At 34.4% G+C, this 72,089-nt stretch overlaps 4 protein-coding genes and 5 non-coding genes across 10 annotated transcripts; 7 read left to right on the top strand and 2 right to left on the bottom strand.

Moving 5' to 3' along the window:
• The first annotated feature begins 31,827 nt into the window (after positions 1–31,827).
• LOC124889545 (haloacid dehalogenase-like hydrolase domain-containing protein At4g39970) lies at positions 31,828–35,947 on the top strand. Its single transcript, XM_047401480.1, has 7 exons — positions 31,828–31,923; positions 34,516–34,549; positions 35,165–35,225; positions 35,315–35,321; positions 35,600–35,668; positions 35,750–35,796; positions 35,899–35,947. The coding sequence occupies exons 1-7, from the start codon at positions 31,828–31,830 to the stop codon at positions 35,945–35,947; spliced, it is 363 nt and encodes a 120-aa protein (XP_047257436.1).
• A 1,106-nt stretch (positions 35,948–37,053) lies between these two features.
• Positions 37,054–37,137, top strand: TRNAY-GUA. The gene is given in 2 exon segments: positions 37,054–37,090; positions 37,102–37,137. It is a non-coding gene; the product is annotated as a tRNA-Tyr (tRNA).
• Positions 37,138–38,466: 1,329 nt separating this feature from the next.
• Positions 38,467–47,122, bottom strand: LOC107851134 (2-hydroxy-6-oxononadienedioate/2-hydroxy-6-oxononatrienedioate hydrolase). 2 transcript variants are annotated; one of them, XM_047400664.1, is made up of 6 exons: positions 46,526–47,122; positions 45,796–46,138; positions 39,586–39,678; positions 39,443–39,510; positions 39,152–39,355; positions 38,467–39,079 (listed from the first exon to the last, which is right to left on the bottom strand). In XM_047400664.1, exons 1-5 carry the CDS (start codon positions 46,804–46,806, stop codon positions 39,193–39,195), a joined length of 948 nt encoding a protein of 315 aa, XP_047256620.1. In that variant the 5' UTR covers positions 46,807–47,122; the 3' UTR covers positions 38,467–39,079; positions 39,152–39,192. The 2 variants fall into 2 exon arrangements, with proteins under 2 accessions (XP_047256620.1, XP_016551546.1); XM_016696060.2 differs by having other exon boundaries at positions 38,467–39,355.
• Positions 40,358–40,451, top strand: TRNAY-GUA. Its single transcript has 2 exons — positions 40,358–40,394; positions 40,416–40,451. It is a non-coding gene; the product is annotated as a tRNA-Tyr (tRNA).
• TRNAY-GUA lies at positions 41,356–41,449 on the top strand. Its single transcript has 2 exons — positions 41,356–41,392; positions 41,414–41,449. It is a non-coding gene; the product is annotated as a tRNA-Tyr (tRNA).
• On the top strand, positions 42,304–42,397 carry TRNAY-GUA. Its single transcript has 2 exons — positions 42,304–42,340; positions 42,362–42,397. It is a non-coding gene; the product is annotated as a tRNA-Tyr (tRNA).
• TRNAY-GUA lies at positions 43,514–43,607 on the top strand. Its single transcript has 2 exons — positions 43,514–43,550; positions 43,572–43,607. It is a non-coding gene; the product is annotated as a tRNA-Tyr (tRNA).
• A 12,838-nt stretch (positions 47,123–59,960) lies between the features above and the next one.
• Positions 59,961–60,740, bottom strand: LOC107849499. Its single transcript, XM_016694063.1, has 2 exons — positions 60,282–60,740; positions 59,961–60,221 (listed from the first exon to the last, which is right to left on the bottom strand). Exons 1-2 carry the CDS (start codon positions 60,738–60,740, stop codon positions 59,961–59,963), a joined length of 720 nt encoding a protein of 239 aa, XP_016549549.1.
• Positions 60,741–67,300: 6,560 nt separating this feature from the next.
• LOC124889544 lies at positions 67,301–68,700 on the top strand. The gene is made up of 5 exons (XM_047401479.1): positions 67,301–67,519; positions 67,658–67,714; positions 67,844–67,999; positions 68,090–68,143; positions 68,602–68,700. The coding sequence occupies exons 1-5, from the start codon at positions 67,301–67,303 to the stop codon at positions 68,698–68,700; spliced, it is 585 nt and encodes a 194-aa protein (XP_047257435.1).
• Positions 68,701–72,089: the final 3,389 nt, after the last annotated feature.

Genomic DNA, 72,089 nt, shown 5'->3' with positions numbered 1-72,089 from the left:
TGAAGGACTGTTGAATTCATCACCACCCCCACCTCGACGCCTAGCAGTTGACAACAATTTGAATGATTATGAGAATAATGACGATCATTTAATTAATATGGAAGATAATTCTGTGCATATGAAAGAGTTTTATCGGACTCGCAAGATGCGGAAGAAGACTGTGGAACAGTATCACAACTAGGACATTCCTTCGCTAATAGAACCAATTTCTATTGTGATCAAACATTCTCCAACAAGAAAGAGCTCAAAATTCTATCAGACAGAGCAACAGTGAGACAGTTTTTTGATTATTTTATGAAAAAGAGTTGCACCAAATTATTAAAGGTAAAATGTGTATCTCATGGTTGTGACTGGTTGTTATGGGAAAAAGTAAGAAACCTCGGATAGATTTTGCATATACAAATATATCGGGTTCCACACATGTGGTGTTGAACACGCCACGGGCAGGTATAAGAGAATCTCATCTGAATTGATTGCTTTACTATGCGTAAATCATTTTTGGGATGGTAATAGTCCAAGCATAAGATAAATTCAGAGAATTTTGTTTAAGGAGATGCATTGCAATGCAAGCTATTGAATATGTAGGAAAGGAAGTGTAATTGTGAAGAACATCATTCGCGGGACACCGGAGCACGAATATGCTTATTTGTCGGCTTTTTTCCACATGGTGAGGTTATTAAATCCTGGGTCTTCCTACTCTATCATGATAAATAGAATGGATGGATCATTCGTTTACTACTATTTAGCATTCGGAGCTTGCATAGAGGGATATGCCCACATGAGAAAAGTAATTATCATCGATGACACATTTGTATGGCTAGTATGGGGTGTGTTGCTGAGTATCGTTGCACAGGACACCGAGAATCATATTTTTTCAATTGTCTTTTGTGTTATGGATGAAGAGAACGATGCTTCTTTGATACGAGAAAAGATAAGGGAGGCACGAAATACACACCAAAATCAGTCTACAAGTTCAAAAACCCAAGGACCTTTTTGGTGACCAACTCTCGAATTCATAATAAGAACAAGAAAGAGATGATAAAAAAATGTTTAACACCTATTTTTCAACCAACCAAACTAGATTAACAACACATAAAATGAAGAACAAGAAGAACAACAACTTTAGCTGCAAGAACACCATAAGGCCGAGAGTAGGCAACAAGAACAACACAACAAGATTACAAGAAAGTAAAGGATAAATGGTGAGACCAAGATTATTACAAGATTAAGAACCAAGTGTATTTCAACACTAACCCCTAATAAATGTAATAATCAAAACCACACTCTTACGGTGACCGCCAAGGGAATCAACTCACCTTAAGATCCACTGTCTCCAAGCAAAGGTCAATATCAAATTTTCCAAGCCCTATCTAAGAACTATACTAAGGTGTTCTACTCTCAAGAGGAGGATTTTCAATGTTTCATACATTCATCATTCATCATTCATAAACTAATGAGAAAAAACCTAAAGAGACTATATATAGTATTTTACAAAAGAAAGAAAAAATGACTCCAATGCCCTTAATGAGGTGGGGCGGGCATGGAGTGTCATTTAGACAAGTCTAAATGACCAAAATTCCCTCAAGGATCAGTGAACAAAATGCCCTTAATAAAGGGAATCAAAATCATCAACCACCAAATGTGGCCCAAACCCGAGAGTCCTCAAGTCTTCAAGGCTTCAAGCAATCTTCCACACTCGGGTTTATTTAATGGCATGCTCAAGATGACCCCTCGAAGTATGATCCCGTGCCCTCCATGAGACCAAAGCTTGATTCTTCATGTAGTGACTTTGAATGATGTCATCGAAAGTTAAGGCGGCTATTTGACTTATATTATTCTTGAACCTTCTTCGTCAAGAAGTTAAAATCTATAGTAGAAGATGAACCAGATCTATGTGTCATCTCCGATAGGCACATTAGCATTGTCAATGCCTTTTCTCGTGTTTATAGTCATGCGCATCATGGACTTTGCATGAGGCACCTCGCTGAAAACTTTTGTGTAAATCAACACTATGGAAAATATCTTTATCTATTCTACGCTGCGGCAAAGGCTTATTCTCTTGATGATTTTAGCGATCATTTTGTGGAATTGAATAATAATTGCCCCGAGGTAACACATGTCCTTGAAAATGTGCTTGATTTTGAGAAATGAAGTAAAGCACACTTCCTGGACAATAGGTACAATGTGATGACCACAAACATCTCTGAGTCACTCAACTCGGTGTTGATGGATGAAAATAAGTACCTCATGTCGAACATATTCAGTTCAATTGCTAGAAAATTTGGTCAAAAGTTTAGGGAGTGGCATGCCTTTGTCGATGATACAAATAATATATTTATGCCTTGTGCAGAAAAGATCCTAAGGGATATTAAGAGTACGAGCGATTCCTTGTATGTGACTAATGCAAATAGGGTCTCGATCAATTCACGATGTTCGGCAACGGTGTTACTGCCAAGGTCAATCTCTTGGAGAGGGGTTGTTCTTGTCAGAAATTTAACTTGGTGAAAATATCGTGCGAACATGCGATGACCTCTTTGCAAGCAAAGTATGGTGATGGCAAAGGTTATGGTAACTCCATGTACGAGTACTTTTAGCTAATTTATAAAGTTAAAACTTACCTCCTCGCATACTCGAAAGCTATTAACGTTATCCCTCTAGAGGTCGAATGACTTGTGCCACAGGAATTGCAAGACACTAAGATTTATTCACTCTTCTACGATCCCAAACTCGAAAGAAAGAAATCCAAATGCGTTAAGGGTGTAGGTGAGACATTCAAGTCCAAAAGAAGGAACAAGTGTTCAATATGCAAGAAATTTGGGCACAAAAGAACCACATGTAACATGGCCAACAAATCTTAGATAGACTTTTTTCTTCAGTTGTAAAGCTACTGGGGGTAAATATGTATTTCTGTAGAATTTAACGTTCAGTTGTAATCGACTTAAAGCTTTGTCTATGGTAGACAGTGTAATTCTACGGTATACCTTCATACTGTCTGTAAAATATTATGTATTAGTTATATGATTAATCATCAAACAGGCTATGTGGGTCTTTTTACCGTCATATCTCCCCAATCAATGCATTGAATCATTGTTTTCTGTTCTCATTTAATTAAAAACTGCAAAAACGTCTGTTCTTAAGAAAAACCACTGGTATATACTGGGTAAGCCTTTTCTATTCCCACACGTATCAACTAACCTTTGGGTGGGAATATGAAAGGGCACTTTCTATAGGTCAATAAATACAGTGCTTATTTCTATGTAAGCCTTCAGTTGTCCCTAAATCTAAAACATCAGAAATCGTCATCTTCTTCCATAAAATTCAAATAATGCCTGATCGCTGAATTTTCCTACGCCCAATTAGACGAGTTCTCCCTTGTTACTATGATTTCCTGCTGTTATAGAATGATTTTGATTGGATTTTATAAGGCCTGGGAAAACACCGAGTGTACTTGGAGTGTGAGCTCCGACGTATTGCTTGTTTTCTTCGGGCAATTCTGGAGAGGCTTGGAATGAACGACAACGACATCAGTCCCCCCACCATGCCCCTTTTAGGTTTTTATTTTAGTTCAAGTTTTTAATTTTTTTGTATTGTTCATTGCTGAAGAAGCTTTCTTGGTAGGATTTTGTTAGAAGAAAACTTCTTCTTTTTTGTTGTTTCATAATGGAAAATGTATGTAATGCAATGAACAAGATGAATATAAGTATTTCAGTTTCTAAATTATGTTTTTCCTTTTTTTTGTGATTGTTTCTTTTTGTCTTGGTTATTCTTTTGTATAGATAATTTTTTAAATATTTCTTCCTTGTTCAATAAATACTACCATAGATTGACGATAAATTCAGGAAGAATAAAAAATGATATATAGCTATCATCGATCTTAGACTCTGTCAGTCCTCAATCAAACATATTAGTCAATCGTAGACCATTTGAACCAATGGTCCATCAGTAACTTGTAGTTTGAAAGAAAATAATTAAATTAAAAAAAAAATTAAACAGATAAATCACATGATTTGGGGCTGGTGAAAGAAAGTAATTAAATTAAAAAAGATTTAACAACATGTTTTGGAGTTGGTGAAAGAAAATAATTAAATTAAAAAATATTTAAATAGATAATCACATGTTTTGGGGCTGGTGAAAGAAAGTAATTAAATTAAAAAAGATTTTAGCAGATAATAACATGTTTGGGGCCTGGTGAAAGATTAATTAAATTTAAAAAGATTTAAATAAATAATCTTGAACAGTTGGTGACACTTAATAGACTATCATCGATGTTGATCCATGTCAAATTCATGTAAAAAATATACTTGTGCTTTGAGGGTCCATCGATTCATTTTGTCTACCATAAACTTACATCATTAGGAGCTCATTAATTGATCTCCTAGTTATTCATAGACCACGGAGATCTATGTACACTGCTATGGACCATCACTTGGATGTTGTTTAAAAATGAATAAATAAATTAAAAATAAATATAGTGTGGGTTTCTACACATATGAAGGAGTGTAAACAAGTCACATAATCATATTAAATCTTATACAAATTAGCGGTGGTGAATTAAGGAGTGTGTGGATGAGTAGTGGTTGAACAAACAATATCCTAAGAGTAATGTTTGTGAGAGCACAAATATGTTTTGAGGATGATGATTGTTCAACCACTATCCATTCCACATACTCTTTTGATTTGGGGATGGCGATTGAAGGAGTATGTGGAATGGGTAGTCATCAAATAGAATCAACATCCTCAAAACATACTTGTGCTTTGACAAACATTACTCTTATGTGTAGAAACCCACACTATATTTATTTTTAATTAATTTATTCATTTTTAAACAATATTCAAGTGATGGTCGATAGCAATGTACATAGATCTCTGTGGTCTACGAATAATCAGGAGATCAATCGATGAACTCCTAACGGTATAAGTCTACGGTAGACCAAACGAATCGATGGACCCTCAAAGCATAAGTATATTTTTTACTGTAGTATATTTTTTAAACATGTTATTGAGGGTCCATCGATTACGAGTGTCTACAGTAGACTTTAGTATCTCATTGATGACTGACATAGGTAATGATCTACGACAGTCTATTAAGTGTCACCAACAATTCAAAAAACACAATTACTGTTTCAATGGTAACAAACGGCTAATTTTGTACTCCTTCAGTGTTAGCACTTCTTTTTACTTCATATATAATGTCCTCCATCCCTCATTATTTTATTTCATTCACTTTGTTTTTAATTTAAAATTCTACAATGTCTCAAGCATCTCAAACATCCAATTCTAAAAAGACTTTAATTTGTCATTGTGGAAATGCAGTTTTTTTGAGGATGTCACGCACGAACACAAATTCAGGTCGCAAATTATATAACTGTACAATTGCAAAGGTGAGTCGTGTATGCCTTTTTTTTAAATTTAAGTAATTTGTTATATAATTATTATTTTTATTTCAAGGATAATGACGCATGCTCATTTTTTAAATAGTTTGATGAGCTATCACCTCCAGGCAGTCCATCAATATTGAGTCCGGGACCTGAGACATCAAATTTTCATGGCTTGAAAAAATTTAATCTACTACAAAGGCTCCAACAATGCGAAGAAAATAGAGATTTTCTCATGACTTTGTTCAAAGAAGCCGACGAGCATAGGGATCACTTTAAAAGTATTGCTACATGACACCCAATAGAAAGGGATCAACTAAAACATAAATTAGTTTTGGCCGAAGAAGGGGAGAATGACCCAGAAATGATGTTATGTGCTATAATGCTAGTATTCGTTTTTTGAAAAAGTGTAACATAGATGTAGTGATATTGAATAAATAAAAATACTTCTATTTTTCTATAATGTTAATATAGTTTTTCATAGAATCATAGTTGATCAAACAACACATCAGCTTAAAATCGAGTAGCATAGTAATGATAGACTATGCAAACAGTATACGAAAGATTAAATATGCATTTTATGATGTCAATCATACACTGTACCAATTATGACAACACAATGCATATTCACATTTCATGCAACAATGCAGTTTGATAAGAGCAGATTCAACGCAGAATCATAACAACTTTCATAAAACAAAAGAATGTTTGTCATATCCTACCAATAGATCATTCAACTCTTATATTTGTGAAATTAAAAGTAAAATTGTCATATCCTAACAACCGATCATTCAACACATTATCAATAGTAGCATTCAAATGTCATTTTTCCCATTTTCCTCTTCAACACAAATGTCATTGTTGATTTCACCAATGATATCTATGACCAGATCTTTTTTGTCCGCTTCTTCTTTTCTTCTTTCAGATCATCTTTTCTGACTACTCCTTCTTCATCGTCTGCTGCTTCTTCCCTTCCATATTCAGCTTCATCTTTTTTTTTTAGTATCTGTAGTTGCTGCTTCTTTCTCACCTTGTTCTGCTTCTTTTTCAACATCTAAAGTTGTTGCTGCTTCTTTCTCAGCTTCCTTTTTTTCCTCAACTTCTTCTTTTCTTCACCTACTGTTTCTTTCTCAGCTTTTTTTTATCAGCTTTTTCTCTTTCTTCATCAGCTACTGTTGTTTCTTGTTTAGCTTCTTCTTCGTCTTCATCTGCTGCTGCTTCTTTCTTAGCTTCTTCTTTTTCTTCTTCTGCAACTGCTTCTTTTTCAGCTTCTTCTTGGCTCTTATCTTCTTCCATTTCTTCCTCTTTTTCTTGTTCATCCTTATCTTCTTGTTCTTTTTCCTCTTCTGCCACAACAGTGGCCAACTCATCCATTTTTCTCCTTTTTTATCCTTTTTTATTCCTTTCCAATTTACGAAGGTCCACATACATTGTATCATCGTATTACAAAGAACTACTAATATTTAAAGATGAGAATATATTAACTACATCAATTATTAAATGAATCTACCTCGCTCATGTTGTCGCTCATCATTTTCCTTTTCCTTTAGTCTTTTTTCTTTGATATGTTGCATCGCAATATGTTTGTAACTTGTGATATTGGTAGTGTTAATCTCACTGATTAAAAGAAAAAAATGCTATCGAATGAAGGTTCTGAAGATCACGTCGAATTTGTATTTCCTGTGGACTGACTTTTTTGTTCTTTCCCTCTCTATCGTATTTCGTTGAGTATTTCACTTTTGGAATGTGGTTAAGTAATAGTTTGGATAAACAAATGTCAATTTTAAATAATGTAAATAAATAATTTTAATACTTTAAAAGTCAACCTTTTCGTAAAGTTAGCCACCCTTATTTTAGTTAGTCTAAAAGATGATCTTTTGGTGAACCGTTCTAAATGGATGCTCCTAAGTGCTTTAAAAGCCTTCTTAGGGCGTTAATTGAACCCTTACTCAGTTTTTCTTATTTCGAAGATTTGTTTCTGTTTTTGAGTCTTTGAAATATCGTTAAGTTTTCTTGATACTTTCTATAAAAATCAAGTGGCGACTCTGTAAATTCTCTAAAAATTATTTCGGAAGATTTTACTTGAATCTTTTGAAATAGTTTACAAGAGTCAAAACCATTTTTCTTTAAATGAAATTCAAAAAGGGATAAAATAAGGTGCTCGGAGAAGCATCATCACCAATGCGTACTCCAATGGGGTTACCACCCAAATCCCCGTCATCATTACTGTCCTTATTTGAAGTAAGGACAGTCACCCCTTGTAAATCTTTCTTCAAACCATCAAGGGAGTTGTTCTTCACCTCGTCCGTATATGGCTTAAACGTAACCATGTTATCCATCTTCGTCTCACGAACAGTAGGGATGATGTACGGGTGCACGTTCTGCAAAATATCAACTAACAATTACATAACATTCGATACAACAGTAGTATTATTGCATAATAAAAAATAAGTTCATACCTTGATAAATTTTCCTTTATACTTGAATGGGTCTCCTTCGATTATCTTGTCATTTTTTGTAGTGTGTCATCTGAGGATGCGGGGAATGAGAAAAGGCTCATTCATCGATTTTTTAGCAAATTTTTAAGATGAGAAAAGGCATCATAGATCCAAATCTGTAAGCAGTACACTAGTGAAAAAATCACTCAGCGTCTATGACAGAGTATAACTAAAACAAGAATTTATAATAATCTCACTAAAGGGTTGATGGTAGATACCATGAATGCCCAGAAAAATCCGAATAGAGCATAGGATGTCTTCTACTTCTCATTAAATACTTCCCTCTGCTTCTTCAGGTCACTTTTCTTCTTCAGATAGTCCATGATCGATCAGTTGAAATGTCTCTTTTCCCCACGGATAACTCTCGAAGAAACTCAAAGAATCGACCATTCAAACTAATTTTATGTCGACAGTCGTCATCGAATCCTTTGCAAGCGACATGGTTTGCAAGAACTACAGTAAACGACACTTAAAATTCTACTCTTCGTTCAGCTTATTCCATTTGATCAAGTGTAACAAGTTGGCCGCTGTAATGTTTTTGTTTTTCGTCATCTTAAAGCAAAAATGCTCCCCCTTGGCTAACTCCTTCATCATTTTTGATTCACTGGGGTATGATGAGCAGTTCAACCCCGTGATCAAACAAAACTTTTTCAAGAAAAAACAAGCAGGCTTGTTGTTCACACAGAACCACATCTCATGACGTATCTTATTGTTCTTGATGCGTCGCAACAGCAAATAATGGACCAACTGCTCATTGAATTTGAGATGTTTCGGCAAGTTTCTCAGGTGTCCAAAATAGGACCGCTTGAATCTTTTCTTCAAGTCCTGATTGACAAGAACTTTCTTTAATTCTCGATATGCAGCAATTCTTGATCTGACCGATATCTTTGTCGGGAAAGATCCAACCTCATCCATTTTCGTTCGAAGGTCATACCGCTCCACGAAAATGAACCTTGAACAAGATGGCACGGAAAAGGGATCATTATCCCTATCAGCATTGTTTTTTCCACTTCCCCCTCTCTCTTTACTGTCACTACTAGCACTACGCTCGACAATATCTTCACTAGAATCGACGTATCTGCTTATTTCCCTGAACTTCGAATCTAATTCGGACACTGCCTCTTTAATTTTCTTCCTTTTTGAGACATTTTCAACCGCCTCAGTTTTTCTTTTTCTACTGCTACCAGCAGAATCAAATGCGATACCAGCTTTATGTTTAACAATGGGTCTTTTTTTAGCCAATTTCAACAGAATGTACACCGTAATTTTCAGTTCATAGACCACAAATCTACTAACTGAAACAACTCAATGCATAAATGAAAAACCTAAAAAAAACTAAGAAATACCCCACCATTAAATAGTTCACTATACAAAAATACCATAACTGAACCAAAATCCAACATGCAATATCAAAAGTCAACTATTGCTAAAAATCAAACTATTGCAACAAATCAAACTAATTAGCCATTAATCATTCAATTTTCACTAGTTCAACAATCATATTTAAAAGAATTTCATACGTCTAAAAATTGATTTCAATCTAGGGCATTCTCATTTCATAGACCACAAGTCTACGGACAGAAACAAGCAACTGTTTGAATCAAATTGCCAAAATAACTCTTAAAATAATAATTATTCCACCATTCAACACTTCATTGCTAAAAAAATAAGAACTAAACCAAAACTCCTTAACAAGAATTTCAAAATTCAACACCGTAATCGACGAAAAAATCTGTCAAAGCTGCCGAATCAAACCTCAACCATTGCTTCGGAATCAAAGTAATTACCTATAAAATTCTCATATTTTAACTACTTAATCAACCAAATTCGAAAAAAAAATTCCTACATCACTACAAATTGATTAGCAGTGAATCCCATTTAAATGGATCTAAAAATAATCGAAACTTGATTTTAACTAACCTTACAAAGCAACAACGAGCCCTTAGCAGCTGGAGAAGAAGGAGAAACGAAAATGGCATTTTGGGAGGAGCTTGTTGGAAATAGTGGGAGTTGAGAGAATTGAAGATCGAGGGGAGAGAAAGGTTTTTCCTGATATTGGAAGAAGTGGAGTTTGTTAGGTGTATTATATTAAATTCTCAAAGTTGTAAAAATGATGAAATGATCCCTTGGCCCATGTGTGGGCCTTACTTTTACAAATTTTCCCCACTTTTTTTTTTAAAAATTTAACCCTAAAAATTAAATGAAAAAGAAAACAAGTGGGTATATGGCAAAATAGTTTTGCCAAATTTTTATCTTGCCAATTTTTCCCATGAAAGTAGGTCTCGGTAATATGTCCAAGTACTTGAACTTTATCAAAATTATGAGCATTTAGAAAGTTATAAACACGGGGAATAACCAAAGGCATTGATCGGCACCTAAACTTGTTGCCAAAATTCACTTACACACCTAAACTAAGGTCTTTTCCTATCAGGCCCCTAAACCCCCACATTTTGTTCCAATTGGGCCTTTTTTGCCCTATCAACAAAAAGCTTAAAGTGTGTGTTGCACACACGCGGATGACGTGGCAAAACGAGCTAATTGAAAGCTGACACGTGGCGTTGTGGGTCCAATAATTATTAAAAATTAATTATAATTTTTTTAAAAAAAGTATATATAAATGGAATTGAGGAAATTATTAAAAAATAATTCTAAAATCATTTTAAAAAAACCAATTATTTAAAAATAATTATAAAATTTATTTAAAAATGAAATAAATTATTAAAAAATTATTAATTATTAAGAAAAGTTATAAATTCTTTTAAAAAATGAAAATAAAAAATGGAGAGGATATAAATAATGAAAAAAGAAATATAAAATTATTTGAAAAATAAAAATAAAAAACTGATTATTTAAAAAGAATTATAATTTTTTTTAAAATGAAATAAATTATTAAAAAATTATTTAAAAAAATATTAATTACTAAGAAAAATTATAAATTTTTTAAAAAAATGAAAATAAAAAATGACGAGGATATAAATTATGAAAAAAGTAAATATAAAATTATTTGAAAAATAAAAATAAAAAACTAATTATTTAAAAATAATTATAATTTTTTTTAAAATGAAATAAATTATTAAAAAATTATTTAAAAAATATTAATTACTAAGAAAAATTATAAATTTTTTTAAAAAATGAAAATAAAAAATGAAGAGGATATAAATTATGAAAAAATAATTATAAAATTATTTGAAAAATAAAAATAAAAAACCGTTTATTTAAAAAAATTATAATTTTTTTTCGAAAATTAAAAAATTATTTAAAAAATATTAATTATTAAGAAAAATTATAATTTTATTAAAAAATAAAAATAAAAAATGGCGAGGATATAAATTATGAAAAAAAATAATTATAAAATTATTTGACAAATAAAAATAAAAAATTGATTATTTAAAAAAATATTTTTTACAAAAATGAAATAAATTATTAAAAAATTATTTCAAAAATAAAAAACTAATTATAAAATTATTCAACAAAATAAAAATAAAAGCCTAATTATAAAAAAGAAATTATAATATTATTTAAAAAATGAAAAGCTTATTATTAAAAATAAATTATAAATTTTTTTTAAAATAAAAATAAAACTGCCCCACCTACCAGCCCCCCAGCCCTCCAGCCCCCAACCCCCATCCCCAGCATATTATTTATTAAAAAAATAATAGGAACCACCTAATGCTTTTTAGCCTAATTATAAAAAAGAAATTATAAAATTATTTAAAAAATAAAAAACTAATTATTAAAAAGAACTTATAAATTTTTTAAAAAAATAAAAATAAAACTCCCCCACCTACCCCCAGCCTCCCATCCCCCTAGCTCCCAGCCCCCAGCGTATTGTTTTATTAAAAAAAAAGGGGACCCCCTAATGCTTTTTAGCCTAATTATAAAAAAGAAATTATAAAATTATTTAAAAAATAAAAAACTAATTATTAAAATAAAATTATAAAAAATTTTAAAAAATAAAAATAAAACTCCCCCACCTACCCCCAGCCCCCTAGCGTACTATTTTATTAAAAAAAAATTGGGACCTCCTAATGCTTTTTAGCCTAATTATAAAAAAAAATTATAAAATTATTTAAAAATCTTCAAATTACAGCAATCATTCATTCACTAGGGGGTGAAGGTGGGGTATGAATGCATGCATCAATATCAATGACCAAACGCACAAGTAAACAACAAAGAAAATTGTCTAATGGGTGAACTAGATCGAATAAATTCAATAATTTTTCTTCATGTTCTTCACGATCTGATAGAGCTTCAATTCTTTTTTCTAATTCTTCTAGGCTCATGTATATCGGATCAACAACGTCCATTTTTAAATTAGTAAGACAACAAATTTAACGATGAGTTATTGTGATAAGACAACAAAGATGGAGAAGATAGAATATATTAATGTCTGTACATACCTTAGGTAAAACTCCTTAAGAAGATAAAAAATGAACTGTTTTTTGAAATGAAAGCAATATAACCTTTAAATAGCGCAAGCAAATTAGATTTAAATTCAAATTTTGATGACCACTTCCCTCCATATTCTAAAGTTTAGCTTTCACACAAAAAGTTTTAAAATATCACCATTTTCCTCCATTGACTAAATAGAGTATTCCTCTCTTTGATATTGTTGGGGTTCCGTATAATATTGGTACAGAAAAATAGTCGCGTACACAAATCCTAAATTGTAGACTTGTCATTCATCCCAAAAAAATAAGTAAATACAACCTCATTTTGAATTTTTTTGGGCAACGAAATGAAAACTATTTTCTGTTCATTCTTTGATTTCGGTATTATGAATTTACTTAAACATTAACGTGCATATAATGAAAAAGTAAACTACAATCGTAAAATACTTGCCAATAAAAATGAAATTAAACAACCATAACATTTCAACTACAACACAATAATTTTATTAGTCATTAACTTGTCAAAGTTAACCCAACAAAAACAACTAACTATTCCATGACAGGTGTAGGGTGCTTAGAAACCCACTTTTTTGTTCACTAGGGGGATGGGGGATGATATTTTTGTCATCAGGGCTTGAAGCACGGGTTGTTGCCCTCGACAACAACTCGAAATTATCTATTTTTTGACAAAGTTCACCTTGCTGGGCCAGTATCACGTCTATCTTTGAGATAAGGTCGATGCATAAAAATATAGATCAACTAAACGGTCCTTTATCGGCTTCTCCATCAGTGCATTGTCATACTTCTCGCTGATTTTTCCTTCATTTTTGTACTGTCACGACCCGAATTGGGCCACTGGCCGTGACGAGTATTCTGAACCATGAAGGCTCGAAACACTCCTATCTATCTGGTAATCATGCACCACATTCATAAGACAAAAGATAATGTGGAATTTGAAATTTAATACGGAAACATGGTCAATCTGAAAGTGTATCTGACTAATAATGTCTGACATCAGTCTGCGAAATCTCTACTATGAACTAAACAAACTGTTTGAAAAACTGGGACAAGGCCCCCAGTAGACCAAAACATAACTATTGATAATTAGCTGAAAACAACAGGCCTTCTGGAATAAAGAAAGCTCACCACTGCGTAACCTGATCTGCAATCTTAATTATCTATCTCTTATCTGAACCCCTAGACTGAGCCTCAGAACCTGAGAAGTTGGAGGGGAAGGGGGTCAATACATATGTACTGGCACGCAAGTCAAATCCAAAATAATCATTTATATTCAACATATATGAGAGCGGTTTAAAATAGTTCACAAACAATCGTATAGTAGGAAATCTCATGGACATTTTAAAAGACTCTGTAAAAATCATCACAACTCTGAGAAATTTATGTTTCTTTTGCGCTAGGTGGTATACCCTACAACTCAAAAAAATTCCATGGGCTATATGAAAACTGTTGTTGACTCGGTAGCCAAGCCCCCAACCCAAGTGTGCCGCAAGGGTCAGAGTCTCTGAATTTATTACGCCACACGGCCGTTGCCAGCGTACAATAATAATCTATCCTTATCGGCTAATACGACTTTAGACTAAGATTTACTTGAACTCACACCATCTTCGGGTAACCACCTAACACCGTTTAAGCCCCTTTTAAAACGTATCGTCATACCATTGACTTGCAAGTCACATCTCTGAGCCATTATTAGCATACAAAAATCTCTATTTCAAGACATAAGTTTGGGACCACCATATCAATAAAACAATTCAAGAAAACTCATGCATACACATGCAATTAACTCTTTGTCAACAATTCAACAAAACAATGGTGGTCATGCCCAAAGTCTCTTTCTCATGTAATTCTTCTCTTTGACTCAAAACATAGTCATATCAAGACACCCTCTCAATAACTCTAAAACAATGTTTCAAATGCTATGACGTTTCAAATCACAAAAGCATGCATTTCAATCCTCTTTTCAATGAAGCCAAAATCTTAATTTATTACAAGAGAGGGATCCATAGTTCATGCTCTCAAACAAAGATCAACTCTTAGTTTCACACATAAACATATACATATAAATTAATTTAGGGGGAAAGTCCACAATAACAAAGCAATAATAGCATTTAAACCTTTGAAACACATAATCTATAATATAGTTTTCAAAGCCCCCATAAAATACATACATTACAACTTAAACCATGCTTTAACAAATTTCAAGCCCATGTAGTTTTTAGGATAAACCCCGCGTACCTCTATTTCCAAAGATAATAGGTGCTTCTTGAAGCTTGCGAATTGGGAATTCCGAATCTCTAATTATCCTCTAAAACTCATAGTGGAATCTTGAGTTATTGGGGATTCTATTTTGAAACCCTAGAGAATGTTCTTGAGAAAATTTGATGAATGTGACTCTATTTTGGTGTTTGAGGGATTAAATCCCTTGTTTAAGCTGATAGGGGAATGAACAATTACCAAAATAACCTTAATATTCCGAATGAGCTGAAAAAGTTTGGCTTGGGGTGATTAGCAGGCGCCGCCTGTCCTAACGCACCGCTATAAGCAGGCGTCGCCCGCTCTATCGCAGGCTCAATCCCAGGCGATCTGCCAGGCGACGCCTGCAGATCGTGGGACCTCACTGGAATGCAACCCCAAACTCGCCCTTATGCTCATCTAAAAATTTTGAAACTCTTCAAAGATGTACTACAACCTTGCCCAATCGCAATGCAACAAGAAAATCTAAAAATGGATGTCGTATAGGTTGAAAATAAAATCCTCGAAGATTACTAGTTAAAAAAAAGTTTAAGTCTTTCAACACTTTGAATATTTTCAAGCTTTCTCATCCCATGCCCATGCTAATAAGAGATGATGTATTGCACGAATTTTACGGGGCGTTACATTATCCCCCCTTGGGATCATTCGTCCCCGAATGATGATGCGGAAAAATAGACAAGCATGATTCCAAGCAAACAAGGCATAGAAAAGAAAAGGACAAGGACTGTACCTCCCATCACTTCGTTCATCGGATCAAAAAAATTTAGGTATCTATTTCTCATATCATCCTCGGATTCCCAAGTTGCTTCTTTAACTTTCTATTTTCTCCATAACACTTTAATCGAGACAATCTCTTTGCTTCTCAACTTTCTAACCTGGCGATCCAAAATCGCTACCAGCTCTTCTTCGTAGGACAATGAGTCTGTCACTTTGATTTTTTCAATGGGTACTACTAGCGAATGATCTCCAATGCACTTTTTCAGCATGGATATGTGAAATACCAGATGGACAGAACCCAAACTTGCAGGCAACTCTAATTCATACGCAACTTCACCTATTCTTCTCACAATCTGGTATGGCCCTATATAGCGAGGACTCAGCTTACCTTTCTTTCCGAATCACATAACTCCCTTAATGGGAGAAACCTTAAGAAAAAGCCAATCTCCAACCTCAAACTCTAACTCTCTCCTCCTTACATCGGCGTATGATTTCTGATGACTCTGAGCTGTTTTAAGTCATTCTCTAATAAGATTCACATCTTCCATAGCCTGGTGAACAAGATCAGGCCCCCAAATATCTGTATCTCACCTACTTCATACCACCCTATCGGAGACCTACATCTCCTACCATACAGCTCCTCAAATGGTACCATCTTAATACTGGAATGGAAACTATTATTATAAGCAAATTATCTACCCAACTCCCTTTAAAGTCAATTATGCAGGCCCTCAACATATCCTCAAAGGTCTGGATGGTACGTTCATCTTGCCCATCAGTTTGAGGGTGGAATGCTGTACTTAGGTTTACTTGGAAACCCAAACCTTTCTGAAAAGATCTCCAAAACTGGGAAGAAAACTGCGTACCTCTATTAGATATAATGGGCACAGGGGCTCCATGCAAACGAACTATTTCTGCGATGAACAACTTAGCATAGTCCTCTCCCGAATAGTTAGTCCTCACAGGCAAAAAATGAGCTGACTTGGTCAGCCTATCAACAATTACCCATATAGAATCATACTGGTTTTGGGACTTCGGAAGTCCTGTAATGAAGTCCATATTGATTATCTCCCACTTCCATAAAGACAATGCTATCTCTTGAGAAGTACCACCTGGCCTCAAGTGTTCCACCTTGGCTTGCTGACAATTCAAATACTTGGCAACATATTTAGCCACATCACGCTTCATATTATTCCACCAATAAATGGTTTTCAAATTATGATACATCTTTGTGGAGCCTGGGTGAACAACATACTTCGACGTATGAGCCTCACTAAGGATTTTTTCTCGCAACCCATCTACATCAGGCACACACAATCTACCCTGATATCTTAGAATACCATTCGCACCAATCTCAAACAACATTACCTTTTGTTGACCCACATCTTTCTTGATTTGCATTAAGATGGGATCTTCAACCTGCTTCTCTTTAACTTCAGCACAAAGGGATGACTTAGCTATCTCATGAACAATCACCCCTCCGTCTTCGGAATCTAAGAGTCGTACTCCTAGATTTACAAGGCGATAAATATCCTTCACCATCTCTTTCTTCCCCTCTTCTACATAAGAAAGGCTACCCATAGATAACCTACTGAGAGCGTTGGCTACAACATTAGCCTTACCCAGATGGTAATGTAGGATCATATCATAGTCTTTCAAAATTTCCATACAACGCCTCTGCCTGAGGTTTAATTCTTTCTGCGAAAAAACATACTGCAAACTTTTGTGGTCGGTATAAATATCAACATGCACCCCATAGAGATAATGCCTGCAGATTCTAAGTGTAAACACCACGGCTGCTAACTCCAAGTCATGAGTGGGGTAGTTTCGCTCATGCACCTTTAACTGCCTAGACGCATAAGCCACCACCTTACCATGTTGCATAGAAACACAACCAAGTCCCACACAGGACGTATCACAGTAAACCACAAAACCATTTACACCCTCGGAAGGGTCAAAACAGGAGCAGTAGTCATCTTGTCTTTCAACTTCTCAAAACTATTTTCACATGAGTCAAACCACACAAGCTTCACCTTTTTCTGAGTCAATTTAGTAAGCGTAGCAGCTATGGAGGAAAAACTCTCTACGAACCTTCTGTAATAACCCGCCAAACCTAAGAAGCTCCAAATGTCGGTTGGATTCGTGGGTCTAGGCCATTTTATTATTGCCTCAACCTTTTGGGGATCCACTCTAATCCCATCACTGGACATTATATGAACCAAGAACGCAATGGCATTAAGCCAGAATTCACACTTAGAGAATTTCGCATACAAGCTATGATTTTTAAGAGTCTGAAGGATAATTCAGAGGTGACTGGCATGATCCTCCTCATTTTTGGAATAAATCAAGATGTCATCAATGAATACTAAACAAACAGATCCAGAAACTGACGGAAGACCCTATTCATTAGGTCCATGAAAGTTGCAGGGGCATTAGTTAATCCGGAGGACATGACTAAAAATTCATAATGGTCGTATCTGGTTCAAAAAGCTATTTTGGCTCCCTAACCTTCAATTGATGGTATCCCGAACGAAGGTCTATCTTTGAAAAAACATCTAGCACCCTGAAGCTGGTAAAAAAGATCATCAATCCTAGGGAGAGGATACTTATTTTTAATCATGACCTTATTCAACTGACGGTAGTCTATGCACATATGAAGGGAACCGTCTTTATTCGCACAAAAAGTACAAGTGCACCCCAAGGAGACACACCGGGGCATATAAAACCTTTTTCTAGGAGATGTGCTAACTGTTCTTTCAACTTTTTTAGTTCTACAGGAGCCATTCTATATGGCGAAATAAAGATGGGACGGGTCTCTGGCAACACATCAATACCAAACTCTATCTCCCTATCAGGTGGTATTCTTGGGAGATCATCTAGAAAGACTTCTGGAAATTCATTTACTACAGGGACAGACTAAAGAGGAAAACTCTCAATATTAGAATCCTTAACCCGGATAAGGTGATACAAACAACCCTTAGCAATGAGTCTGCGGCTTTGAGATGGGATATAAAGTGCCCTCTAGGTGCTAGAGAATGTCCTTCCTATTCTAGCACTGACTCATTCGGGAAAGAAAAAGTGACTCTTCGAGTCCTATAATCTAATGTGGCATAGCACAAATAGAGCTAATCCACCCCTAAGATAGCATCAAAAGCAACCATATCTAGCTCTATGAGATCTGCCACCGTATCCCGGCTACCAATAGTCACAACACAACCCCTATACATCCTTCTAGCAACAAAAAAATCCACCACCGGGGTGGAAATATAAAAGGGTTCAGAAATCACATCAAGCTCAAACCCGAAACCAACATCCATATATGGGGTCACATAGGATAGGGTAGACCCGAGGTCAAGCAATACATAAATATCACGAGAAAAGATTTGCAACATACCGATAACTACATCTGGCGAGGCCTCTACCTCTTAGCGGTTGGTCAAAGCGTACAGCCGATTACGGCCATTCCCAGCGGATGAAGTGGCACCCTTCTGAGGTGGTAGTGCAGAAGAATTTACTTATGTCCTGGCTCCCCCAGTACTACTCTTTGCTGCCGGGAAGTCTCTCTGAATATGGCCTGGTTGACTGCAAGAATAACACACCATGGTACCAAACTGACAATTCTCAGAATAATTTCTTCCGCACTTCCCACAAAGAGGGTATGACTAAAAGGTTTGAGCTACACTTCCCTAAGACTGAGTATCCGGTGCTCTAGATCCATGGTGAGTTGGGAAACTCTAAGATCGTCGGTTTGCTGGTAGTCTGGGCGCTGGGGCGCTAGCAGCAGGCTGTGCATTGCCCCATTGCTTCTTCTTCTGCTATTTGTTCCCCCACTTACCACTTTGAAGCTGACTGTGACCCTGGTCGGTAGATCTGGGTCTTTTTGCTTGTCTTTCTTTCTCCCTAGATTCAGAAATCCTCTTTTTTTACTTCTCTACCTGTTGCATATGAACTGTTGGCCTAGCAAAGTCCAACTCCTTGTTCAGCATAGCTCCCTAACACTCAAGCACTAGATCATCTGAAAGGCCAGAAGTAAACTTCCTCATTCAGGCCCTCATACTACTCATCATCTCAGGAGCATAACAGGCCAGCTGATTAAACTTTAGAGTATACTCCTGAACACTCATCTTACCCTGCTTAAGGTTCATGAACTCCTTCGCCTTTGCCTCCAGCAATTCTAAAGGAAAGAACTGGTCAAGGAAAGCATTAACAAACTCATTCCATATCGAGGGCTCAGCTTTGTCACCCTTCGCATCTTCCCAATCATTATACCACTGATTCGCCACCTCTTTCAGCTGATACACTGCCAATTCTACCCCTTCTACTTCATCTACATGCATCACTTTGAAGATCTTTTCCATTTCATCTACAAATTTCTGCAGATCCTCTTCTACTTTAGTACCGTGAATTTGGGAGGATTCATCCTCATGAATTGGCTCACCCGTGTAGCTTCAGAAGTAACCGATATAGACCCAGTATCTTATGACCAATAAGTCTGTGCAGCCACCAACTGTCTTAACATATGAATAGATTGTCTAAATTCTGCATTCAAAATATCTCTCTGATTAGCTGGGGGATGGTTAACATTGGTTCGTGGAGCCCAGGGTGGACTGGTCAGGATTGGAGGGACTCCTGGAGTAGGGACAGGGTCTGGAGTGAGAGCTCTATTATGTGTCCTCATCCCATGAGTGGGACAGACTTCATCATTCAGAGCACTCTGATTAGTATTGCGACGAGGAGGCATGACTGTTATTTTTGTAAGACAAAAGATCACTGATCAGGAACAGACTTGACTCTAAAGCACGAACTAAATCACAAAGAAGGGAAATATTTCCTAAATCCCTAGTAGCCTCCTTCTTATAAGTGTGATGTGCTACACACCCATAAGCAAGACTCTACCCAACGCAATTTTGCAGACACCCTGGGACCATGAATCGTGCTCTGATACCAAGTTTGTCACGACCTAAACTGGGGCCTTGTCCATGACGAGTATTCTGAACCATGAAGGCTCGAAACACCCCTATCTATCTAGTAATCATGCACCACATTCATAAGACAAAAGATAATGCAGAATTTGAAATCTAATACGGAAACATGGTCAATCTGAAAGTGTATCTGAATAATAATGTCTGACATCAGTCTACAAAATCTCTACTATGAACTAAACAAACTGTCTGAAAAATTGGGACAAGGCTCCTAGTAGACCAAAACATAACTGTTGATAATTAGCTGAAAATCAACAGGCCTTCTGGAATAAAGAAGGCTCACCACTGTGCAACCTGATCTGCAATCTGAATTATCTACCACTTATCTGGACCCCTAGACTGAGCCTCAGAACCTGAGAGGTTGGAGGGAAAGGGAGTCAATACATATGTACTAGCACGCAAGGCAAATCCAAAATAATCATTTATATTCAACATATATGAGAACGGTTTAAAACAGTTCACAAACAATCGTATAGTAGGAAATCTCATGGGCATTTTAAAAGACTCTATAAAAATCATAAGAACTCTGAGAAATCTGTGTTTCTTCTGCGCTAGGTGGTATACCCTACAACTTTGAAAAATTCCACGGGCTATATGGAAACTGCCACTGACTCGGCAGCCAAGCCCCCAACCCAAGTGTGCCCCAAGGGTCAGAGTCTCTGAATCTACTACGCCACACGGTCGTCGCCAGTGTACAATAATAATCTACCCGTATCAGTAAATACGGTTTCAGGCTAAGAGTTGCTTGAACTCATACCGTCATCGGGTAACCACCTAACACCGTTTAAGCCCCTTTTAAAATTCTATGAAAACATGCATGCTCTGAAAACATACACTGAAAACAAACTCTGTTATGGCATAATTACATATGGTATCGTCATACCATTGACTTGCAAGTCACATCTCTGAGCCATTATTAGCATCCAAAAATCTCTGTTTCAAGACATAAGTTCGGGACCACCATATCAATAAAACAATTCAAGAAAACTAATGCATACACATGCAATTAACTCTTTGTCAATAATTCAACAAAACAATGGTGGTCATGCCCAAAGTTTCTTTCTCATGCAATTTTTCTCTTTGACTCAAAACATAGTCATATCAAGACACCCTCTCAATAACTCTAAAACAATGTTTCAAATGCTATGACGTTTCAAAACACAAAAACATGCATTTTAATCCTCTTTTCAATAAAGCCAAAATCTTTAATTTATTACAAGAGAGGGAGTCCATAGTTCATGCTCTCAAACAAAGATCAACTCTTAGTTTCATACATAAACGTATACATGTAAATCAATTTAGGGGGAAAGACCACAATAACAAAGCAATAATAGCATTTAAACCTTTGAAACACATAAGCTATAATATAGTTTTCAAAGCCCCCATAAATACATACATTAAAACTTAAACCATGCTTTAACAAATTTCAAGCCCATGTAGTTTTTAGGATAAACCTCGCGTACCTCTATTTCCAAAGATAATAGGTGCTTCTTGAAGCTTGCAGATTGGGAATTCCGAATCTCTAATTATCCTCTAAAACTCATGGTGGAATCTTGAGTTATTAGGGATTCTATTTTGAAACCCTAGAGAATGTTCTTGAGAAAATTTGATGAAGATGACTCTATTTTGGTGTTTGAGGGATTAAATCTCGTGTTTAAGCTGATAGGGGAATGGAAAATTACCAAAATACCCTTAATTTTCTGGATAAGCTGAAAAAGTTTAGCCTGGGGTGATTAGCAGGCGTCGCCTGCCCTAACGAACCGCTATAAGCAGGCGTCGCCCGCTATATCGCGGGCTCAAGCCCAGGCCAAGCGATTTGCCAGGCGACGCTTGCAGATTGCGGGACCTCACTGGAATGCAACCCCAAACTCGCCCTTATGCTCGTCTAAAAATTTCAAAACTCTTCCGAGATGTACTACAACCTTGCCCCATCGCAACGCAATAAGAAAATCTAAAAACAGATGTCGGGAAAGTTGAAAATAAAATCCCCGAAGATTACTAGTTAAAAAAGAGTTTAAAGTCTTTCAACACTTAGAATATTTTCAAGCTTTCTCATCCTATGCCCATGCTAATAAGAGATGATGTATTGCACGAATTTTACGGGGCGTTACATGTACGAACCAAAAAAGTTAGATGAATGAACAAGAGAACATAATAATCTAAAATTAAATATTAAACATCATCACATAATGGAAAGAAGATAAGACTTTGGTAGTTGAACAATTAAAGTAACCTTTTCAATTCTTTTCTAATTAAACAAGATTAAACTAAATCGAAAATATAAGTTTGTGAGTTCTCGAATGTGTAGAGACTACTTTTGTAGTAATTGCAATGTCATTTAAATCGGTCTTTCTCCAAGTAAAATTCATTTATGAAACGTTGCAGCCATACGAAGTGGTGCAACTTCTTGAAACGGTGGAAAAGTCTGAAGCACACCAAAATTCGTATTTCGCAAGCATAATTTGTAGAATTAATTTTTATCCCATTGGCCCTGAAGAAAACGTTTTATTTCAAATTTAGTGAGTGAAAAATAGTTTCATTTTTCCATAAATACCACCTCACTGTAGGAAAGTTTATTTTAAAAAAAATTTAATGAAGTTTCACTTTTATCACTCATATTTTTTAAATGACACTTCAATAACAACTTCAATTTATATTCATATGTAAAAATAATGACTGTAATTTCAAGTCCAACCCTGAAATTTTTTTTCCCGATCAAACAACCCATTAAAATTAGGTTTGGGTTTAAATGAAGGGGGGTACTGTTTCTAAGCATGCATGACTTACACGAATGGACAAACCCTTTTTCAACCGATGGATGATACCATCATTGCATTTGCTTTGTATAGGCAACAGTGTCATTTCTCAACACTCCATTAAAGAGTGTCACGGATGCCTAATAGGATAGCACAGATTATAGCCATCCTTTCAAGTCACTATTCCAAATCTTTTCAAAATCTATCCAAAATCTTGCATGTAATATAGCCTAACTTCTGATAGTATGATACTAGTAAGTAACAAGTTTGCAAATTAAAAATGGTTCAGTGTTTAAGAAAATCCTCATAAATTAAAAAAATAACTCTTAGAAAATAATATAACATCTGCGATTCTTAATATCTCTACCTCTTTGCGCATTTATGCATTAATTTTACAAATTTAATTTTACTGCACCGTCTGTGTATTTTTTTCTACACCAATTAGGTTTACTTTACCTGTTGCAGCAGTTTATCCATTTCTCAGTTAAAAAGTTGAATGACCTGCTACAATCGATAAAAGTTACATGATGGTGTAAGTTAAAAATATGCCGACGATGCACCAAACTTAAAATCTAATTTTAATTTTCACTTTCAACTACTTTTTGCTTTTACCATAGTACTATTTTTCACATTTATTAGAGTAACAGAAAAACAAGAAAAATATGGATTAAAAATCTCCTATTCTCTAACACTCCCGCCGTCCCATTTTACTTGTCCCAAATTAACTTGGTGCATTGCTAATTAATAATAAAATGGCTAGTTTACATTGAAGAAAAAGTAATCAACACAAATGATAAAACATGGAAATAAATTTTGTCTCATCGTGATTTAAGAAAAATGACAAGTAAAGTGACCAAATAAAATTAGCAAATTTTAGACAAATAAAATGAAATAGAGGGAATACATTTTTTTGACAATACAACCCTTAAACATTTGAACCTTTTCCATTTGAACCTTTTCCATTGTTTTCAAATTGTTGTACTATATGTGTAGTTCAGTGATGATGTTGGGGAAAAAAAGTATAATAAGTTATGTTAGTAAGATGTTGCTTCGGTTGCATACTTTTACAATTGGAGTGACAAACCGTGGAACAAACTCATTTTTTGATCTAAAACTATAGCTTAACAGAGGAATGCGTAAGAAATTTATTTTAAGTTCAACTATTTGTTGTAAATTTTCACCATAAGTTTAGTCCAGAGACAATATTATCCTAAAAATATTAAAAAAAATTATAAGTGCGACGTTTACACAAGTTGACTGTCAATATTGCCAGGAAAAAGCAAAGGTTACTTTCCTGTGACAATTCTATAATATTGTCAGGAAAAAGCAAAGGTTACTTTCCTGTGACAATTCTATTCTATAAATTGAATGTTAGTCTTACGACATAGAACAACACGGGCATAATCTTATTAGCTTCGTGCAATATAACATAACATAAACTTAGAACAGATCACGCGTGCATTCATTTTTATATTTTCATTATTCTTCTTAGTTTTTAATATTGTTATGAAATTGTAGGTGAAATTGAGTAACCCACCCAACACCCCACATGGATCTCACCCACCGCATGCCCTACCTCAATACAGGTATGCTGCTATTAATTCACTTTAATCCTTGCACACTCAGGTTCATAAAGTGCGAGTGGAGGTGACCGCTTTAACGCACTGCGTGGACAGATTTAACAAGTAGTAAGAGACGATGTTCAAGCTTATTGAAGTTGCTGCTTGTAGAATTGAGAGAATGGTGCAACAAAAGTAGCTTGGTAGTTGTTCCCATCCATTCTCTGAACCCAAATAAAATTTAGTATTGTCTGTGTAGTAGCTTCTCTAAGTTACTGTTTCATTATGAATCAATGGAAAAATGCACTACTTTCATATTTAGGAACCGTAATAACAAGACATGCGTTCAAACTAAATGCTAACAAAAAATTATCAAAGACATGCAAATTAATTAACCAAACCAAAATGGAGAGTCATGTTCAATAATTGTCACAGATGTTTCAAGTTAATTCATCATAACGAAGAGACATGTTCACTTATTGTCACTAATGTTTAAAATTATTTAATAAAAATAAAGAGTCACGTTCATAATTGACAAAGACGTTACAAATTTAATTCAGCAAAATGAGGATCCATGTTCATTGGATGCAACTTTCAGAAGAGGACCGTTGGGTTTCATAGGTTTGGTGCTATATAACACAAGGCTGACTCGTCAATCTTCCTTATCATTGGAAAAAAATTTCAACAACTTAAATAATCTTTGAAAAAATTGACAATTCTTGCACCAACAATCATGCGAACAGTCATGCAAACAGTCATGCAAATGGCCAACCACATAACATCGTAGACCCATGTTGCAAGAATTTGTTGTTGCCGGGGTTTCATATGCGAACCTTGAAGCTGCAGATCTTAGAAGAGACGTGGAATTTCTAAGGAGAATTGTGGACTCTCTCAGTTGAGAAAATGATGAAATTTGACTAAAAATGCGTTACATCAAGCAGAGGTTATTTCAGCACATGGGTGAAATCGATGACGGAGATAGGAACAATGGCTTGTGGTGAAATGTCATGTTTCGTTCAGTTAGCTTAATTTTTCTTCGTCTGTTTTTGGTTTGTTTAAATTTTAATTTTATTATGGTCAATGAAAAATAATTTTTCATCTTATCAGTGCACTATGTAACTTATTTTGTATTCTTCTTATTTTTTTAATATGTAACTTTCATGAATTTACACAATAAATAATGAATAAATAATAATAATTAACAAAGACTTTCAAGTTACCAAACCAAAATGGAGATTCATGTTCAATAATTGCCACAGACGTTTTAAATTTTAATTCATGAAAACGAAGAGTCATGTTCACTATTTGTCAAAGACGTTTCAAATTAATTCTAAAAAATGAAAAGTCATGTATTCTATTTATCAAAGACGTTTCAAATTATTTCTCAAAAATGAACAGTCACGTTCAATGGACGCAACTTTCAATGGTGACCTTTGCCTTTCATAGGTTTGATGCTATTTAACAACCCTAACTCTTCAATCTTCCTTATCATTCAATAAAACTTAAATAGTTTTTCAAAAAAAAATGGACAATTCTCGCGCCAACAATTATGCTAGTGGTCATCCAAGCGGTCATGCAAATGTCCAACTACATAATCATCGTCCAGTCCAGGGTCATGACTTTGCTGTCAATCTTATAAGAGACACGAAACTTCTGTGGGGAATTATGGATGCTTTCAAACGAGGAAATGATGAACTTTGATGGGAACTGTGTTATTTGAGGTAGAATTTATTTAGGCACATGGGAGGAATCGACGGTGGGGAAGGGAACGACTGCTTGTGATGAATAGTCATGTTTTGTTTAGCTATCTTTATTTTGCTTCGTCTGTTATTTTGTGATGTTCAATGAAAATCAATTTTTCTTCTTATCAACACACTCTGCCAATTTTCTTTGCTTTTTAAAAAAAATATATAATTGTATTGACTTTACAAAAAAAAATATTTATCGCTAAGTCAAGCAATTGTGAATAATGCAATTCAAGAGTTAGGGTAATTGCATAAGTATTTTATAAGATTGAATATTGATATTGGAAAATGAATGCTCTCGTTGTGCTACTTTGTTCTTATCAAGTAACTTTTGATTCAAATAATTTAGTTGGACAATGGTTCAATTAAATAAAATTACATCCGTAACAGTCGAAGCTGATCAAAATAACCTCAACACTTACCAATCATTATTCATTGAGCAGAGGGTGATGATGGAGGAGTAAGACATTTATCAGCATCGCAGCCTATTTGACTGAGTAAATCCCTTATCATTCTATCCAAAGTTTGAATTTGATCAGACAATATTGATATTTTTTTTATCAAATTCTTCACGATTTGACAAACTTTCAATTCTTTGCTTTAACGATTCAACTCAAAAATGTATCTGTTCAATCTCCATTTTAAATCTGCGCAAATAAAAATTACACAGAAAATGTCATAATTTTAATATAGAAGGGTAAAAATAGAAGCTGAAAAATAGAATTATGCCTACTCATACCTTTTTTCAAGTTGACTCTTATAGAATACGAATTATAAGAATCCACTGTGATACAGAACAATATAGTAGTAACAAGTTGAGTTTTTTCCGTTCATCAATAAAAATTTTAAAAGTCTGAGGTTTTCCCTCCCATTTTTAATTGCCAAAGATTCACTATATTCACAAAAAGTTTGGAGAGTTTCCCACTCTTGACCAAAAGTTAAAATCATTCACATTTGGGGAACTTAAAATTCTCAACTCATCATCAAAAAGTTAAACACTTTTCCGATACATTCCCGCCCTTAAAGAATCAATCACCCTTTAACATCTTCGTAGATTTATTGGTTTTGTGTGAATTGCTTATTTGTAATACTTAGTATTATACATTTTAATTTATTAATATCTAATGGTAATAGATTTATTTTTAGAGTGCTAACTGATTTTACCTGTAATAGATTTACTGATAAACCTCTTCAAATTGTAGACCGATCCCATAGTTCATATCTAACAATAAGCTGACATAAATGTTAACGAGTTTAGGAGAAAATTCATAATTTTTTTCAATTCTAGTACATACCTGTTACAAATTTTCAAAAAAAAAAACAATGCAAAAACCAAAACATACAACACAAACACAAATCTTGGGTCCAACAATAATAAGAAACAAGGTGTAACTGACACCAACAACACCAACAACAACAAGAGATAAACCACAATATGATAAGGAGAACAACAAAAGAATAACAACAATCCAACGATTACAAGATTACAAGATTACAAGAACAACAAGAACTAACGGTTTTCCTAGATAACACGAACTAAGATATGAAATGTAGAGATAGATAGTGAGACATAAACTATAATAAGACCCAAGAACCCAAAGATATATTAAATCTAAGGGCCCCTTAGACTTACAATAGCAACACCACACTCTTACGAAGACACAAGAGGGATTCCACCACTCAAGCACCATCGTTTTCAAGCAATACACATTCACAAGTGAGTCCACACTTGCTCATGTCCTAGTTTCGGCCTAGGGAGGCTATATCTCAAGAGAAGTTTTCTTTCATCAATATTCAATAACTAATGAACTAAAACCCTAACATTTTCTATTTATAGACTTTTGAAAATAAGTGAAAAATGACAAAAGTGTCCCTTAGTATTAAATGAATAAAATGGAGACCATGGAGTGCAATAGAGGGGCAACTTTGGAGCCCTTTTCACACTTTAACTCGTACACTTCGTAGGTTGCATTCAAAATACTCAAAAGTGACCATCTTCATGATCGTTCTTGTATCATCCTCTCCATCTTGAGATGAATTTGACCTTAAATTCAAGGTACAAACCAAATAAAAATGGCTCCCAAAACAGTCCACAAAATTAGAAGAAATCGAGAACATAACAACTTCAAGTCTCGGCCAACATCTTCATTTTGCACCTCAACTTTCTCACCATCTTTAGATTTGGTTTCAATCTGATTAGAATCAATTGAGTTTTATCCCCGGCCGAGATAGCACTATGAACGTTGTTATTCATTGTAGCCAAGAAGTTAGCTACAAAACACAAACAAATTAGTTGCATAAGAAAGGTCCTCACACTCTCTCTTTATTTCTTTGCCTCTCGGATTCCTTACACTTTAATCTCACAAGTGTTGTAATCTTCCTTGTACTCCATGAGGTGTTGAGAGGTGAACCAAACATTTAAAATGACTCCAAAGAATTAAGAGAACACACAAGAACGTAAACACGAAGAAACGGTTCACAACCAACTCACAATCTAGTAAATAGTCACTAACTTGAAAGTTAGTGTTGGAATCAACAAACGAAACTAACTAACAAGGAAATGAAACTACGAAATCAAAAATTTGAGCCAAAATTATTGTGTGAACAGTAAAATGATGATGTGGTAGCCACGTATTGGTTGTGGTTTCTACAATTTTATTTTCCAAAGTCCAAGTCTTGACCCATTTTTAATTTTTGGATTGGTGGAATTTATTTAAGGAGGGAATAATAAGTTTTGGAACCTTTTTCAAGTTTCAAATTTCAAATTTCAAGACTTGAGTTTTGTAATATTTTTCCTTAAAACATGGGCCTTTGTCTCATGAAAAATGGTTGGAAGTGGGTTGTAAAGTCTTGAGTGTGTAGGAAAAGTCTTTGAGTCACAAGTACTACACCTTGAAACTTGGATCTATTTCTTGCAAAACTAACACAATACACACTCTTTTTTCTTCAACTTCTAAGATCAACAACTTTTTCTTCAACAATATATCGAGATGGTGAAGAACACTAAGAACACAAACTTTGAGTCTTGAAGTTCTAAGGTTCAAGTTGGACCCCCCCCCCCCAAACAACAACACCACCTTTTCAAGCTTAAAATTCAAAACACAATACCCACAATACACATTCAAAACTTGAACCAACAACAACAATCGTCCACACTTCGGATTCACAACAACAACATCAACTTTTAAAACTCAAACTTAGATTTAGAATTCTTTAGTCTTAGGGATGAAGAAGCTAACACTACTAACAACATAACACACAAAAGGGACTCTTAGATCTAATTTTACAAGACATAAATCTCGGCCAAGACACAACAAGACACAATTTCGGCCAAGACAACAAAAATGGACAAATTTGTTTCTTTTTGGAATTTTCAGTTTTTAACACTTTTTTTTTTAATTTTCAAGCAAGCAAGTCTAAGATTGATCTTGTGGGAACAAAATCAAGCCATTCTTTGATACCAAATGATACGATACAAACTTGGTACTTATCAAAACACTCTAAAAATAGTCCACAAAGAAGAGGAAAACTGAGAGCAACACAAACACAAATCTTGAGTCCAACAACAACAAGAAACAAGGTGTAACTGACACCAAAAACACAAACAACAACAAAAGATAAACCACAATATGATAAGGAGAATAAAAATAGGATAACAATAATCCAACGATTACAAGATTACGAGAACAACAAGAACTAACGGCTTTCCTAGATAACACTAACTAAGACATGAAATGTAGAGATAGATAGTGAGACATACACTACAATAAGACCCAATAATCCAAAGATACATTAAATCTAAGGACCCCTAAGACTTACAATAGCAACACCACACTCTTACGAAGACACGAGAGGGATTCCACCGCTCAAGCACCATCTTTCGAGCAATACACATTCATAAGTGAGTCCACACTTGCGCATGTCCTAGTTTTGTCCTAGGGAAGCTCTCTCTCAAGAGAAGTGTTCTTTCATCAATATTTAATAACTAATGACATAAAACCCTAACATGTTCTATTTATAGACTTATTACAATAAGTGACAAAATAAAAAAAGTGTCCCTTAGTGTTAAATGAACAAAATGGAGCCCATGGAGTACAATAGAGGGGCGACTTTGGAGCCCTTTTCACACTTCAAATCGTACACTCCATAGGTTGCATTCAAAATACTCAAAGCGTCCATCTTCATGATCGTTCTTGTATCATAAACCAACCAATATTCTCACCAGTCTAAAATTATGCGTTTTTTGTTTTTTAGAACGTTCAAGCTAATTAAAATGTTCAGCTATACCCTTCATTTTAGTTTGAGTTTTAAGAGACTTAAATTTTCAAGTTGGTTTTATTTTGATCAACATTGCAGTAGGTTTTAAATAGATGAAAAAATTTACACCATCAAAAAAGGACAATCATTGACTAATTGGCCACTATCCGATTTGATTGCTCTTAATAGATGCATGTAATAGTGTGAACGATTTGACCCCTTTTTATCCTAGCCTACCTTGGTTTGAATAAAGTTATAGCTCATCACATGAAAGCCACATCTCCTTAGTTGACTATGCACAGCACAAACGCAGATTGGCTATTAACGATGGTCATTACAAAAGTGTCAATAGTATTGATTCAAGTTCGGTTACTTTACCATTTCCTTATTGTTACAAATTGATTTTCAATCCTATTGCAAATTGCAGATTGTATTGCACGATGACAATTTACCTTAGTGACCTAAATACCCTACTTCATTCAACAATCACATGCCACGAGTCAATTTGTTAATAGTATTTGATTCAACGGTGACCAATTGAGAGTCGACGCAATTCGTTATAACGTACATTCATTCAACAATCCATTGTGACGAGTCAATTTAGTAAAGTTATTGCATATAATGTAGACAAATTGAGAATTGACACAATTCATTACTACGTACATTCATTCAACAATTACATGTCACGAGTCAATTTAATAATAGTATTTGATACAACAGTGACCAATTGAGAGTCGACATAATTCGTTATAAGTATATTCATTCAACAATCCATTATCACGAGTTAATTAAGTAAAGCTATTGCATATAATGTTACAAATTGAGAATCGATGCAATTCATTGCTACATTCATTCATACAAAAATCACATGTCACGAGTCAATTTAATAATTATGTTCGATACTCTCCGACGCATGTTGCTTTGATAGATTTTTTATATGAGCAATAATGCCTACCCTAGGTTGCTAGTTCGATACTCCCTGACGCATGCTGTTTTGATTGTTTTTTTGTTTGAGCAGAGCAATAATGCCTACCCTAGGTCACGTGTTCGATACTCTCCGACACATACTATTTTGATTGTTTTTTTTGTATTAACAAATAATGCCTATCCTTTCAAATACAATTTTCTAGATCACCTCTAAGAATACAACCCGTCAGAGTCACAACCATTCCCTTTCCCTTGCCTTTATTATATTATAATCAACAATCTCCTACACAATCCACAACAAACACTCAACCAAAGCCCTATTCTTCTCTCCCGACCCTAAAAGAAAATGACAAATTTCATTCAAGTACACGGCTACCCTACTGATTACAAGCTAGAATTTAGTATTACATTGACCAGATCGTACATGAATCTTGACGGAGTGGTAATTTTTCATTTTTTCATGAGGATTCTAAGTCTCTTTGTTATTTTAATTTACTTTTATTTTATTTTAATTTAATTCGTCCATCTTTTACCTCCCTCCTTTTTTAGTGGATACCAAAAGAAATTAGTCAGTACTTCTCCAGTGACCTGACGCTGTTAACCATTCTTCATTATGGTACGAAAAAGACCTATAAGGCTAAAGTCGCCTGCTGCAGGTATCAGAACAGGCGGAGAATATATGACGGGTGGAGATATTTCATTCGTGATGCGATTTTTCGGATAGGAAACGTTTTGGACATCAGGATCTCCTACAGTGTTCCCAAACATGTCTTTGTAACTGTTCATCTCATAATCGATGTGTGAAGTAGTTTTCAGGATGTACAGCTTTCAAATATGTGAAGATATTCATAGTTTTAGTGCTTGGATTATGCATTGGTTTGAATACCTTTTTTTATTGAGTTTATATATCTACTCTTTAGTTTTTTTTAAAATAATTTAATTTGAGTGATGAGCCAAGTGAAGAAGACAATTAAAATGAAACAAAAATATCTAAATACTTTCCTAGCATTTTTTATACTCCTATCAAGAAAATTGATCAATAACTTTAATTGAAGAGCTGAGATTAAATCGAAAATCAAATCATTAGGAAGTAAAAATCGATAACCAATATAACTAAGATTCGTTTTTATTCATGTTAGTTACTTATTGATTTTTTATCAGTTAAATCGAAAATCAAATCGTTAGGGACTAATAATCGATAGCCAATATAACTACAAAAATTAGAAGATATCATCTTCTTATAGAGAAGACAACAACAACCAAGCAATATTAGATGTATAACTACGTACAAATATTTTTCTTTAATCAACAAAGACATATAACTATATCAGTCAACATACACCATCTTATCAAAGTAATGCACCATTACATATGCCAACATCAATTTTCAATTCATCGACACAAAACGTAAATGAACATCATCACATTACATATCAAACGAATGCATAAAATCAGCTTTAACATCATTTTGCCTTTCAACTCTTTTTGTTGTTTGTTGGTCTTCTTCAACAAACTCAAGATCATAATATTGGCTTGACGTGGAAATTCTGGATCATACCAATCAAAAAAGTTGCAACTAGTTCAAAATAGAGACTATAATTCACAGAAAATAAAGTTATAAAATATATTTGCTACAAAAAATAAATTAAAAACGAAGATAGAATATAAAAATTATGTACACCATAATGCATACAACTGAGAAATCTACGTCTAGGATTGTCATACGACCATGAAATTCTCACAATCGGAGGAGACCCACATGCACAAACAAGTCTCCTATTATAATTCATGGAGTTAGAAATAAGTAGATAAAGTAGAACTAGTAAAATGATTCTCTTTTTAATTGGAAGTGATGAAAGAAGAGGGATAATAAATAGGAAGGGTGATAATTGAAATCCATGAATTATCATAAATTTGATGGGACAGGGGCTAGTGAGTTATTTATATAGTTTGTAATAGTAATTTATTATGAACTATATTACTTTTGGTAAGACGTAATAAATTAATATGTTTTATATGAAGTAATGTAATTCGTAATAAATTATTAGAAACTATATGATTTCACATAAAGAGTGAATTCAACAGCGTTTGATACAACATTAAAAAATTAATAGTCAACGCAACTCACCACGTACATTCATTCAACAATCACGTGTTGCAAGAGAATATAGTAAATTTTTATATAATGTTAACAAATTGAGAGTCGACGCAATTCATGACGTACATTCATTCGACAATCCCTCGTCAAGAGTTAATTTAATAATAGCATTTGATATAAGTACGACAAATTGAGAATTGTCGTGCTTCATGACGTACATTCATTCAACAATCACATAAAGAGTGAATTCAACAACGTTTGATATAACGTTGGAAAATTGATAGTCCATAGTATTTTTGTTCGGATATTATGTTTGAATTTTGGATTATATTATGTCACATTATTTAAAATTCCAACTATTCATAAATCAGCGAAATATTTACAGCCACACATGTGCTACCTAATACATTAAAAATCACATTACGCAATATTAAGAAACAATAGTTCGTAATATGACGGATAATATTCGTGGTCTACGCCGACTTACGATTGAAACTAATTTCTTAATTATGACAATAATAAATTGTATCTACCTAAAACAATTCTTTGTGTTTCCTATGTCCATGAAAAAATCAAAATGTATTCAATTACAAAGAAACGTTGAATCAACAATTACGGCAACACAAAACATACATTGATTCAATATTACGGCTATACATCAATCAAACTTTCTCACTATTGTAGACGCAATTCATTATAACGTACATTCATTCAACAATCAATTGTCACGAGTTACTTTAGTAAAGTTATTGCATATAATGTATACAAATTGAGAATCGACGCAATTCATTATTACATACATTCATTCAACAATCACATCCCAAAAGTCCAGTTATACTGTGTCTTGAGAATCTTATAGGACTTGTAAGTCTTCTGCTTTTCGTTTCTATTTCTTGTTGAACATGGTTAATCGTTTGTGCAAATTTCTTCTTTTAGGATCAGTTCCATGGTGTTGATTGCTTCCTTGCAGGTATCTTTGTCTGGACTACTTTTAATGGTTTATACTATCTATGCCTTTCATAACTAGTTGATAAGTACAGAGAAGCAGAACTACCTGGTAACAACAATATGCTTGCAACAATTGTATCAACCCCGGTCCTTCATAGATACAGAAAATATCGAGATGTTAAAAGTCAATTTACTTCTCACTGGATACGGTTGAAATCAGTTGCAGCTTATGAAGCTTATTACAAATTATTGTTGGCTAGTTACGTTTGATTCTGTGGGAAATGACTATCTGCAAGTTAAGATAAGCAAGTAACTACTGTGCATTCAAACTAGTCAGCTTCTACAGAACTCCGAAATTACTTACAAGTATCTTATGTAAGACGTTAACAAAGCTTGTCCGTTATATTATACTATGGCCCCAAAGCATCCTTTACTAGTGTAGGTTAGTAAATAAAACCTGTTACGAGGGTCAGGAAGCCGGAGAATTTTGTTTTGCTGACAAACAAGAGGATGGAGAATTTAGAAACTACTACTACTATCTTATAAGATTAAATGATTTTGGTCAGTAGGATACTAATTAACTTTCAGTGGCCTCTATGAATTTAGTAGTAATATATTTTTGTTTCGTAATTTTCAGGTGATGATGTAAAAGGAAAAAAGCCTGATCCTTCAATATACATTATATTACAGCTGCCAAGGTGATTAGTATTTTATATATATGAACTTGCATGCTGTGTATTATAACATCTACCGTATTTCTTTTGACATTCGGTTTGGTTTTTGGCAGAAACTTGGTGTGTCAGAAAGCAATTGTTTGGTTGTTCTTATGTTTTAACGCTCTTTTGAGAGGGTTCGTTTTGATCTTATAAAATGTGGTAGAGCGGTTCATTAGTCCACTTTTTTGTAGTTCAGCCTCATCAGAATACCATTGCCTCCGCGTTATGTGGTTGAGCAATGATAATATTGTTAGGGTCCGGTTATCTGAAATTCACTGTTCATTAGAACATGAATACCAGCTGTGTTTGCCTGAGTAACATCGTTCATTTATAGTTGTGCTTAACCAATTTCGCAGGCTGCAAGTGGTGTTGGGATGTCATGTGTGATAACCTACACTTCATCTACTGCAGATCGATCAGGTAACGTACAAAGATATCAATACCATCGACTCTCATGCTTAATGTAAATCGATATTATTATGTTGACACATTATCATGCTTCACAGGATTTCAAAGAAGCCATAGCAATCTATCCTGGCTTGAGTGATGTTCGGTATGAATGAATATATATGCTGGTCGTTGTAGTACAATACTTAACAAACTTTTAGGACTGATGATGTATGACTAGTTTACATTACTTGTTGCGTCCGCGCAGATTTAATGATTTAGAGTCACTTCCTCAAGATGTTGTGGCCGCGAAATAGAGTAAAGGGACAAGTCCGTTATACTAGAATTTCGAAGCTGAAACAGCAGATTTCTCGGCATCGTGAAAGAAGATGTTGGCAAAGCTATTTCAAGATCCTGAATGTGTAGTTGAAGGTTCTTGTGCTACTTGTATTCTTTTTGTTCTAAAATAAATGTTCATAACTATTCATTTTGTGAAAAATTAACAGTTATCACATCCCATTCATAATAATTAAACTCTGTATATGTCAATCTAATGTTAACCTATTTCTCAATTCCAACCACTTTTGCTCGTAATTGAAAAAGTTATTGTCATGTGATCAAGAGGTCATGGTTTCAAGCTGTATAAATAGCCTCTTGTAGATATGTAAAGGTGAGACTGCGTACATCGATCCTTGTGGTCCGACCTTTCACCGGACCCCACGCATTATAAGAGTTTTAGTGCACCATGATGCTTTTTTTTTTTTTAAGCACTTTAGCTCGTCATTCACTTGGTTTCCAATTTAATTTATATACATTGATAATTCAAATATTTTAAAATATTTTAAGTGCAATTTAATCCGTTTGTAGGTATCCTTTTCTTTTTTAAGCTATCAAATCAGATTTCAGATCAACTACCTATCTATTAATGTAAGTCAACTTAGATTTATAGTGCAAATTAAAAATAAAAATAAAAATATACGTTTAGTACATAAATCATAAACTCTATATTATCTAGTTTTTTCTATATATAAGAAAGAGCAATTTATCTCACCAAAAAATAAGACTTCTAGTTTGTTTTAATTAGAAGTTGAAAACGAAAATTGTACCTAAGTGCATCCTTTCCGATCATCTTGTACTAGAAAAAATTACTCTTAATGTTTTAACGTCCACACCAGATATAAACCAAACCGTCTCACAATATTCTGACTTATGAAGGTTCTCTTAATATTTTAACGTCCACACCAGATATGAACTAAACTGCCTCACGATATTCTGAATCCAACTCATGTATCGTTTTCATGTGACAACAACCCAACCTTTGGAACATACTACGACCTCAGATGAAAGGTGAATTAGATGCAAAACCTTCTCATCGACTTGAGCTCTCAGTATAATTAATTATGGAGCCCACCCTGTAACAAGACCGACCTTAGCTCAGTTGGTAGAGCGGAAGACTGTAGTTGTTGCTGTAATCTTTAGGTCGCTGGTTCGAATCCGGCAGGTCGGATTATATTTTTTTCTGTAACGTTTTATTTTGCTATTTCTTTTCTATTAGTAGAAACTGACTTGGACATGACGCGGTTTTAATTTATCGAGAACATAATTTCCGCGGTTTTAGTTTATCCAGAACATGATTTCAGAAGGAGATTATGGAGGACAAATGTTAGAGTAGAAAGTTGGTGGATATTAGATTAGTACCGGTTTATTTTGCTATTTCTTTTCTGTTAGTAGAAACTTAAATACGAAACTGACTTGGACATGACCTTTTAGAATATTGTCTCCCACACACCTTTTTTGCCCTTTTTCACTGAGGAGGAAAGAATAATCTAAAAAGCGGACAGAGACCTAAATTTTCATTAGATTCATTCCTAAGCTTGCTTTATTGCAGCAAGATGATCAGTTCGAGAGTGCTGGAGAGAAGAAAAAGCGATAAAAACTTCTCTTATTCGGTCACCGAGAAGTCGGACAACTGTGGTTTTAGTTTATTGAGAACATGATTTCAGAAAGGAGATTATGGAGGACAAATGTTAGGGTAGAAAGTTAGTGGATATTAGAGTAGTAATCGTTTATTTTGTTATTTCATTTCTGTTAGTAGAAACTTAAATACGAAATTGACTTAGACATAACGCAGATTCAGTTTACTAAGAAGATGATTTTAGAAAGGAGGTTATGGAGGACAAATGTTAGGGGTATAAAGTTAGTGGATAATAGATCATTTTATCGCTTCTGCTTCCCTGCTAGTAATCGTAGTATTACTTCTGTAGCGTCTAGCCCTTCCGTTTAGGTTACTATATGATGTTTCTTATACTTTGATTATCGTATTATCTTGTAGTGGTTATTGTCCAGAATATTATTTGCTTTTTTGCTATGGCTTCTTCACTGTCGTTTTTCTTTTTTCAAATTGCTTTGAACTATTTTCCTTGAACCGACGGTTTATCGGAAACAACTATGTCTCTAATATGTAGTTGACATTTTATAGTCCATTTTGATATTTCCAATTATTCACCCAAAGTCCAATATTTAAGCACAACAATACCTAAATCGAAAACCATTTAGCTCAAAATTACACGAAGCGAATATATTCTGAACCCACTGACACTAAATCTTGAAATGTGTGATTTGAGTGTCTTGCACTACCACCAAGTTTTGCACTCTAGTCATGGTTATGGTTTGCAAGTCTCCAATATAGATCCATAAATGGAATCTGGAGAGGATGAGGCATACGCAGACCTTACCCGTACCTGCGTGGAGCAGAGAGATTGTTTCCGAGAGTCTCTCCAATAGACCCTCGGCTCAAGAAAATCGTTTTTCAATAACAGTTTGAACAAAATGAATCTGGTGAAAGTGAAACACCCATAAATTGTTTGATTATAATTGTCTTTTGTATCACTTTCAACTTTTCCATAATGGCTTCACCAATGGTAGATATCTCACTCAACAAAAATAAACTAAGTAGGTCTAGAATGAAATAAGTAAATACTCTAGAATCATTTTTTTCTGGTAATTTGCCTCAATCTCTTGGCTATATAACTTCATTGCATCATTTCTCACTTGATTCTTGCAACCTCTCAGGGCCTATTCTTGAATCTCTTTCGAATTTCACCCACATAGAGTATTCCTTCATTAAAGGTAACTCCCTGAACGGAACAATACCATCCTGGATATTCGCCCTCCCATCACTAAGTTATCTAGACCGAGTTTTAACCAATTGCAGAGTCCTCTACTTAGTATACCTAGTTCTTATTCGTCAATGAAGTAGTATGATATAAAAGATCAAGTTGCGTTAGGTTCATAAGGTTTAGAATTGACTCGATAAGAGGACCTTGCAACTTAATATTTTGAGCGTAAATAACTTAGTGATGGTAGGAAGAATATCCAGGATCGTATTGTTCAGTTCAGGGAAGTACCTTCAAAGAACAAATACTCTGTGCAGGTGTTCATGAATAGGCCTGAGGAGATTGCCAGAATCAATTGACAAATAATGCAACGAAGATATTAGCCAAGAGATTCAGCCAAATTACCCGAAAAAATTCCTCCAGAGTACTGTCGATCTTCACTTGTCTTAGTCTAGCTTGTCGGTATTGCCATTACTGTTTTCCTTGGTATGAGGGTGAGAATCAAGAAGGAACGACTTCAAGTGTTTGTAAAGCTCCTTCGGTTTCTCCATGTTAATCGCATGTCCTGCACCCTTTATTATTACTAGCTGTGCGTTCTCGCCTAAATGCCTGCACCATCAAAGCAAGTTCAGACAAAACGCTAAACTAGTCGTTTAGTTCTTGATTCTTGAGCTAATCTAGTTTTGCAAGATTGACCTTTTTAATCTGTGACCCAACTCCAGTGGGAATATCTGATCATATTCTCCCCATATTATCAACGTGGGCTGCATAAACGAGGTGGACATCAATAACAATCGATAATTTTAAGTGACAGATATGAGACCATAGTTTATACGAACCTGAGTAATCTTAGGAAGATCAGCGAACTTTCTGTTGTTGTGTAATGCTTCGATCAACTCCTTTCTTTCTTGATGATTAACTGTGCACATAACCTGCAACAACAAGAAAGAAAAAAATTGAAATACCAACTTCAGGTTAAACAAATGTGACATGTAGTCGAACTTCTCTTACTAATGAGAAGCCAAACGTAAACAAGAGCTGGATGGAAGTCTACTTGACGCGTATTCTAAATCGTACATCTTTGTCTAGATTCTATGAAAATTCTGCTGGCCGAAAGCCTTTAACCGATGCTTTTCATGCACAAAGGCCAGCAGCAACCACTTAAGTAGACTAGATGAGGACGTGCATGCTATAGTAATTGTATTTCTAGTCTACTGTAAAATAACAGTTCATAGTCCATGTCTAAATTATCATCGACAAGACGACCTGTTTCTATTTTCTCACCATTAAGATCCATGTTCATAGGAGTCAAGGCTACAAACAACAACATACCCGGTGTAATCCCACACATGGGGGTAGGGTAGAGCGTACATAGACCTTACCCCTGTCTTTGGAGATAGAGAGGTTGTTTCCGATAAACCCTCGGCTCAAGTAAAAAGCAGATTGACAAGGAAATAACGAATGTGAAGGGATGACAGCAAAATACTAGGAGCCAAAACTAAAGTCCTTAAAAAGGTGATTGCATAACATCATTTAGCAGTAGTTTTGAGTTGAAACCCATTCTTGGAACGAAACAAGATAGACCACAGCAATTGAAAGAACCAACTGAAACCGACCTTAGCTCAGTTGCTAGAGCGGAGGACTGTAGCTGGGGGTAAACCTATCAGATATCCTTAGGTCGCTGGTTCGAATCCGGCAGGTCGGATTGATTCTTTTACCATCTTTCTTTTCTCTATATAATTATTTTAATCTGGAGAAGAGGGACATACAATATAATATACTCCTACTCTGACAACTGGTACATGAAAAGAGTTTACCACCATTTTCTTTAGTTATATCAACTTATAAAAAAATAGTCTTGTGTCAGTAGTGTGAGATTCCCTGCAATTTCCAATTTCTTAATCCAGGCAGAGGCTTAAACTTTCATTAAGAAACACAGACACACAACAACTAGTTTTAAGACTATATACTAAATATGATACTTAAGAAAGAGAAACGGGAGACCGGGGGTGGAGGGGAAGGAAAGAGTTTATATAGAAAAACAGATAGCGATAACTTTATACAGATACTTAGGTGTGAAAATGCAGAAAGAATGCTGCCTAGAGAACAAGTAGTGGTGCAATGGAATAAACACGAGAGCAAATAACATGAAGGACGCAGCATAGATCATGATAATGTGGGCTTCTACGAAGCAGAACTAGTAGAAGAAACAATCTACGCTTAAGTCCAAAAGGTAGATAAGTCACCAAACATCTCATAAACAATGAAACTGTAGATGGAAGACGAAATTAATCCTTGGAAGTCACTAAGTAAGATAACATGACAATGGTATCAAGATTACAAGGTACAGGCAAGATCAAGATCAAGCAACAAACAGCCATTTTCAAGGCATTAACATGACCTCCAAAACAAAAAGTTCTAAAAAAAACGTTCACGCTCATGCGGCATTAAGCATGAGCTCCCCAACTTTAAGGTCATTGTGCAACTCCATACAACTGGTGAACAAAATTCATCTGTACCTTTTGAGTGGAAATTCATTCTTGGAACACAACAAGATAGACAATGTATAATGCTTTCAAAACCATAGCATTGGAAAGAATCACCAGCAACCGACCTTAGCTCAGTTGGTAGAGCGGAGGACTGTAGTGTGGTGTAGACCTTTCAGATATCCTTAGGTCGCTGGTTCGAATCCGGCAGGTCGGATTGATTCTTTTGCCATGTTCTTTTTCCTTACAAAAATAACTTTTTTTAATCTGGAAAAGAGGGTTTTGCCATATAATATAGTCCTACTCTGACAAGAGTACATGAGCAGTATTTATTTATCATTTCTACAGCAATAGCTACCTATAAAATTTTATTGTTGTGTCAGTAGTGTGAGATTCCCTGCAATCTCCAATTCTATAATCCAGACATAAAACAAGCTCTCAACTCTCACAAATGTCATGAAATGCCAATCATTTGTCAAATTTCAAGAATATATACGATATATAACTTCTGATAAAGAAGGGGGAACCAGGGTGGTGGAGGGGAAAGAAAACAGACAACAACTTGAAAACAATACTATGCATGAAAATGAAGAAGGAATACCTAGAGATAAAATGGTGGTGCAAAAGGAACAACACGAGAACGTAAGAAGGATGAAATGCACATAGTTCATGGTAATTTGCGCTTCTTTAGAGCAGAACTGGTGGAAGAAAAGTGTAAATTTCAGGCCAAAAGGTATAGAAGTAACCAACAACAACATACCCAGTTTATTCACACAATTGGGGGTCTTAGAAGGTAAGTGTACGCAGACCTTACCCCTACCTTATGGAGGTAGAGAAGTTGTTTCCAAAAGACTCTAGGAATCAATCATCTTATAAATAATTTTCGAAGTTTCTTCCTCAACTGCATATATCTGAACTTGTAGATGGAAAACAAAATTCATCCTCCGCACTCACTAACATCACCTTACAACGTTTTCAAGACTCCACGAAGTGAGGAACTCATTCTTGGAACACAGCAAGATAGGCATTTTATGTCTGCAAAACTACAACATTTGGAAGAATCAACAGCAACCGACCTTAGCTCAGTTGGTAGAGCGGAGGACTGTAGTTGGGTGTAAACCTTTCAGATATCCTTAGGTCGCTGGTTTGAACCCGGCAGGTCGGATTGATTCTTTTTTCATCTTCATTTCATGGTTATTTTAACCTAGAGAATTGGAGTTTTGCATATAATATACTCCCACTCTGACAATTAAGTGCGTGGAAAGTATTTACTACCATTATCATAGGCAATAGCAACTTATAAAAATATATTCTTCTCAGTAATGTGAGATTCCATGCAGTTTCAAATTTTTAAGCCAGGCAGGGGCTTGAAATTCCAGAGAGAAACATAGACCCACAACAATTGGTTTCTCTACACCAATGTAAGAAAAAAAACAAGCATCTAACCATCATAAATGTCTTGAGATACCAATCGTTTCAAAGTTCAAGAGTATATACTACATATGATATTTGAGAAAGAGAAACGGAGCACGAGGACAGTGGAGGGGAAAGAAAGAGTTAGACAAACAGACAGCAAGAACTGTAAACTAATACTTAGGCGTGAAAATACGGAGAGAATGCCAACTTGTTAAGAAAGTGCAGAACGGAATGCAACAACAACAAGAATAGTACCCAGTATGGTCCCACAAGTGAGGTCTTGGGAGTGTAGGATGTACGCAAACCATACCCCTACCTTTGTGAGGTAGAGAGGTTGTTTCCAGTAGACCCTCGGTTTAGAAGAAACTGAAGGAGTGCCTAGAGAACAACCATTGCTGCAAAAGGAACAACATGAGGGAAATAACTAGAAGGATGCAATGCACGTAGATCATGCCGATATGGGCTTATTTGGAGCAGAACTGGTAGAAGAAATAATGAACACCAGGCCAAAAGGTAGATAAGGATTTGTAGGTGAAAGACGAAATTCATTCTTGGAAGTCACAAAGTAAGATCACCTTACAATGTTATCAAGACTCCATGATCAAGCAATAACCAAACTATTTTCAAGGCACTAGCATGAGCTCCCCAACCTTTTTTCTTTCTTTGACAGAGGAAAAAAAAACGACCACGCTCATGCAATAGGCATTAGCATGAGCCCCCAACTTTAAAAGGTCATTGCTTAACTCTATTACACTGGTGGAGAATTTTCACCAGTAGCTTTGAGAGGAAATTCATTCTTGAAACAAGGCAAGAGATACATTTGTAATGTTTTAAAAACAACAATATTGGAAAGAATCAATAGCAGCCGACCTTAGCTCAGTTGGTAGAGCGGAGGACTGTAGTGGGTGTAAAACCTACCAGATATCCTTAGGTCGCTGGTTCGAATCCGGCAGGTCGGAGTTTTATTTTGTTTTGCTATCTTCTTTCTCCACTTTTTTTTGGGAATATCAGCTTATAAAAATATACTCTTGTGTCAGCAGTGTGAGATTCCCAGAAAGAGGCTTAAAATTTCGGTAAAAAAACAAGACTCACAATAACTCGCTTCTCTATGCCAATATAAGAAAACACGCACTCAACTCTAACAAGTGTATTGAAATACCAACCGTTTATCAAATTTCGACAGTATATGCTACATGGTAGTTTTGGGAAAGAGAAAGCGCGCACATGTAGTGGTGCAAAAAGAACAACATGAGAGCAAATAACGAGAAGGATGCAATTCACATAGAAGCAGGAATTGGTCGAAGAAATCATATACACTTCAGGCAAAAAAGGTAGATAAGTCAACAAACATCTTAGAAACGATTTTAGGAAGTTTCTTCCTCAACTTGATATATTTGAAAGTTTTAGATGGAAGACGAAATTCATTCTTGGAACTCACTAAGTGAGGCCACCTTACAGTGTCATCGAGATTCCAATTTACAGGCAAGAGAAAACAGAAAATATACTATTTTCAAGGCAAGAATGGGCCGACTAATAATTCCCCATTTTCTTTCGGGCATCTTAAACCAACAATTCCTGATTTTCTTAGATCAAATATTTTCATATAGCAATATAAGGAAGACAACCATGATCCAACAGGGAAGAAAAGACTTTGTAGCAAACAGATAGATACATAGCAAATCTTGAACTGCAAACCTTAGGTGAACAAAATGCAGAATGTATATAGAAAGTAATGGAGCAAAAGAACATCACGAGGCCAACAAGTATGATTACCAGAACCAGTTGAAATAAATAATAACATTCTTCGGGCTATGTGACCAGGAGGTCATGGGTTCAAGCCTTGGAAACAGCCCCTTGCACAAATGTAAGGTGTGACTGTATACAATAGATCCTTGTGGTCGGGCCCTTCCCCGGACCCTGTGCATGGTGGGAGCTTAGTGCACCGGGCTGCACTTTTTTTTTCTTAATTCTTCAGGCCAATTTCCAGAAAATCGCTACATAAATTATCCAAAAGCCTGTACCCCTTAACTTCGTATTTTTGAAATGGTGGATGGACAATAGACATTCTTAGAATTTAATAAGATAGACCACCTCATAATATTATCAACTACGCAAGGTTTATAAACCCGACCTTAGCTCAGTTGGTGGACCGGAGGACTGTAGTAGGGTGTAAACTGTTCAGATATCCTTAGGTCGCTGGTTCGAATCTGGCAGGTGGGATAAAATTTGTTTTTCCAATAATATTCTTTTGGAAACTTTCTGGAGGAAGAGTGTCATAAATCACACCATCAATGTGGCTGGACAACAGACCTAGTTTAATTCCACAAGTGGAGTCTAAGAGGGGTAGAGTGTACGTAAACCTTTCCCCTACCTTTGAGCAGGTAGAGAGGCTACTTCCGAAAAACTCTAGGCTGAACAAACAGCTTACAAGAGGCAATAGCAACAAACAGAAACAACAGCAAGGTAATCAAATATCAAGGCGAAACAAGAAGTAGTAAGAGAAATCTAAAAATAAGGAACAAAACGAATAATACTGAACTCTCGGAAAAAGGTTGACTACTAGCTAACCTTCTAAGTTCTACCCCAATCCTCGACCTTCACAGGAGTTACACAAAAGTTTTTTTTTTTTTTTTAACAGTAGGCACGAGACTGATTTATAGTCCTCATTTCTTCTATCGTGGGCGGTACTCTTAAAATTTCAATGAAAACCTCTAAACTCTCAAGAATCCTACTTTCCCCACCAAGCAGCCAAACAATCACCAATAAAGTCTAGGTAGAAAAGATAAATTTTCTTTTGTTTAAACAATCAAGATTCAATCTTTATACCTAATACTTAACCTACACAAACACTGATTATATATTCATGTAAATGGAAACAGATTCTAACTTTACCCTCAATAAAACAACAACATACCCAGGGTAATCCCACAAAGTGGAGTGAAGAAGGTAGAGTGTAGGCAAACCATACCCCTACCTCAGAGGTAGAGGTTGTTTCCTATAGACCCTCAGCTCAAGAAAATACAACAGATAGTAACAAAAACAACGAATAGTAAAAGAACAAGAAACATGAGATAATAACATAAATCGAATTACCTTCACTAAAATCAATGACAAAGAGTATATAGAATAGGGAAATCCAAGACTTACATCAATAAAATCATTGAGGAAGCAAGAAGGAACATTCTTGGCAGGCTTGTAAAAAGACAATCTCAACAATTGCCTCAATTTCTCAGGAGTTTGTGGCAACAAAATTGAAACAGCCTCTTCGACACTCTTCACTTGAAACATCCCATTCTCCATATCTTTTTCCTCAAGACAAACACCAGAACACCCAAGAACCAGTTTCTCCACTGCCTCAGGATACTGAGCAGCCATACTATACCCCACAAAACCACCATAACTCAACCCCACAACAATCATTTTCTTAACCCCATAAGCCTCCATAGTCCTCATAATACACTGAGCCTGAAAAGATTCAGTTCTTTCACACCTACAAGTATAAGATTCATCAAAAAACAACAACTCAGTAACATAAAGATACAGTTCTTTCACACCTAGAAGTATAACAACAACAACGACAACACCGTACCCAGTGAAATCCCTCATGTGATGCCTAGGGAGGTAGAGTGTACACAGATCTTACCACTACCTCATTGAGGTAGAGAGGCTGTTTCCAAAAGACCCTCAACTCAAGTGCAGGAAATCCAGGTACAGAGAAGAAAACAGCGAAGAAAATATAATTACAACTAGCAAGGAAACAGTGCAAAGTCTACAAGAGGGACACAAAAACAACAACAAAATAGTGCAAGAATCAAAACACAATAAATAACATACTATGATAGAAAAATAGGAACATAAAAAGTCAGTTCTTTCACACCTTGAAGTATAAGATTCACCAAAAAACAACAAGTCAGGTACATAAAGATTGAATCCTGATGATAAGGCTGTGATGAATTCATTCCATTGCCACATTGCATTTGCTCCAATTCCATGAATAAGTAGCAAAGTTGGATTCTTTTCTTTGTGAGTTTTTGGTATCCAACAATGCATAATAGTACCATCACCTAAATCTTTGGTGGAAGATTTTAAGCCTGAATTTGCAAAAGAGTATTTGAACAACCAGTTTCTTGATGCAGTGAAACTACAACACTTGGCCATGTGAAAGGTTTGGTTCGTTTGGAAATTTGGAGATTTCTAAGTTAAAGAGTTCGATCAAGAATATATTAAGATCACCTCGATTCGATGTTTTGATGGTTCCATTAAGTCCAGAATATCGTCTAACGTATAGTTCTAATGGAAAATCCAATAACAATCTTTGATATGAAAAAACTATGAACACTAGAATTATATAAAGAAAATAAGAATCATGATAAAACAAGAATTGAATGGAAAAAAAGTGTTGTCTAGGGGAATTTGGGAATGTAGTATTTTCATTTTTGTTCCTGTCAGACTCAACTTATTGATTCTTTTTAGAGTATTTTATTTATTTAATATTTCCTCTACCCATTGTTCATGTCATACTATATGATTCAATGATTGATGTTTTCGAGGGTCCCAGTAGGTTAAAAATAGACATAGTTTAATTAGACTTCTTTGTTATTCCTTCCTCACAAATTTATCTGTCCTCATTCCTAATCATAAAATTAATTTTTTAAAATTTTATTCTTAGTGATAATTATTTTTAAAGATCATAAATAATTATATAGAGTAAACATTTAATGAAATAATATTGTATTTGAAGGCATAAATAACAGTATTTTGTAAATAAAAATCTTTTTAATTGATGTCTTTTTAAGAAGAGAAATGACATGTTTTCCTTGAACTTGTCCGCTAAACTCACTTTAACACTTAAACTTAATTTTCGTTTATTTACCCCCATTAACATCTTTAAAGTGTATTAATTTCACCCCTTAAGCTGACGTAGAATTTAAAAAAAAAAATATTTTTTTTTTTATTAAAAAACTGATATGATCCCACTTTTTTTAATTATATATATATATATATATATATATATATATATATATATAAAAGAGAAATTCACCCCTTACCTATCACCCCGCCCAATCTTCATCTTCTTCATAACCCCACCCTTCACCCCACCCCTTTTTCTTGTATTTCTTCTTACACCCCAGCCCAATTCCTTTTCTCCTTCTTCTAATTCTCAATCTCCACTTCTATTATCTTCATTAATTTCTTCAAGAAAGAAAAAAATATGTGTGAAAAGTTATGAATTTTAATGGGTTAGAAAATAATTTTGGAAAAGAAAGTCTTTCAATACATGATTGTTGAACTAAATTACTTATGTGAATTTTCAAAAAATTCGTTGTTGGATTTATGAGATTGCCTTTTGTATCCACCATTATTGAATCTTGAAAAAGCTTGAAGACAAAAAAAAAATGAGTTTCGAATTCATGGTTAATGTTCAAATTGATTATTGGGGTTTTCTGATGATGATGTAAAATTGTACTTGAATTTTGAGTTTGATTGGTATGAATTTTGTTGGTTTAATTTTGTATTTGCCATTGTTGAAGCTTGAAGACAAAAAAAAAAAAAAAATGAGTTCGTCGAATTCAAGATGAGATTGATGTCGAAATTGATTATTGAAGTTTTCTGATGATGTTGTAAAGTTGTACTTGAAATTTGAGTTTGATTGGTTTGAATTTTACTAGTTTAATTTTGTATCCACCATTATTAAACCTTTAAAAAGCTTGAAGAAAAAAAAATGAGTTTGTTGAATTCATGGTTGATTCCAAATTGATTATTGAGATTTTCTAATGATGTTGTGAAGTTGTAGTTGAAATTTGAGTTTGATTGGCATGAATTTGGCTAGTTTATATTGAAATTTGAAACCCAAAAGTGAAGAACCCATACATGAGCAATGTTGAAGATTATAGATGACGGTGGGGTGGGTGAGGATGGAGTAGGGGGTAGGGGTGGGTGGGTGGGTGGGAATGTATGTGAAAAAAATATTTTTTAATATATATATATATATATGAAATTATTTTTAAAAAATACTTTTCTTGCGTGGCTCCGACGTGGCAATGACGTGGCACTGATTTGTCGGCGTGTGTGCACACTTTGTTGTGAGAGTGGTATTCAGTTTCGAAGGGTGAAATTAATACACTTTAAAGATGTTAAGGGGGATAAATAAACGGAAGTTAAGTTTAAGTGATAAAGTGAGTTTGAAGGACAAGTTCAGGGAAAAACATGTCATTTTCCTTTTAAGAATTACGTAAAAGAGAAACATGACATATAATTTGAGATGAATGGAATATATTTGTTTAGTTTCGTACTACTTAATTCTATTTAATGCTATTTACTGCTCTTTTCATTTTATGTTAATTGTCTATCTAGCTCAAAAAAGCTATCCCAAAAATAATTGTAAAGTTAAAATCCACTTCTCCAACTATAGTCTTCACATTAAAGAAATAATTTTGTCTTTTAATACTGCTCAAACTCTAAAAGAAATCATATTTTGTATTTTTTTTAATGGATGCGAAAAAAATATAAGTAATAGTTAAAACGAAACAAAGGGTGGAGTACTACATAGTTGTTTATAAAAATAATTAAGAGTACTACTTATCTTGTGTTTGAATATGCGATATGAAATCATAATTATTCAACACTACTAATTAATGATACTTGATCATACTCTTCTTATTATTATTCTTTTTCTTACTAATTTTACTTAACACTTTTTAATCCCACTAAATTAATAATCAAATTGTAGAAATTCAACTATACTGTTTAACTTGTATGCACTTAATTAGGAGTAAGGGGACCAAACCTTCCAACTCCTAAAATGGACAAAATTAAAAGATAAATTTAAAAGTTGGTAAAATTGGTTGGGAAACCAGTCTTTGTTTTGTGGTGAAATTGTATTATTGTAGACTATTTAGTAAATATCCAAATAAAACAATTTGCATGATTGAATTTTTTAGTCACTTGTCCCCATTGAAAATGATATTCTTCCTAACTCAATAAATGAGATAAATGAACCACAACTACTTTTTTATGGCTTGCAATTGAACAACTCAGAGTGGAGGTTGAGCTACTCACTACCACTAATGACAATATGAAATGCCACTCATAAAACTTTTTATTTTAGTAAGAAGTTATTTTCATTATTTTTAAGAAATATTTTAGTTAGAGAAAATGTTTTAAATTTTTTTTCGACTAATCAAATATGAAAAATTGAGAAACATCTTCCAAACACATTTCAAGATATAGCCAAATATATGCTGACATATTTCAAGATATAGGAAGATGTATAATATTTACGTCTCGAAATAAGCTCATAAGATTTTATCTCTCATGAAATTACATTTTTTTTCGGAATCATATTCACTATATATATTTTCTTGCATCTAATAGGATTTGCCCCTTTGACCAATCATTTTTTTATAGCATTTTCCAACACTATATGAATTGCCGGTGCTTTAGTGATGATGGTCTATCGAACAAATTGAATTGGGGTACCAAAGACTTAAAGCATATCGCACAGCTATTCATCTCTCTAGTCTAGTGTTTGCCATCTTCTTCTCCTTATATATATTAGTATCTGCAAACACAATAATATCATCTTGTGCCATAATAATATCCCTCTTATTAATATACAAGGCCAAACTCATTGGTGGTCCCTTAAACTTGGCACGAACTTTCACTTAGGCATCTCAAATTAGGCACCTCAAGTGAACGTTGTTCACTTTTAACACCTCAAGTAGCCATAAAGTGTGTCACTTTGACATTTTTTGTTGATTCAGCAAAGAGAGTGTACTACACTCGTTTTTAGGCGCGTTTTAGGGTATATAACATATAAATAAACCAATTATAAAAGGACATTTGACATTTTTATAAAAATAATTTTTCTATGATTAATTTAAATTAAAAAAAGAATTAATAACCCCACCCCACCCCCAAATCGTTGCTGCCACCTCCACCCCAAAATCGTCTTCTCCCATCCTCCCCCACCCCCTTCCATTAGTTTTTCACCATTTTTTCTTAATACAATTGATTTTTAATAATTTGGAAGAATGCAAGTTGGTGCAGATTCTAGATTTCTTCTTCTTCTTCTTCTCCTTCTTCTTCTCTCTTTCAACCATTAATTTTTCTTTTCTTAACACATCTATATTCTTTCATTTTATTGTCTGATTTTCAAGAAAATGGCAAAAATGGTCCATATGTTGGGATTTGACGAGACTATCATGGTGTTTTTAAGAAAGTGACAAAAATGGTCCATATATTGAGAAAATGACAAAAATAATTTTCATCGATAGAACAACAGTGTTTGCTATTGTTGGCTTGATAAATTTGTGCTATACGTTTTGAATTTGTTGAGAAATGAATTTGTTGTTGGCAAAAATGACTCCGAAGCGAATTTGTGCTGACGAAGCTCCGCTGTTGTCTTGGCGGAGGTGCGGTTGTTGGCTTGGTTGGCGGTTGGGAGGGAATGGAGAAGATGACTTTGGGGTTTGGGGAGTAGGGGTGTGGGTGGGGGAGGGCAAATGGAGAAGATGGCGGGAGGGGCTGCCATGTAGAGAAGATGACTTGGGGTGGGGGTTGCTGGGGGCATGGGTGGTGGTGGAGAAGATGACTTTGGAGTTTGGGGGGGGGGGGGGGGGGGTGTGGTGAGGGTTGGGTTGTCTGTTATAAAATTAAATAATTTTATAATTATTTTTTAAAATGCACGTGTCAGTAATTAATTGGTTCCTTTAATTTAATTGTGTGTATATATATTAATAAGTTGGATAATTATTAATAATCATGTATTTTGGCCTTTTTTTTTAAAGAAAAACTAATTGTGAATATAAATAATGATGTGGCAATTTAAATGAGTTGGCACAAATCAATTGACCGTTTTGTCCATGTTGGCAGCAAGTGCAGCACACACAATGTGCTGATTCAGTAAAAGGTGTCAAAGTGACACACTTTGTGGCTACTTGAGGTGTCAAAAGTGAACAACGTCTATTTGAAATGCCTAAGTGAAAGTTCGTGTCAAGTTTGAGGGATCACCGATGAGTTTGGCCTTAATACAATTAGGTACAAGCATAAGACAAAAAAAATATGCAAATTATTTTCATATTGATGAAAATACACTTTTGGTTTCTTGGTCAACTATTAAAACAATAAAATACAAATTTTATTCCCAAAAAAGATAGTCTCATTCCTTAAATTTTACGTATTTGTTTTGCTTTCCTTGTTAAAAATTACATAATTCAAATGATTGCAAGGCAAATAATTTCATAATTTTCAAATTCAAAATTATATACACTCGTGCATATAAGTTGGGAAAAATTAGCAAGAGTACCCATTTCCAAAATTATTTTGCCATTTACTTACTAAAATTATTTTTGATTTAATTTTTAGGGTTAGGATATAAAAAGTTGGAAAAAGTTTAAAAAGTGAGGCCCACAGGTGGACCAAGGGACCATTTTATCATTTTTAGAACTTTGCAAATTTAATATAATACACTAGCACCCTCCACTTATTCCAATATCCAAAAAACCCTCTCTCTCTCTCCTCTTCAATTCTCTCAACTCCCGCTTAAGAAACCTTCATCTCAAAATTGTCATTTCCGTTTCTTCTTCTTCTCCAGCAGCTAAGGGGTCGTTATTGCTTCGTAAGATTAGTTAAAATCAAGTTGCGATCATTTCTAGATCCATTTAAACGGGTTTCTTTGCTAATCGATTCTTAGTGATATAGAAATTTATTTATTTATTGAATTTGGTTGATTAAGGAATTTTGATTTAGTTCCGGTTTTGTTTAGCAAAAAAGTGTTGAATGGTGGGATAATCGTTATTTGAAGAGTTATTTTGGCATTTTAATTCAAACAATGATTTCTTTCTGTTCGTAGACCCGTGGTCTATGAAATCGACCCATGGTCTATGAAATCAGAATGCCCTAGATTGAAATAAATTTTTAGGCGTATGAAATTCTTTTAAAATATGGTTGCTGAAATAGTGGAAATTGAAAGATTAATACCTAATTAGTTTGATTAGGTGCATTAGTTTGATTTTTAAAAATTGTTGTGTTTTGATACTGCATGTTGGATTTTGGTTTCAGTTATTGATGTGTGTAGTGAACTGATTGATGATGGAAGAGTTATTTTGGCATTTTGATTCGAACAGTGACCTGCTTCTGTCCGTAGACCCGTGGTTTATGAAATGAGAATGCCCTACATTGAAATCAATTTTTAGACGTATGAAATTCATTTAAAATATGATGGCTGAAATAGTGAAAATTAAAAGATTAATAGCTAATTAGTTTGATTAGGTGCACTAGTTTGATTTTGATACTGCATATTGAATTTTGGTAGGGTATTTCTTAATTTTTTTGGGGGGTGGGTGAGTTTGTTTCATTTGAGCATTGAGTTATTTCTGTTGATAGACTTGTGGTCTATGAACTGAAAATGGGAGATTTGTTCTACAAGTGTAGATTATGTTGAAAATGGATAAAAAATACATCCTTTCTAAATGCAAAGCCAATACCGTTTCTAATTCTGCTGGTAGCAGTAGAAAAAAAAAAAGCTGAGGCAGTTGGAAATGTTTCAAAAAAGAAGAAAAATAAAGAGTTGGTGTCCGAATTAGATTCGAACTTAAAGGAGATAAGCGACTACGTCGATTTCGGTGACGATGTTGCCAAGCACAGTTCTAGTGGTGACAGTAAAGAGAGCGAAGATAGTGGAAGAAACAGTGATGATGGGGATAATGATCTCTTGTTCGTGCCATCTCTTTCAAGGTTCATTTCCATGGAGCGGTATGACCTTCGAACAATAATGGATGAGATCGGATCTTTTTCGGCATAGATATCAGTCAGATAAAAAATGACTGCTTATCGAGAATTCGAGCAAGTTCTTGTCGACCAAGAGTTGAAAAAAAGATTCAAGCAGTCCTATTTTGGACACCTGAGAGACCTGCCGAAATATCTCAAGTTCAATGGGCAGTTGGTCCATTATTTATTGTTGCGACGCATCAAGAATGATAAGATGCGTCACGAGATGTGGTTCTGTGTTAACAACAAGCCTGCCTGTTTTGGCTTGAAAGAATTTTGTTTGATCACGAGGCTGAACTGCTCATCATACACCAGTGAATCAAAATTGAAGAAGATGTTAGCAAAGGGGGAGAATTTTTGCTTTAAGGTGACGAAAAATAAAAACATTACGGCGGCCAACTTGCTACACCTGATCAGAGGGAATAAGCTGAACGAGGACCAAAAATTTAAATGTCATTTACTGTGGTTCTTGCACACCATGTTGCTTGCAAAAGATTCGACGAAGGTTGTCGACACGAAACTGATTCGAATGGTCGATTCTTTGAGTTACTTCGAGAATTATCCATGGGGGAAAAAGACATTTCAACTGACCCTGGACTATCTAAAGAAGAAAAGTGACCTGAAGAAGCAGAGGGAAGTATTTGATGAGAAGCAGAAGACATTTTATGCTCTATTAGGATTTCCCTGGGCATTTATGGTATCTAGCATAAACTCTTTATTGAGTTTATTGTAGATTCTTGTTTTAGTTTTACTATGTTATATACTTTGAGTTCTTTTTTCACTGATGTACTGCTTGTAGGTTTGGATCTACGAGGTCTTTACTCATCTTGAAAAATTTGCTGGAAAATCAACGGATGAGCTCTTTCCCATTCCCCGCATCCTCAGATGGCACACTATAAAAAGTGACCAGATAATCGAAGGCGACCCGTTCAAGTACAAAGAAAAAGTTACCGAGGTATGAACTTATTTTTTATTATGCATAATAATACTACTGTTGTATCGAATGTTATGTAATTGTTAATTGATATTTTGTAGAACGTGCAGCCGTACATCATCCCTACTCTTCGTGAGACGAAGATGGATTACATGATTTTCTTTGAGCCATATACGGACGAGGTGAAGAATAACGTCCTCGATGTCTTAAAGAAAGAGTTAGAAGGGGTGACTGTACTTAGTTCAAGTGAGGGCAGTGACGATGACAGGGATTTGGGTGGTACCCCTGTTGAAGTACGCGTTGGTGATGATGATACTCCGAGAACCTTTAAAGATGCAGCGGGCACCTCATCCCCCAAGGATCTTCATAAGCGTACTTCTGCGCTCGAAGAAGTGGTGTTGGATATGGCTGCCTATATTAGAGAGAAAAGACTGAAGAAAAAGTAACAAGATGAGCGACAACACGAGCAAGGTAACTTCATTCAATCAATAATTGATGTTGTTAATGAATTTTCAGCTTTAAATATCAGTAACACTTTGTAATATGATGATACAGTGAATGTGAACCTTCATGAATTGGAGAGGAATGAAGAAAAAGAAAAAATGAGCAAAATAAATGAGTTGGCCTCTGTTGTGGTGAGAGAGAAAAAAAAGAAGAAAAGAAGGATGAAGAAGAAGAAATGAAAGAAGATATGTGCCAAGAAGAAAGTCCAAAAGAAGCAGCTGCAGAAGCAGAAAAAGAAGCTGAAAAAGAAGCAGCAGCAGATGTTGAGAAAAAAGGAGAAGAAGGTGAAGAAGCACCAGTCGAAGAAAGTCCAAAAGAAAAAATTGCAGAAGAAGAAGAAGAAAAAGAAGCTAAAAAAAAAACAGCAACAGATGTTGAGAAAAAAGGAGTAGAAGGTGAAGAAGCACCAACCGAAGAAGCACCAGCTACTGCAGATACTGAAATAGAAGGAGAAGAAGGCGAGTATGAAGAAGCATCTGCAGCTGCTAAGAAAAAAAAGAGCCGAAGCTGACCAAAAAAATGTGGTCATGGATATCGTAGGTGAAATCAATAGTAACATTTGTGTTGATGAGGAAGACAGGGAAAAAGACATTTGAATGCTAATATTGTTAATGTGTTGTTGAATGATCAGTAGTTAGGATCGGACAAATATTTTTTTTATTTGACAAGTATGAAAGTTTAAGGATCTGTTGGTAGGATATTAGAAACATTCTTTTATTTTATGATAATGGTTATGATTCTGCACTGAATTTGTCTCTATCAAACTGATTAGTGGCATGGCCATTTGAATATGCAGGGTGTTCTCATAGTTAGTACAGTGTATGGTTGATGTCGTAGAATTCATACTTAATCTTTCGTAGACTGCATGTATGATCTATTATTACCATGTTGGTCGGTTTTAAGTCGACGTGTTGTTTGATCGACCATGGTTCTATCAAAAATAGTATTAAAATTATAGCAAAATAGAAGTATTATTATTTATTCAATATCACTACATCCATGTTACACCTTTCCAAAGAACGAATACTAGCATTATAGAACATAACATCATTTTTAGGTCATTCTCCCTTTCTTCGGCCAAAATTAATTTTTGTTTTAGTTGATTCCTCTCTATTTTGGTGTCATGTAGCAACACTTTAAAGTGATCCCTTTGTTTTTCGGCTTCTTTGAACAAAGTCATGAGAAAATCTTTATTTTATTCGCATTGTTGGAGCTTTTGTAGTAGATTAAATTTTGCCAAGCCTTGAAAATTTGATGTCTCGGGTCCCAAACTCAACATTGATGGACTGGTTGGAGGTGATAGCTCATCAAGCCATTTAAAAAATGAGCATGCGTCATTATCCTAGAAAAAATAATACTTACATAACGACTAACTTAACTTCATAAAAAAGACACACATAGCTCACCTTCGCAACTGCACAATTATAAAATTTGCGATCTGGATTTGAGTCCGTGCGTGACGTCCTCAGGACAACTGCATTCTCACAATGACAAATTAAAATATTTTTAGAATTAGATGTTTGAGAGGTTTGAGACATTGTAGAATTTTTAAAAATAAAGCAAAGCGAATGAAATAAAATAATGAGGGATGACCGACCTTATATATGAAGTAAAAATGAAGTGTTGACACTGATGGATTATAAAAGTAATCGTTTATTATCGTTGGAGAAGTAATTTTATTTTTTGAACTGGTGGTGGCACTTAATAGACCGTCGTAGATCATGACCTATGTTATCCATCGATTTTTCTAGTCTACCGTAGACTTATACCTTCTATAGTGCATCGATTGATCTTCTGATTACATAAGTATGCGTAATCATGTAAAAAATATACTTGGGGTTTTAGAGTCCATCGATAAGACTGGTCTACCATAGACTTATACCTTTAGATGTGCACAGATTGATATCATAAGTATAAGTATGCGTATGTGCACTGCCATAGACCGTCACTTGGATGTAGTTAAAAAATGAATATATAAATTAAAAATAAATGTAGTGTTGATTTCTACACATGTGAGTGAGTGTAAACAAGACACACAATCATATTAGAGCTTGTGCAAAGTTAATTAAGGAGTGTGTGAATGGATGGTGGTTGAATGTTCAATATGCTAGAGTAATGTGTGCCAAAGCACAAGTATGTATTAAGGATATATATTGTATTTGATGACTACACATTCCACATACTCCTTCCATCACCACCCCTAAATCAAAATAGTGTGTGGAATGGATAGTGGTTGAACAATCATCATCCTCAATACAATATATATCCTTAATACATACTTGTGCTTTGACAAACATTACTCTTAGCATATTGAACATTCAACTACTACCTATCCACACACTCCTTAATTCACTTTGTACAAGCTCTAATATGATTGTGTGTCTTGTTTACACTCACTCACATGTGTAGAAATCAACACTACATTTATTTTTAATGTATATATTCATTTTTTAACTAGATCTAAGTGACGGTCTATGGCAGTGCACATCGATCAACGTGGTCTACACATACTTATGATATCAATCGATGCACATCTAAAGGTGTAAGTTTACGGTAGACCAGTCTAATTGATGGCTAACATAAGACATGATCTACTACAGTCTATTAACCGTCACCACCAGTCTATAGACCAGACTAATCGATGGACCCTCAAGATTATCTATTTATTTTAATTATATTGTTCCACCAACCCCAAAATATGTTATTATCTATTTAAATTATTTTTTAATTTAATTATTTTGTTCCACCAGCCCCAAAATATGTTATTGTCTATTTAAATGATTTTCATTTTAATTATTTTGTTCCATCAGCCCCAAAATATGTTATTGTCTGTTTAAATCATTTTTAATTTAATTATTTATTCCACCAGTCCCAAAATAAGTTATTGTCTATTTAAATGATTTTTAATTTAATTATTTTGTTCCACCAGTCCTAAAATATGTTATTGTTTGTTTAAATTATTTTTAATTTAATTATTTTGTTCCATCAACCCCAAAATATGTTATTGTCTGTTTTAATTTAACCGGTGACGCATCGACTCACATTGTCTACGATAGACTACTATACAAGGTCGATGAAAGACGGAGTTTGTGATTCAGGATAGACTATATATCACTTTTTACAGAAACTTGAAATTAATCAAGTCAAACTACAGTACTATTAATTGAACGAGACATACATATTTAAAATTTGTGTTTGTACAGAAGAATAACCGCCACAAGAAAAAAAAAAGAATCATAACAAATGTGGTAAACATACCGTTCAAACAGAAATTGTTCATTAAACTGAAACTGAAACTTACATTAAACTTGTTCATTGCATTACTTGATAAAATTTACAGCAAAAAGGGGGAAATGGAAGAAGCTTTCTTCTAACAAAGTCCTACTGAGAAAGCTTCTTCAACAATGAACAAACCAACAAAAACTTAACAACATAAACAAAAAAAAATAGTAAACTAAATTATGGGGATGATGGGGGGTGATGTAGTCTTTGCCATCCATTCCAAGACACTCTAGAATTGCTCGGAGAAAACGAGCAATTCGTCGAAGCTCACACTTCAAGTAACGGCGATCTTCTCCCAGGCCGTAGAATAGCCAATAAAAATTATTTCGAAGTAGAAGAAAATCGTAGTGACGAGGAAGAAATCATCTGATTGGGCGAAGGAAAATTCTGCGACCAGACATGATTTCTGGTGTTTGGGGGAAGAAGAAGAGGGTTTCTGATGTTTTGGGTTTAGGGACAAGTGAAGGGTTACATAGAAATAGGGCATGTACTTATAGACCTATAGATGACGTCTTTTCATATATTGAACCAATGATCAATAGACGCGTGTGCGAATAGAAAATGTTTGGTTTGCGTATACCAGCTGTTTTTCTTGAGAACAGATGTGTTTGCAGCTTTTAATTAATTGAGAACAGAGAATAATGATTCAAAGTATCTATTAGAAAGATATGGCGGTATAAATACCTACATAGTGTGTTTGATGATTAATCATATAATAAATATATATTATTTAATAGACCGCATTAAATATATATACCTAGAATGTATGTAGTCTATCATAGACAAAGATTTAAGTCGATAACAACTGAACGTTAAATTCTACTGAAATGTACATTTATACACCAAAATAGCAGCTTTATAACTGAAGCAAAATAAAGCCTATCTATGATTTGTTGGTCATGCTACACGTGGTTATTTTGTGCCCAGATTTCTTGAATATTGAACACCTATTCCTCCTTTTGGACTTGAACGTCTCACCGACGCCCGTAGTGCGTTTGACTTTCTTCCTTCCGAGTTTGGGATCGTAGGGGGTGGAGAAATTTTAGTGTCTAGCAATTCCTGTGGCACATTCTATTCGGCCTCTGGAGGGACAACATTAATTACTTCCGAGTATGCGAGGAGATAACTTCCAGCTTTATAAATTGGCGAAAAATACTCATAGATGGAGTTTCCATAACCTACGCCATCGCCATACTTTGCTCGCAAAGCTTCCATCGCCATACTTTGCTCGCAAAGCTTCCATCACATGTTCGCACAGCATTTTCACCAAGTCAAATTTCCAACAAGAACAACTCTTCTCCAAGAGATTGACCTTGGCAGTAACACCATTGCTGAACACCGTGTACTCGTCGAGAACCCCATTTGGATTAGTCACATATAAGGAATCGCTCGCACTCTTGTTATCCCTTAGGATTTTTTCCGCACAAGGCACAAATATGTTCTTTTTACCATCGACATAGGCATACCGCTTCCTAAACTTTTCACCAAATTTTTTAGCAATTGAGTTGAATATGTACGACACGGGGTACTCCCATTCATCCATCGAAACCGAGTTGAGCGACACGGCGATATTTGTGGTTATTACATCGTACCTATTACCCGAGAAGTGTGCTCTACTCCATTTTTCAAAACCAAGCACATTTTCAAGGACATGTACTGCCTCAGGGCAATTATACTTTAATTCCTCAAAATTCTCGCTAAACTTATCAAGAAAATACGCCTTTGTCGCTGCGTACAATAAATAAAGATGTTCTCTACAGTGTTGATTTACACGGAGATTTTCAGCGAGGTGTCTCATGCAAAGTCCGTGATGTGCACGACTTTATACACGAGAGAAGGCATTAGCGATGCTAATGTGCCTGTCGGAGATAACACATAGATCTGGTTCATCTTCTACGATAAACTTCAATTTCTGGAAGAAGAAGGTCCAAGAAGTATCGTTCTCTTTATCGACGACACAAAAGGCAATTGGAAAGATGTGATTTTCAGTGTCTTGTGCAACTGCACTCAGCAACATGCCCTCGTACTTTCCATACAAATGTGTGTCATCGACTGCAATTACCTTTCTCATGTGGGCATATCCCTGTATGCAAGCTCTGAATGCTAAGAAGTAGTAAACGAACAATTCATCAATCTAGTTTACCATGATAGAGTAGAAAGACCCTGAATTCAATAAATCCACCATGTGTAAAAAAATAGGCAAGCAAGCATATCCGTGCTCCGGTGTCCCGCGAATGATGTTCTTTGTAATTACACTTTCTTTCCAATACATCCAGTAGTTTGCGTGGCAATGCAACTCCTTGAACACAATCCTTTGAATTACACTTATGCTTGGACCCTTTCCATCCCGAAAATGATTTACGCATAGTGAAGCAATCAATTCGGATGACATTTTCTTGTGCTTGCGGGTGGCGTCTTCAACATCGCACGTGTGCACCCCGACATACTTGTATATTTGAAATCTTTTTGAGGTTTCATACTTCCTTGCCCACAACAACCAGCCACAACCAGGAGATAGACATTTCGCCTTCAACAATTTGGTGTAGCTCTTCTCCATACGATAATCAAAAGATTGCCTCACCACTGCTCCATCTAGTAGCATTTTCAGCTATTTTTTGTCGGCAAATATTTGATCACGATAGAAATTAGTTCCGTCGGAGAAGGAATGTACTGGTTGGGATCCCGTTCTACAGTCTTCTTCCGCATCTTGTGAGTTCGATGAAACGTCTTCCATATGCACACAGTCATCTTCCATATTCATGGAATGATCGCCATCGCTCTCGTAATCATTCAAATCATTGTCGATTGTTCGGCACCGAGGTAGGAACGGTGATGAATTCATCGGTCCTTCAAAGGACCTGTCAACTACATTTATCCTCAAAATAAGCCTAAAGCCATCTGCATCAATATCAATTATGTAGAGAGACACACGTGCATCATTATTTATGATCGTAGGATTCACCTTTTCCCTCGAATGCATTAGATAACTAATCACCACGTTGCTCGACGCGCAATCTAGATCCCCACTCTACTTTACGCTTGCAACCAATTCGTCGTATGAACTGTTGCAGCGAACAGAAATGGGCAGTGTCTCCTTGGTAAAACATCTACATTTCCAACCTATGGGAGTATTCAACCATTCTCCCATAAAATCACCTGCAACCAGAACAAATTCTGCAACAGACATCCTAGAATTAACCTTTGGTCGACGGTAGATTAAGCTTAGGGTCTATGTCGGGATGTATGCACGGTCGATGAATTATGATGACGGGTCTATAACTGCACAGATATCCGTACAGAAACTTGAAATTACAAATATTGCTTCTAATCAACAGTCGTTGGGTTTATGGAATAGAGAAATGAACTTAGAGTCGCCTCAGTTATTGTAATGTACTTCTAAAGAGTTTTTAACTGATGTGACTGATTTAAAGCTTTTTAACAATGAAGGAAAGTGTGTTTGAGAAGATAACAAACTAATGGGGTAAAATGGATGCAATGGACGAGCTTATGAGGTTTGTGGACTGATTTACAGCTGATCGCCGAAAAATAATGCCGGAAAGGACGCCGGAATCGGAGCTTTTTTGGAGGGAAAGAACCACCTTCTATATTTAGCTTTTGGATTTTTTTTTATATATTTTTGGAAACCTAGATATTTTATAATGGTGGATGATGGAGTGGGTTAAAGTGTATTATTAAAAACTTGGGGATGAATTTGTTGAGTTAGAAATATTGGGTTAAAATATAGTAATAAAAAGCTTGTGGGTGAATTTATTGAGTTGGATAAATTTGTGATGATATGAATTAAATAGGGTATTTGGCAAATTTTTCATAACTTTTTAATAAACCACAAAATAATTTTCAAAAGACCCTTTTTGGCATACTTCCCCATATAAGTTAACCTTTTCTATATGCTCACAATTTTGATAATTAAATAATTATAAGTTTAAGTACTTGGACACAGTACCGATACGTGCACCCGGTGTATACACCAAGTCAATACATGCATGCCATGTGCTTGAATTTAAAGTTCATGTTACTTAACCATGATTAATCAACATGTAGTATTTTACTTAATTTAATTATATAACCATGATAAAAACTATTAGTTTAGTATACACCGGGTGCGCGAAAGTTTTTTCCGTACCAACACCAACTTTTTGGTAATCCTTTACGAATCAAAACTCTACTTCCTTCTTTGTCAAAAAGTTTTACTCATAATATTTATTTAAAAATGAAATCACTACATTAACAATAAACCCTAATTTCAATAGAAGGTTTCAAGTTTTGTTCTTCGTTAAAGCAATACTCCTATTTTATATATTGGAAATTCATGTCCAAGAGGAAATACGTAGCAGGCTATCTGTGAAGTCTCTTCTACGTTTCAAGTGTTTTTCGAAATCTTGGAGGACATTAATTTCCGAACCTTACTTTTAAGAAGAAGCATCTCAATCATGCCAAGAATCACGATTCCTCAAAAGTGCTTATCAGCCAAATAGGTGATTTTGTTGGTTATGATGAAGCTTATTATCATCCTTTTACCTTTTACAAATCTTCTTTATCCTCGGTTCAACTTGTTAAGGATATACAACGACTTGATTGGCCTTTAAAATGTACTAAAGCTATTCATGCTAGGGTTTGTTGTTGTTGCGATGGCTTGTTTCTCATCCAGATTTGGAGCAACTCCGAAGAGAAATATCCTTCGATATTATTGCCATGGAACCCCGCCATCACAAGAGAATCAACAATACTTTCTCGTTCAGAATTGGAGCCGGCCAGTAGAATTTTCTCTTTACGGATTAGGATATGATGCGACTAGTAATGACTACAAAGTGTTAGGGTTGATGGGTTTTCTGATACACGCGATGATATTCTCTCGTACTGAAGAAAAGTGGTGCCTGGAAGAAGATTGATGAAACATCATATAGTTCATATGACTAATCATCTTATAACAAAATGCACGGTCTGGCATTTGTACATGGAGCACTTCATTGGATAGAATGGAAATCAACAAGGTGCATTTTGGTTTCATTTAATATTTCGAATGAGATGTGTGGAGAGATACCATTACCCGTGAAAATCTCATTAGGTATATACGCGGGTGTATGAGTGTTAGCTAGGAGGAATGCTTTTTGTTCATTGTAACGAGGATAAAACTTTTCATTTATGGGTAATGAAAGACTGTGGTGTCAATGAATCGTGGATTAAATCACTTACCCTATCAAATAATAGTGGGATTTCTTCTTTCAGACCGATATGTAGGTTTTCAAATGGTGAAGTTCTGTTTTACTGCCTCACAGGTAATAGAACTGTATTTAGGACATCCAATGGGTCATTCAGATTAAGCAATCAAAAATGGCCGTTAGATGAGACTGATGATGATGTTGACAATGTTGATGATGATACTGATGATGATGTTGACAATGTTGATGATGATACTGATGATGATGTTGACGATATTGATGCAGTCACCCGGTTTTGTTAACACAGAAAGTTTGATCTCTCCAAAATTGAATTGTGTATTGACCGTTTGAATTATAGTATAATACATATGGTTCTCATTACTATTTACTATTTAGTTCTGTAAGATTGAGATACTTTTTCATGTCATTATTCCTATCATGTTAAAAATTAATTCAAAGTCTAGTTTTGTACATTAATTTCTTTTCTTCTAAGGTATTTTGATTAGATTTTTCCATTTTAGCATTTTACCTAGGAATAATTATGTCAAACAATCTGGTAGTACCAATATAGAGGAATTGAAGAATAGCCCAAAATCTACGTTACAATTATATAATCCAAAATTGATTTGCTTATAAGTGAAAACTATCCTTTTCTGATGATTCCTCCTCCTTTTCTTTCTTCATTTACATTTTTTTCTAAAAAAAAGGGCAGAACTTTTTTTTGTCGACGGCAACTGCAAATTGTAAGCTTTGAATCTGTAATATCTAGTTCAGTTTGCTTCGTCGTCATTCAATTTTAATTAATTGATTTGTTTAATTACTCCGTCTTATGTTAATAGGGCAGAATTGGTTCAACCATCGTTGAAGTTCGAATCTTCAAAATTTGAGAATTGAATTTTCGTAGAGAAGTTTTGTATTGAGTATGACTACAAACGATCAATTATGTATGGAGGAGTCCAAATCTGAAATTTTAGATGATTTGGTGTAGTTTTAAGGGGTTTTTTTTTGGATGGATTGGTGTTTGAATTCGAGAAAGAAGACGAAGTTCATTTATACATACATACATATATATATATATATATATATATATATATATATATATATATATATATATATTGAATATTGTTGTATATACAATACAATCTCTTTATTTGAGTGCTTTCTTCTTCCTCGCCATTTTATACACACTTATACAATGTAGATACATTGTTTAAACATTATATATACATATGTACATATTTGTATAATTATGTATATTATTGAATAATTGTATATATAACACTATTCAAAATTATAAGGGGTGTATAATACACACATATATAATACTAAACAACACTATACACTATTATACAAAAAAAAAAAAAAAAAAAATTTATCTTCTTCCTTGAATTCAAGCATCAAATTAATTCATTCGGGTCATTATAACTGAAACTATGTCACACACTGTACATACGCACTCTTAATTATTATAGCTTATTATCACCACTATATATGTTGGTAATTTTCAATAGTCAATTTAAAATGAAAGAATAAGTTTCCTAGTTAGTTATTCAATCATATTCCCTAATGGACTATACAGGTATTGGGTGTGTGACATGCTTCGTGTTGTAGTACAAAGACACTGAGTTAAGAAGATGAAATGGGCTATAGATAGAAATGTGACATTTTTAGTCCATACAATTGGATCATCTTTGATAATGTAATATATACTATATTTTGTAATGAAATATTAGTAGTTGCACTTCTTTTTTAATTTTCATCTATTTTTTTTCATAAATCTTTTAGAACTTTGAATTAAATAATTCAATTCATATTAATAAAAAAAGTTTATATGATAACATCCAAAGTAATGTATTGCAAGCATATGACTAACATCTTATTAACTCCAATTAATTCTTGATTTTATAAATAATAGTTATTATGTAGTGATAAAACTAAAATATATGAAACTACGTGAAAACTACCTGGCAATACGTCACCAGATAAAAGAAGATAAAAGCATGGAAAAGCTTGTACAATTCAGAATATATATTCTTAAATATATTACAGAAATATAAATTCAAATAATAAAACCCTAAAACCTGATGAAATTAAGGAAAACCGTACAAGATCTAAATACAAATTGAAATCAGAACATATTACAGATATATAAACTCAGTATATATCTTAAACCAAGACTCAAACTCAATTTTGTTAAACTTTAGACCTTCCACGTTGGATAAAGAGTCCATAGGCCAATTTAATAATGTGTGGCCCATTTAATAAAGATATATTACGAGATATGAAAAAAAAAAATGTTATATACACAGGAAATAACGGTAATAAATGGTTGATATGATGTCATATGTTATTGGTTGTAAAATTTTGAGTATATTTGTATTATTTGTTTGAAATGAGAAAATGATTAAAATGGATGGTAGATAAACTAGTTTCTTAGTGCTCGTTCGTTATGAGGTTCGTTATGAGGTTAATTCATCTCGAGATTAATTTGGAATAAACTTATTTCATGTTTGATCAGAATAAAATGCTATCTGCGATAATTCATTCTGGTAGTACTCTCCGTTCAATAATAATACTTGTTCATGTTACTAAAGATATATATTCAAGGATAGTTGTTCAATTTAAAAACCAATGCATAATTTATTCATTTACACCCATTTTACCTTAAGTTGTCAAGTATTTATTCTTCTTCTTAAGTCTATGCTAATTGTACTAAAAGGGAATCTTAGTAGCTTAGTTGGTTAGTTACCTGAACTTCCACTTTGTTGGTGAGGGTTTGATTCCCCACATTTTAATCCTCTCCCCCATTCCCCTTCCCCTGTCCCCAATTTAAAAAAAAAAAAAAAAAAGAGCTAATTGTACTAAAACATACCCCACAAGTCAACAAATCACTACTCCAAAATTGTTTTTGCAAAATAATTATGGAGTAGCGATTTGTTGTCTTAATTGAATTGTGCACCTTTGATTTCTTTATTTGTAAATATTCATAAATTTATCATAAAAATTAACCATTTCCCTACTTAATTATTCTAATCTTATGCTAAATTAGTAATGTTATTTCATGTTCTATGATAATAAAGTTCTATACATAGTACAATATCACATATCTTTTAGATACAAGGAAAACTAACTAATTCAAAAGAAAAAAAAAAAAAACTAAATAAGACAACCATTTAATGACTAAATAATAAATTACCATTTTCGTTAATGAATTTCCAAATTTGACTACATGGACTTTGGTTATCTAGAGGTCAATCAATATCCAATTAAATTAAAAAGAAATCTTCAAAAATGAAATAATTTGTTCATTTTGGTCAAATAAGTAATCTCCTTAATTTTGACAATATCATTACATTAGTTCACTCCTTTTTCCTCCATAAAAAGTAAAAATATAAAAACATAGATAAATTTCTATATAAGTTTTTAAAGAAAATCCTAATCAAGTATAAAATCAATAACCTTTTAATAAACAATCCTGTATGAAGAAAAATTCAACTTCAAAAAAATTAGTGAATCAAGTAGGTGATGGTTATTTTTTTTTCATATATAAACATTTTTATGATGATTTTTAGTCTCTAAATGAATTTATTTTATTTTATGTAGAAAATGAAAATGAACCGAAGGATTATATATCAATTTTTGTTGATGATTTTTCTATGTTCGAGTTATGATGGAGTTATAGGAACAAAATTGTCCAAACAAGAAGATTTAGAGTTGGAGAAGCAATTAAAATTGCTAAATAAACCAGCAATTAAAACAATTAAGGTAATATTGATAATATTCTTCGTCATTTTGATATAATGTTAGTCAGTAATATTTTTTTTATATCAGCAGACTAAATATGGTGATATATATGATTGTGTGAACTTCTACGAGCAACCTGCATTTGATCATCCTTTTTTGAAGAATCGCAATTACTATCCTCAGGTTCGATTTTAATATACATCCTCTTACAATCGATTTTTATTTTTCCAATGTGGAAATGAGTACTAAATTGTCGAAAGAAATTTTGGATGAACAGATGAAACCATCTTGGTTTATGAAAGAGAGTGCCTCCGCTAGACCAACAAGTAACCAGTTATCAAGAATTAAATGTCCAGTCGGAACTGTTCCTATCAGAAGAACCACCAAAGAAGATTTTATTAGACGTAAACTTATGCCACCACCAGAAGATATCATGGTCAATAGTTTTTTTACAGATGTAAGATGTATGTATTTTTTAAGTTGACAAAATTATATTATTGCTCATTTATGACTTTTAAACAAGACATTAAAAAATCCATTGCTACCATAAACTAGATTTAACATTTTATTATAATATATTTTGTATTTTTTTCAGAGGGAAAACTCTCTTGATTCAAAAAGAAGAAGAATTAAACCTTTGAAAGGGTACAAGGTACAAATCATGATTTTTCATTTAAATTTTTAGATTGACACTACAAAATTTTCTTTTATAATGACAAATTGATTAAAGGAATTAATAAATTTAATTATCGATCGTATATATAATGTTTATTATCTTCAGCTTGCAACTGTTTTTACTAAAGATGATCCAAATAACAAATTTGGAGGAGCCTCGATGACAACTAATGTATATAATCCTCATGTTGAACGTGAGCAACATAGTGCATGTCGAATGAAAATGACTAAAGGAACGAATGTTATACAAGTCGGTTGGAGAGTAAGTGAAAAAAAACTTTTCCTATCTACATTAATAGAGAAGTGACCTACCATTTTATCTACATTTATGTTAAGTTTTTTTATGATTTAGGTTGACCCTATCTTGTATGGTGACAATTTGACTAGGTTATTCATACATTTCGAGGTAAGTCCTTAATTATTTAGCTTTTAAAATATTGAGATAAGGCACTATTATCTCGAACTATAACTAAAGTTTCTGCGACATGACCTTTTATGGGGTTCTATTACCTCCCTAAATACATAATTTTACTGTATTATTGTCCATCTTTTGTGCTTACGTGACACCTTTTTACGACTCGCGTTAGCAAAAAAGATGAATTATAATGGAGCAAAATTGAGTTTGGGGTTTGGGGTTGGGGTGGGGGGTTGGATGACTCGTCGTCCACATTCTTTGGAAACGAAAGACTCCAAGCCTGCGAGTATTATAATCTTATAAGGAGATTACTAGAAAGCGAAGGAACAGAAAAAGCAGGCGGCAGAGAAAGAGACACGGAGGAAGAAGGGACACTATTGGAAGACCATTAGCACATTTTTTAGTACTCCTTGAGCTAATCCCTTATTGTTTCTGAGCATTGAGCTCAGGAATACGTTATCGGCCCTCCTGTCGCAATGGTGTGGGGCGTCAAAGGCTGTTACCCTGTGGCCAACTCAAAGGAGCTAAAGTTCGACACAGAGTTTTGACTCTTATATTTGAGAATATAAGGAGTTGGGGCAGATTGAAGTGATTTAAATAGATTGAAGTGATTTAAATAAAGTGTCACCATAACCCTAAGAAAACAAGATTGGGTTTGTGTAGTATATGATTTGCATTCTCGAAACTCCACTCGTTCTCTCCTTTCTTTCGCCTAAATAATTTTATTGCCACACTCCACTCGCCTCCAAAAACTTATTCCGTTCGCCTACAAAACCACCTTGCTGGTCGAGATTCTCCTTTCTCAGAAAAAGAGCCTTTAACCAAAGTAAAAGCTAAGTTTTATCGTAGCAACTTTGGTTATATATAGTTGGAAAAGATAATAGTGCTTTTTATCTCTTATATATTTCATAACTATTTTTGCTCAATTTTTCAGTCATATAATCTTTTCATATTTTAATAATTTCAGGATGGTTATGGTAGTGGTTGTTTCAATTTGTTATGCCCTGGATTTTTTCTTATAAACACAGAAATAAATATAGATGGACCATTTGAACTTGTTTCAGAACGTGGAGGAAATATAACTGAGATTGGACTATCAATAAACTGGGTAATTTTTTTATTATTATTATTATTTATATTAGGCAACTTTCGATATAAATATTATATATCTTACTTATAAATCGTATTTCATTATTGATAGGACCAACAAGAAGGAAATTGGTGGTTGTCTTCTACCCAGTCTAATGCGCCGATTGGTTTTTGGCATCGAGAAGTGACTTTGCGTATTTTGCGACAAAAGTTGAATGGGGTGGGTTGGTATATAGTCCACCGGGAGTACGTGAACCTCCTATGGGATCGACCTTTTTTCCTATTAAAAAAGATAATTATGATGCATTTTGCAAAAATCTAACACTTTTAAATCATAAACGTGCACACATTAATTTTGTAAGTGATCAATTACCAATATATTTAGATAATCCTGATTTGTATAATGTCATAAATATTGATGGTGCAATGTATTATGGTGGACCTGGTGAGCCATGGACATAAATAATAATGCAAAAAATTAGTGCAACATTTTATTTAATTTGTCTTCTTGCTTTTTTTTTCTTTTTTTTTTTTATCCTTGTATGTGATATTTGACGAAGTATATTTTCAATTAATTGAGATGTGTATTTTTTACCTTTTTGAGCATATTTTAGAAATTTTTAATCATCGTCACATGGATAATATAAATTTAACATAAGCTTTTGTATTATTGAGTAGTGGAACTGTAGGTATTTATGATAAATTTGTGAATATTATTGTTCACAAGTAAAAAATAAATAAATAATGAACGTTTTAACTAATGTTAAATATATTTCGTCAATTATTATAAGGACCAAATTCGAATTATTAACTTACAATATTTTTTCTCTCTCTCGTATTGTCTCCATTGAGAGAAAATGAAAGTAGAAGAAGATATCCAATCTAATTATTCCTTAAAATCACAATTAAGTACTTAATGATAAGGTACAATTTTGTATCTAAGAGAATCAACTATCAAATCATAAAGTAATTCAAGATATCAATATTCAAATTCTCAAATATCAAGAAGCTTTTCCAAAGCTAATCCAAAATAATCCATTGATTAGTTAATTTCGTCCAACACATATATCATGAAATTTCATGTGTCACGGTTGCGGAAAGTGGAGAAAGTCGAAAGTCTTCGATTACCTTTTGAATCAAAGTACAGTACACTTCTTGTTGGTGTAATATACCACAATTATAATCAATGATTACAATTGAAAAATAAAATGAATAAAAGTGAAGAAAATAAAATAATCTTCTTCTTAGATGAGGCGCTGATATCTCGCTCTCTTTAAGGAGATTCAAGCTCACTGCGGCATAATCTACACTGATCCAACAGTATATCTCTTGACTTGTCCTCTCCAGGATACAACAGTCCATCAACGTTGTACAACTCAAGACTCAAGTAACTCCAAATTAGTTGAAGAGTCCAAAACTTCACCATAAAAATATCTTCCTTCAACATATATTTACTCTCTTTGTATAGTGAATAAAGACTTAGAACATTTTCTTTGTCTCAACTCTTTTTTTCACTAATATAATTACTCTCTATTGCTACTACACATTATAATTTTTTTCACACTAAGCATATTTCCTTGTCCATGCATGCAAGACCACCTCTATAAGGTATTCATCCTTGTATTGAATAGGAAGAATATGATGTAGTAAAGTGAGTACATGAATGACCTATAGGTTACATATGTTACAAGAGTTACATGCCACTAATGGTCATATAAATTATAGTTTACGTAAACTACATATGCAAGCATTAAAAATCTAAAAAAATACATATGCATATGCAGATTTTTTCAAGTTTTTGCAGCACCACCCCCACCCGAAGCTCCTACTTTTGAGGTTTATCCACAAGTTGTGCCTCTCCACTCTACGAAAGAGCCTGTATTGAATATTTTTGCTGATCAACATCATGCTATTGAGCCCACATTTAAGTCGACTAATCCTTATGGCTATACTCACCCGCCTGAATTTCCTCTTAACACTGAGAAGCCTGTTATAACAGAAGAACAAGAGGAAATGACCAGAAAATTGAGAAGTTTGAAATTGGCTATGAAAGACCTCCAGGGACTTAGTGGGTACAAAAGTGTCTCATATAAAGATCTGTGCATGTTTCTAGGGGTTCATCTTCCTTTTGGCTTCAAAATGTCAAAATTTGAGAAGTATGATGGACATGGCTATCTTGTAGCACATTTGAGAAGTTATTGCAACCAACTAAGGGGTGCTGGGAGAAAGGAAGAATTACTCATGACATATTTCAGCCCTAGCTGCGGAATGGTTTGCTGACCAAGACATCGACAAGTGGATTAGTTGTGATGATCTAGCTAATGAATTTGAGCAACAATTCCAATACAATGTGGAGTTGATTCCTGATGAGAAATCCCTAACTAACATGAAGAAAAAGAGTATTGAAACTTTCAGAGAGTATGCAATTAGATGGCGTGAACAAGCTGCTAGGGTGAAACCGCCAATGAAAAAAAATAAGATAGTGGAGGTATTTATTCAAGCGCAGGATGAAACATATTAGCAACACTTGTTACCTGCATTAGGCAAGCCATTTATTGAGGTCCTCAAAATGGGGGAGATGATAGGGGATGGAATTAAGACCGACCGCATTGTGAGTTTTGCAACATTGAAATCAACTACTCAAGTAATTTAAAAAGGTTCAGGAAGTGTCGGAGGGAAGAAGTATAAGGAAGATACATCTGGCATTATAGTTGGACAACAGGCACGGGCAAGAAGACCACACTATCGTTACCCACAGGCTCAAACCCAAGCTTATGCCCAAGCTCCACAGAATCTTTCCCAAAATCCATTATACTGTATTCCCCCACCTACATATCCGATATACAAT

Source organism: Capsicum annuum, chromosome 12 (genome assembly GCF_002878395.1).
Source record: "Capsicum annuum cultivar UCD-10X-F1 chromosome 12, UCD10Xv1.1, whole genome shotgun sequence".
In the NCBI taxonomy this organism is placed as follows: domain Eukaryota; kingdom Viridiplantae; phylum Streptophyta; class Magnoliopsida; order Solanales; family Solanaceae; genus Capsicum; species Capsicum annuum.
The sequence above is the reverse complement of the archived record's forward strand: the minus strand, read 5'-3'. Positions and strand labels throughout refer to the sequence as shown.

Excerpts from the sequence above, each read along its gene's own strand:
- LOC124889545 (XM_047401480.1), top strand. The coding sequence starts at position 31,828 with ATGACAAATTTCATTCAAGTACACGGCTACCCTACTGATTACAAGCTA. Across the intron at positions 35,669-35,749 it reads CTGCAGATCGATCAGGTAAC|GATTTCAAAGAAGCCATAGC; the intron begins GTACAAAGATAT and ends CATGCTTCACAG. Across the intron at positions 35,797-35,898 it reads CCTGGCTTGAGTGATGTTCG|ATTTAATGATTTAGAGTCAC; the intron begins GTATGAATGAAT and ends GCGTCCGCGCAG.
- LOC124889544 (XM_047401479.1), top strand. The coding sequence starts at position 67,301 with ATGAGTACTAAATTGTCGAAAGAAATTTTGGATGAACAGATGAAACCA. Across the intron at positions 67,520-67,657 it reads TCAATAGTTTTTTTACAGAT|AGGGAAAACTCTCTTGATTC; the intron begins GTAAGATGTATG and ends TATTTTTTTCAG. Across the intron at positions 68,144-68,601 it reads GGTTATTCATACATTTCGAG|GAATACGTTATCGGCCCTCC; the intron begins GTAAGTCCTTAA and ends CATTGAGCTCAG.
- LOC107851134 (XM_016696060.2), bottom strand. The coding sequence starts at position 46,806 with ATGGCCAAGTGTTGTAGTTTCACTGCATCAAGAAACTGGTTGTTCAAA. Across the intron at positions 39,679-45,795 it reads TCCTCAATGATTTTATTGAT|GTTATGTGCACAGTTAATCA; the intron begins GTAAGTCTTGGA and ends TTGTTGTTGCAG. Across the intron at positions 39,511-39,585 it reads ATCTTCCTAAGATTACTCAG|CCCACGTTGATAATATGGGG; the intron begins GTTCGTATAAAC and ends TCGTTTATGCAG.
- LOC107849499 (XM_016694063.1), bottom strand. The coding sequence starts at position 60,740 with ATGCTACTAGATGGAGCAGTGGTGAGGCAATCTTTTGATTATCGTATG. Across the intron at positions 60,222-60,281 it reads GGTCTTTCTACTCTATCATG|GGATATGCCCACATGAGAAA; the intron begins GTAAACTAGATT and ends GCTTGCATACAG.